Raw genomic sequence first — 67,986 nt, 5'->3', positions numbered from 1 at the left:
TTAGTACCTGAGAACCAGCGGCTGCATTGCCGATGAGGTTGTTGTTGGGATTGGTGATCCAGAAAGTTGAAACTGCTCTGGGAAACACACAAAGACGCACACAGAAAAAAAGATATAAAACGGGCAGTACCTCGGCATATGCAAGACTATGAAATAAGTCATCTCTAAAAAAGAGAGAGAAAAAAATCTCAATAATCCAGCTCTCCAACATAAACCCTGGACAGAGAGAGCGCTGCCAAAACACACAAACACACACCACACACACGCACAGCTGGAAACAGACACTGCTGCTTCTCTCACAGAGGCACTTTTCTTGTTCCTGCTATGACATGAAAACATCCGGTCCAGAGAAGAGGTTGTTATTGCATGGACACAACCACTGTCCCTCTCACACACACTTTTACTAACTGCACTATCACTATCCCATGAAGCCTCCGTGACTCAGAGACACACAAGCATTTACTAAACAGCTACGAGTCACTCGTCTTGATTCAAACTGTTGCCTGTAGGTTCGTTTCTTCCTGCCACTTCAGAGTGAATACGTTGGCGTATTCGTGGTTCTCAGACGTACTTCTGCAGTGCCCCTGCTATTATTGGTCAATGTAATTATCCTCAGGCTCACAATTGACAAGCATCTGCGAATTGAAGCTGCTGCTGAGTGGAGAAGCTGGAAATGTCCCATCCATAGAACTGTACTTGAATTAAGACTAATTCCTGGCTGTTGTGCTCTGGATGCCAGCGACTTGTGAGCATGTTCCGTATGATGGTCTATAAACTTATCTCGAGCTTTATAAGTTTGCTGTGAGGTCATGTGTCCAATCAGAGACAACCCAGGTTAAGATCTCTTACTTGCACTCAGTGCTGGGCGAGGGGGTGTAGCCCTTGTAAACCTTGTCCTTGATACTGAGGCAGAGGGTCTCATTGCGGTCGGTGGGCAGCAGAGTTCCAGGTCGTGTCAGCAGTCCGAGGTTGTGGTAGAAAGTGTTCCGCTGCTCAATCCCATCCTCAAGGAAGAAACAGTGACCCAGAGCATCATAGCCCACTGTGTTCTTAACCTGCACCAAAAGAAAAAAACAGAAGGAGCCGGGGGATGAGTTTTACAGCTGAAGTCTACTAGAAGTAGAGGATAGATACAAACTACATTATCTTTTCCATTGAAGAGGTATGATTGTAGAAATTTGGAGGCCATTGTGGTAATAAAAGAGCTAATATACCTTTGCTCGTCTACCTTGCAATCGTCTACAAGCCAAAGGAATACACTATGATCCACCTGTAAGGTGAAGCTACTTGATTAAATACGTTAAATGAGAATTTATAGAGACAATGGCTGGTGTTTTATTGAAACCACCTAAGACATACAAATATCTAAAGGGCAATCAGTGACTTCAGCCAAACCCAATGTACAAAGAGACCATCTTCACTTTGTTATCAGAGCTGGCGGCGGCATGGCTCAGAGGTAGTGAGGCTGTCTAGGAGCCCAAGGGTCACTGGTTTGATCCTCACTTCCCCCAGTGACCATGTCCAAGTGTCCTTGAGCAAGATACTGAACTCCTAATTGATCCTAGTGGCCCTGCAACGGACTGGTGACCTGTCCAGGGTGAACCCTGCTTCTCGCCCAGTGTCAGCTGTGATAGGCTCCAGCCTCCCCCACGACCCAAAGTGGATGGATGATGGATGGAAGGAAAACCAGAGCTGCCCAAAAATTTAACAAGTTCATTGGAATGTGTTACACATCCTCGTGAAGTTTTGTGAGAATCCATTTTGTAATTTTTCTACAGAATCCTGCAGCAAACGTTAGCACTTATCACTCAATGTCCACCAAGAAAACTGTCAAAGAATGCACCTCAGGGTTCCTTCTAAATGTGGTGAAAGTGTTGCATTTACATTAAACATTGCTTTGCATGCATTTATCAATGACAAATGCTGATTGGATCATTAATGGGCTGAATGCATGTAGGTATGACCATCTTTGGAATTTCCACCGGGCTTCTTGAAGATTTCCACACATGGCTCCAGAAATACCAGTAACACAGCAACTCATGAGATAAACTAGACTGATGGACATGAGAACAGAAATGAACAGCTTTTCCTGTTACGATTTGTGTCTGGTAAACTCATTTTGTGACTGGCTGAAATGTTTATCCAGGTTTTCCAAGGAAATTTTAGTGATGGGCTAAAATCCAATTTACAATTTCCTGGACAGCATGTATTATTTCCAGGATTTTGGATCATTTAAACTAATTTCCATGACTGCCAGACAAGTCTCTGAATTTCAAAGTTATCTGGGATACATGGGAACTCCGACAAAAGGACATTCATGCCGGAGGGGGAAAAAACAGCATTAACAATGTTATCTAAGAACCCTTGTAAATTCCACAACCTTTATGCTGCTAGTAAGAAGGTTTCAGCTCTGTAAGTCCTTTGCTATTGACATCATGAGAGAGCAAAATTAGCGCAGACACCCAGGCTATTTTACACACCAATGGACAGAAACACACAGGGCACACGTTGTGATTTCTAGGCTTCTCCTGCAAGGTCCTTCAGGTGTGTAAAGTGTAAAAAAAATGTCTGACACAGCTTTAAAACACACACTGATGGTGCTAAGCAACTCAGACAGTTGTCCATGGTTGGTTGCTCCTAGCTTCACAAGAATGGACCACAAATGAGAACAAAACAAATCCCAACTAAACACAAGAGACCAACCATGAATAAAAAAGAGCTCTGGTCACCACTGCATGTCTAGAAAGCAATATTACGCAACTGAAATGAAATAGCTCCTACTTGAACAGCAGAATAAAACATTGCCAGGGTAACAAACTCCGATGTATAAACAATATAATCTCCACACTGTCAGCAGCCACCGTTCATGTGTTGTGTGCGCACAAATACAGTCCAACTGCCGCAGCAAATACAATAACAGTGTTATTCTACAGTTTTGGTATTTGTAGATAAATATCAAGTATTCTGGTCTAACCAATACAAGTAAGTGACAGTACTGATAAACACTAAACTACTGTGTGTCCTTGCAATGATACAGCAGGACAGGTAATTTTATAATGAAAAGAGAGACGGGACAGAAGGGTCTGAAGAGAGAGATTTAGGAGACCACAGCAGAAGGGAGTGGAAGAAATGAAAGAAGGGAGGAAGCCGTTACAGTAATCTGATGACAGAGGATGTAATTGATGAGCAGGCAGCACGCAGCATCATATGGTCCTCATTAGTAGGAGAGGTCTCCCACATTCTCCACACATACTAGTGTTTTGGTGTGTCTACACAAGTTGTTTTTCTTCTTGCTCATATAGAATTATTCAGTACAGATGCTTGACTAACCAGCAAACCGTTGGTGGCATGTATGGTGAGACAGCGAGAGAAGGAGTGGTGTATGGAAAGGCCGTCTACGTAGGTAGGCTCCCAGTAGCCCCCCTTCTGGTCGACATCTCCACAAATGTGGAAGTGGAGGGGGTAGCGACCCGTCTCTCCCTGCTGACCCATGTTCCTCAACTCCACGTAAGACAGATGCACTGACGAGAAGTTACCGAAGATCTGATATTAGGGGAAGAGAAGAAATAAAGTTACATTAATACTGATCAATCAAGCTGTGCATTGACCTATTAGACACCATAAAAATACATTACAGCGGCCTCGTGGAGAGTAACACGAGGTTTATGTTATGTTCCAAAATACTATGTAGGCCGTCTCCTCACACAATGTTTACAGAACGATTCTTTCATCCCACTGGGATGTGAACGAAAGTTCTGCTGGCAACAAGCTACAATGAGTCCACTCGTGCCAAAACCACTGATAGTACTTTTGATGAGAGATGCGAGTTATGAAAGCACAAAGTTAATGCCAAAATATAGTCAAACAAAGAAAATCTTGCTTGACTGAAAGTTGACCTGGATTGGTTGTGTACGGGGGTTGAGGTTCTGTGGAACAGGGTAAGGTGGCCTACGGTGGCTCCTGCCCCACAAAGACTGCTATAGTGAGAAAAGCGAGATCTCAGTCACAAGAAGTTCTGCAATACATGTATCGCTAAGTTTGTAGATGTTTGTGGGTCATTAGAGGACTTCTCTCTCTTGGAGCTCTTTTTGTGGGTATGGCACAATGTGTGGTTTTTATTATGGAGGAATTGGCAAATCCATGGAGCATTTACACAGACACCGAACAGCTCACTCAGTCTCTTTTCTCTCGGACTCAAACGGAACAAATGAGGACAAGACAGAGCCTTGTTTCAACATAATCACAAGCCTCAGTACCTTAATTATGACAGGAAAGACACACCTAAGACGAGTTGAGTTCTTGCAAAGACATAGAAGGCACCATCTGCTTTATGTGTCCAGATCAGTGTGAAAAAGGTGAAAGGGTGAGAATGAGGCAAAGAAATGTTTAAGATTCAAAAACTGACTCTTCTCATTTAGCAGGGCGTGAAAACACAACGTATGGAAAATGTCTTCTAGATTGTGAATGTTGGAACATGCAGAAACATTCATCCACAAATACAAATGGAAACACAGAGAGCATGCGGTCGGAACAAGAGCCTAAACCACTCGCTAACACACACCTTGATGTGGCCTCCATAGGTGTCGTGACTGTAGAACTGGCATCCGTTGTTTCCATAGCAGGAGTTTTCCATTTCTCCATGGATGAGAATATTTCTGGAGAGCAGAGCCACTTCAGCACGCATGTCCACTCCATCTACGATCTCTCCAACATGGTTATACAAAGGCTTCCCTGGGCAGCACACAAGCAGAGTACTGGTCATTTCCTAAAATTTGAAAACTTTGAAGTATAATACATTTAAGTGGAATCAGACTAAACCTGGAAAGCTTTAAGTAATTACTCTCTTATCCAAAAAAAGCAAAGAACATGGATGGAAAACTTTGACCTAATAATGCACTACAGAAGACATAAATTAACTGCAAAGTGCAAAACAATCTGGCATCCAACTCTTGAGTAAGCTTTCACCAGTGGAATGTCTAAATGTTGAAATGAACAGGCAGTGCAAGTAAAAAAAACGTGACTCTGGTATTTTATTTATGAAAATGGTGATCTTCCAATGTCAACCAGGGTTATTACCAATGCCTCACAGCGCTCACTGAAACAAACAAATGCCCATATCTCACGCGACCAGCTAGAATAATAAAGAAAATCCAATCCAATCAAATACACATGAAACACAAATAATCAGCCCTTCGACACCAGCCGCTCAAACCTTACCCGTGAAACACAACACTAGGCCCACGCACACACACATCCTTCCATCCAGGAAGGGAGCGGCCCTTTGCTGACAGCAGAATAATGAGATGGGGAAACATGTCAGATAGTAAGATGGCCAACGACTAACAGATTGTTTGAGATTGACACTGAGGAGAAATAGGAAGAAGGAGAAGAGGCGATGTGCACCAATGTGATTGGCACTGTATGAAAAGAAAATATGATATGATAGTTCCTTGTGACCTCTCATATAACCGTAACAGCTGAACATGAAATCAGACCTCTGTGGACTTTGGAATAAGAAGCACTGCTGTTCATCTTCTTATCACATCGACTGACAGCAAAAAATTAGTCATCACTTTTCTGCACAGCTTTAGGTCATAAATGGGTCACAACAGTATTTCTCTCCCTTCATTATGCAACCACTGGGCAGAGCTGTAGCTCATAATTCCTGCAGTGAAAACCTTGAGTCAGACGACAAACCTCAAACACAAGGAGAGAGTGAATCACAAGGACCATTTTAGTTTGTGTTCTCTCAGACCGGTATCCCCTCACTCAGACCGCCGTCCTCTCTCTCACCTTGAATCCTGACCTGCCGGCTGGTGCACTCAGGGCAGTGCAGCACTGTAAACTCTTCAGCTTGATGCATCGAGTAATCTGTGCTGGCAACAACAATCTGATTCCCAGGTTGCCAGCTCTGTTGCACTTCGTCCTGCAGGTTCAGCACCACCTGGTCCACAGCATCCACTTGGAAGCCGGAGATCGGGAAACCTGGGAGGGCATGGAGGAACATTCGAGAAGAATATCATGATGAAAGCAGCTGCCTTGTTATTATATTTAATATGTAACAGATGGAGAATCATGCATCTTTGATTATCTGGCTTTCAGATGAGAGCCACAAAAGGCCTTATGAAGGCTCTTAATTCCTTTATATGGACTTTTTAATGAAATTTACAGCAAATATCATTCACATGGGGGACAAAAATGGATTAAAGACAGTAATAGGAAGAGCCTCCAATACTATGTATTCTTTTCAACAGTTTTTCAACATATTTTTTCTGTGGGAAAGCAGCTAGCCTGAATTCTGAATCAACCAACATAATTGTAATAAAAATCTGAATTAACATCTTAAATCATGCTGAGGATGTCTGTGTAGGTTCTCATTCATCCAGGTCATCGTAGATCGAAGCGAAGTAAAATCTGGTCAACTGGACGTAAGTTTATCTTGATAAACTTATCAAGATAAACTTACGTCCAGTTGACCAGATTTTACTTCGCTTCGATCATGCTGAGGATGTGCAATAATATCAGCAGATTTTGGAATTAAAAAAAATATATATCAGTATCAAGTCTCTTCTTCTTTGCCTATCATCTGCTGTCATGATGAGGAACCTGTAATAAATATGATTATTGTGCTTTTCAAAATGTTTTGGAAATAAAGAAAAACTTTACTTTTAACATCATAAAAACCTGCTATCAGCCATATCAGATGTAGAAATACTGGCATTTCACATAAAATCCAATATCATAAGTCCCTAATTAAAGCAGCCATGTACTCGTCAATGGTAGGCGACAACAAAAATAACAGAAAAAACATGGTAAGATATCATCGTTGTCCATTTCCACAGTGAATTATTGTTGAAATGGGCTTTACGAGGTAAAGGCATGTTTGGTCCCAATAAACAAACAGTTCAAAGGGTGTGCAAGTGCTTCACCTGAACTACACGCACATGCACACACACACACACCTGCCTCAAGACCTGGTATTTGTCATAATGACATGGCCACAAAAACACAGGCATAAGAATGTCTTTCATGTTGAGATGATTGATCTGTCGAGCGGCTGGCATTTGCTTAACCTCATTCCTCACCCAGTCACCTTGTGCCCAAGTCCACTTCACCTCAGCTGCTTCCATTACCCAGAAGACAAACTACAGACAACCCAAACTAGAAACTGCCCACCGATGTGAACGCTCAGTAGCTTAGTTTACTGGCTGTTGACACTGAACTGATTCCACCATGAAGCGTCTCACCATTTTTCCACTCGCTGTAGGCGGTGACTGAGAAGCCCACTCCGTTCACGGTGGTGAAGTTCCTGCTGGCCACAGCTCTTCCTCCGGTGTCATGGTTTTCATGTTCCCTAACGTCCTCGGAGCATGATGCGTTACCACCACCAACCACAGAGACCAAAGCCCACGCCTGCCTAAAGAGAAATTATATCCATATCAGATGACTTCTAACATGCAAAATGGCTTTAGAGTGTATCAACTCTCAACAGCTATCAGTCGCTCCATCTTACATCACTTGTTAGATCTTTAAATCCACTACAATGAGTCTGTATCACTCGTTCCTACAAAATGTTTCAAAAACACACACAGACACACCGAATGAAAATTTGCAGAAGTCACTGTTGCAACCTGTAGTAACATGACGTGACACGGTGAAATGTCTCCAACAATCATACATTTGATTTCTAAGATGAAGCCCCCGGTATTGTTGAAAAATTGCCTAAAATAAGAAACAAATTCATCAGGGCATGTTAGATATTTAGGATTGTGTAGGAATCAACTGACGGTGCCACAGGGAGCCATAAGAAGAAAAAGCCAGCACTCACAATGTCCTTTTTTTGTGATTTAATGGACCGTTAACGCTGAGGCCTTGGTCAGAGCTGGCTTCTTCTTCTCCTCTATCATTGTGATAGTGGCCGCACACCCAGGAGGTTATTTTTGTGCTCATATTTGGTTGTTTTTACCGCAGGAAGTTGGCAACAGCGCAGACACAGTGAGCAGCGGCAGTTACAGGGACAAAATTATAGTTTCCCAGAAACAAGTTTCACCAGATGCAAGTGTAGTTGTCGGTCAGTAGACAAGTCTCCGTGTAAAAATCTACGAGTGAAAAAAGTAACTGGGCATTTGAGTCAGTTTAATGTAACATCTTACAGATGTGACAGCAGGGTGCGTCCTAAACTACCAAACAACTGTATTACTCATTCAGGGTTAGAACAGGTGTTGAAGAACAGATGTTTTCATTTTAGTAAAGTCACTCATGAAATGTGTCAAACCAGCAGAAGAAGGCTAAGAGGTGCACGGCAAACAGGTGAATGCCTTGGAATAATAAAAAAGATGAGGAGATGAGAGATTATTAAAAATGTCCAAAGGGTTGCAGAGTTCATTTGGCTCACAGGAATGATGGGTGTACCTTCCACATCAAACATGTCAGTCAGCTCCAGCTTTTTATTTTATCCTCTTTCCTCACTGGCTATCTTATGAAACAAGAATGTCAAGACAATTATTTTCAAAGGCGATTACGAACTGAGAAGGAAAGGCTGAAATCATCTGAGTGGAGGAGCTTGCGGGTGTGGATTGCGAGAGGGACTGGGTGTGAGTTAAAGGGTGTATGCCCAAAAACAAGACAAGTGTTTTAGCCTTAGACCATTTTAATGTCATGAATTCTTGAATATCATCCTCAGGCATTAGCTGATTCACTCAAATGACCTTCTTTCAGGTCCAGAATCACACCTTCCATAAGCCTTCACTTCACATTACCAAGAGGACATCAGCTGGGGACACGACATGTTTGTTATCTAGTGCACAAGGGTGTAAACTGATCATAACCCAATGCGATTTGCCTTAAAATAATACATGCACTTTTCCCACCCAAGCTCTGCTGAGTGACACACTAGCCTGTCAGTGATATTCACGCCTAACCTACGAAGCAGTGTTAACAACAAACTCAAACTTATCGTCTCTGTAAAGACGCTGGCTTAACGTGAGGCAGGAATACTACTAAAATAAAGAAACAAATTGAATTTTTCACTGATGAGTCATTCATTTGCTAACAAACTAGAAACATAAAGGCATTTCAAAACTCCTCCACACAACCAATAGGACTGTTGTGGTGATCAATATCCTCTAAATGACCTGCCATTTCACATTCCAGTGGTAGAATAAAAGTCTGTTAGGTTAGAGACAGAAGTAATTTGTTCACAAGAGAAGTGTTTCCACATCCCACTCAATCATAAGTTTCCAAGATGATTTAAAACAAACTGGGGATACGACGCAAAAAAGCAAATGTAGATGAGTTTGCATCAGCTGGTATGGAGTAGGGTTCAGCAATACACCATTTAAATGTTACACTGTATCGTGTCTTTTTTTCCCTCTCCTAGTATCGAGAACCGTGACACGCAGGAAGAGCCATCTATCTGTGTAACATGGAGAGTGTGCTGGACATGTTGCTGCTGTCTGGAGACAACAGCAGCAGAAACAACTGATCAGTCATGTGAGGTGAAGATTCGCTTAATTGTAAGAAAAAGAAGGGTTTCCACCTTCCTATTTGTGCAGTCACCCTTTAAAAAAAAAAAAGGTTAAAAAAAAACCATGATGTGAGCACAAACACTTTTTTTGGCAAATATAAGGGAGTTTCATCAACCTTTTCCACTGTGATATTTTAAGATGGTTAATGGACATGTGAATGATCAGCAGCGAAGGCAGCACGACATGACACACTTTAACACCAAACAGAAGAGGTACAGTTATTTGAAGTATTACTTCAGGATTCATGAAAAATAAAGTACAACCACCAAAGTGATGACACACCTACAAAATCTCCCTCGACCATCAGTTGCTATTTATGACGTTATTAACTCCAGTTTCTCTCTATTCATGCTCGTCCCCGATGTCCAGCTGGCACAATCATCCATCCTCCTCTAGATCAATGTGCCGGTGTCATGTCACTATGCACCCCACCAATACACAGACAGGAGCCACCTGGAGACCCTCTCTGTTCTGTCACTACAGCCCCTGTCCTGAGACTTCTTTGTATTTTCCTGGGGGAAAAAAAAAATTCAAAGAAGACACCCCACTTCTATCCTGAGGCTACTGATTTTTGTGTGAGCTTGGAAGAAATAAAATCAGACCTGGATGAGAGCAAGCTGGAGGCATCAGAGAGGGGAAAATATATGTGTCATTTGTCCTTAAGCTGCGTTCCCGAGGTGATGTTCATCAACCCCACTGTGTGTGTGTGTGTGTGTGTGTGTGTGTGTGTGTGTGTGTGTGTGTGTGTGTCTCCAATGAGTCACATTACATTAACGACAGGGGTCAACAGACACAAGGTAAAGGCCACTGCACTCAGTGCCAGGAAAGATTTTTGACGTCACTGAGATCAACCTCGAGACATTTGAAGGAAACTGTGTCATGTGCCCTTAAGTTAATGTTTATCTGAACTTCAGCATGAGTTGGTAGTCAAAGAGGTTCATAAAACACACCCTAGGGGGACGCAGGTATTAAATTTGATGTAAAATAATAAAAAATGTAGAAAAGAACAATCTCCTCCTATAAATTTTATGCTTTTACTCCCCAGCTGCTAACATAGTGTGACTTTAATGAGACTCTAAACTACACACTGTCTGATAAACTTGTGCTATGTTTCCTCCTGTGACAGTCAAGGCCCCAGAATGCTAAGATAAGAATCCTCAGTTGAATAAATGGTGAAAGGACTGGAAGAGTCTGCACAGCGTGACCCTACTGCTGCACACACAAGCAGCGCTGAACATACGCAGCGCTTTATATCCTATCGTCAGATCCATTTAAACCACTGTGCAGTGGATTTGTGTGAAGACATTCTGTGCTGCCTCGGCTCTCACCCCCAGAGCCGAAATGTGACACTGGAGAATTTGGTGTAGCAGTTGGCTTTTCAGCTAACCAAGGAACAAACCAAGCCAAGCTACAAATAACTCAGAATGAAATGCTACACTTAAGACTTTACATTGAGAGGAACACATGTTCATATAGGAAGAGAAGATTTAATCTCACATCCAGCTACAATTTAATTAGTTCAATGAATGGACATACAGAGAGCAGGCTCACGCACAGGACTTATGTCCAAATTGTAGTATTTGTCCTTTGAGGGAATAAGCATGATGGAAATAAAACCTCCTGAATAGTCACATTTTGCACAAATCCTGGAAACTCTCCGACCCTAACCCTGCTATCCGGTGCGTGCTTCCTTTCCTGGCAGAGCAAGATACAGCTGAAGCTCAGGGGAAACAGGAAGAGTAATAGCTCGCAACGATTCAAGTGAGAATCCCACATGAAAAGGAAGAAAAGGGAACATTTTTCCAGATCATAGGAAGCTGGAACAAAATGATATTATTGTTAGTCCAAGTATTAGGTGTCAAAGGTGAGGAGCTTTACTTAAGTGGTTAAACAAAAACAAATTAACCTTCTTCTATCAGCCCCTGGAGACCCAACATAAACAAAACACTCCCAAAGATCTGGAACGGTCAGCATGAAAAAACAATACATACAGTCCAGGACACCGCTGTGCCTCGAAACCATTCACGCATATTTTCATACTGTTGACACACATACACAGGCCAAGAGGATCAGACCACAAGAATCCAGTCTGGACTTTGTTCGGCGATACCCTTTCACACATTCAACACAAAGAGGAAGAATGGCTGGGTGTCTTATCACCTACTGGAAACACTCAGTTTGGTTTTGGCAAGGTGTGGATGCTGGGTAGAAAAGGCAGGAGGCAGGACATCTCGTAAATAATGTGCTGGCGTCCTGTAGCCGGCTTGTATTTTAGCAATGAACAACTGGGGCTTTTGCCATGACTTTAATTTGTCTGCTGATTTTGGAATCGGCCCTTACCAGCACAAGTTCCATAATCGCATTACCTCGTAGTTGCTGTTTACTGTATATTGTCTTGTGCAGCCACGTTCCTGCATGGTGCTGCAGAGGAAACAACTGGCTAAATTGATTTTCATTCTGCGATAGTAGAAAAAAACCCTCTCTGGCTTGTTTATGTCTGTAAATCAATCATAATCACTCGCGACAGTGCAAAGCCCCAGGATACAGCAACACTGGTCTTGCAAAAAAACATCAGGGGGTACACCACTATCTATTCTGGAAACTTCTCTATAGATCCAAATTCGGCGTATGTCTCTACAACTATCCAACCAACCTTCCTTATTTTATGATTCAAATCTTGGGAAAACGTGCTATTTTCCAGGTGTAGGTTGCTAGTAGCTCGTTGTTGTTTCACGTATCCAGGAGGACTGTGACAACAGCAGCATCTGAGAAGCAAAAGGGGTGAAGAATTCTGACTGAAATCATTGCCCCATGACAACTTTATACCTGCGACGCTGACCTGATAAACCAGACAATTGTTCTGGATCGACTCCACGTTCGTATTATGCCAGTTGTGCAGCAGTTGAATAAAACACTAATCACACTGTCTCCCTCCCCGTGAATTTGCCAGATGTTGTCCTGTTCCATTCCCACATGGGTTCTATCACAGACTTTGTGCTTTGAACATGGCGGGTAGGAGTTTGTTCACCCCAACTGATTCAGACATTTGTGAAAAGCTTTTCTGAGTAATTTCAGGTTTGCCACACAGGTGTGAAAGGTCTATGTGCATTCCTGAACTGGCGCTGTTATTTACCTGTATTTGAGATCATGGACGAAGTTGCTGCCAAGTGTCTCCTCAATTGCCTTCTTGGTTTCATCCAGAAGACTTTTGACAGCAGAATCTCCTACTGCCAGGGTAACAATGCGACCCGCAGGCAGGTTTTGAAGCAGCTGAGTGAGCCGACGACTGTCATTACGGGAATCATGAGTGTCATAACGCTCACAAAGTAGCACTGCGGCTGTATCCTGATCCACCACACGCAGGTTGATGCCCCGGCTGAAGTTGCGTTGGAAAGCATAACCTCCTGTGGCCAGACCTGATGCTGGGATGCTTCGGGTCAGCAGGGACCAGGAAACTCTCTCAATGCCATGTAGCTCCAGAGTTCCACCACTCATGACACCAATGAACTTGCGCCCCAGACCAGGTACTTCTGGGACCTTCTTGTCATCAGAACGACCTAAAAGGGCGATGGTGGCACGAGAACGGTAGCGACATTTGGGCGCCCCGATGTGAAGGGCTCCACCATCTTCTATGAGGACATGTCCTGTTCTCAGGGTTATGTTTTTTGAGCCGTCAGCTTTGTCTGCAAAAACTACCCGACCTGGGAGGGGTCAGTGGGTGATACATATTAGTTCTTGTATGCTGTACAATATTCTGTCCATTGAGAGTCATCAATATATCAACTCAAAATGCTACTTCTTCCCATGCTTACCTCCTGATTGGATGGTCAGTGACTGGAAGGTTGCGGATGCGTCTAATCTAAACAAGTCTCCCTTTCGGACAACAGCAGCCTTTTCTGGCTGGTGGCCTGGCTTCCAGCTACTCAAGGATGGGTTGTGGTCTGGACAATTCTCTGGAAATAAGACCCATCAAGAAAAAAATCTGAAAAGCCTGTGTGTGTATAAATAGACAGCTATGTGCAGCATAGAGGTAAACACAGAGACAAGCTCACGGAAAATGTAAACTCTTTAGGAAATACACTTATTGTCCATCATTTTTTGAGCTGAAAAAGCAGACTGATACCCTTCTATCTTCCTCTGCTTTCTTAATAGATGCCCAATCATAACGTCTGTCAACAAACCTATGTCTTTTGTTGACAAGTTGAAGAGTGATTGCTGCTACTACTACTACTACTACTACTACTACTACTACATGGCTCACTTTGTAACAGGGCATGAGGAAGAGTACTTATGGATAAACCAACATCCTGAACTGGATGTTTGTGAAACGGAATATACATACAGGAGGAACTGCAGTTTTTGGAAGCTGAGAGACGAGACATGATGCTAAGGAAGTAGTTCTGGGTATGTGCCTGAACATCTTGTCATTTTTTCAAATTTTTGATAAGTACTACCCTAGTTCTATTAATGCAGGCATAGGCTATTGTGTAAAAAAAAAAAAAAAAAAAAAGAGTATTTGATGAATTTTGAGACAGTTTTCTTTACTGACCCACCACTAGCATTCACTGCAGCTAAGCTAATTAGCTTTCAGCCCTCCATTTGTGGTCTGGAACTATGTAATCCCCAAGAAGAGTGTGTCCATCAACACTGATACTCACCGTCAAGAGTCTCTCCACTTGTCAGACTAAGGATGAGTATGAGGGTGAGGAAGAAGGCACCCATCGACACTCCGAAGCAGATCAGTGTGTTCTTTCGTTGCTTGAGGCTCTGAGCACGTTCCCGGTGCTGGTTCTCTTCTGACAGGTTGAAAGTGGCTTCCCGCTGGGGCAGCGGGCCATGAGGTTTTATCGGTGGGGGTGGCGGAGCTTTGGCGGGTGGTGGTGAGCGGACAGGAGCCACCCGTCCAGGAACATAACCTGGAGACCTCTGGTGATTGCTGTGGGGAGGGGCCACAAAGACTGGGAAGCGACTGGGGCCATCACTTGTCGGCATGGTATATGTGTCTGCTGTCTGGAACGAGAAAAAAGAGGAAAGATCGGAAATAAAGTCAGAGACACAAACAGCTACTAAGAGCCATGCAATATTTCCTTATGAATCTGTAGCCACGTTTACATGCAGACTTTTTCTTCATTCTGATTGAAATTATTCCGATTGAAGAGCTCGGGTCTACTGTTTACATGTGACGTGATCTATTCCGATCTGGTGTTTACATGTGCCACTTCATTTAATCGGAACCGTCGTTTTACGGCTGTGTCACATGCAGAGCGATGTAAACATCACGTGACTGATCAATGATGGAGGTCCATCGTGTGATCAGCACAGTCGTTCCGATTGTGTTGACACATTTATTCAAGCAAAGGCTTGATACGAAGGCGCTTCTACTGGAAGCACTGTTGGATTGGCATATCTCGCAATGTCAGCAAAACAAAAACAATTTGTGTATCCACCATTGATTTGGAGTCGCACCAAACTTAAATGGGATGTTCCTTGACCTAAAGTTGGTTTGAAATTTGTTGCTGCCATTGAGAAAAACGTGTGACACAATTTTTTATCAGTAGCAATCAAAGCAACAGATTTTTTTTAGATTTGCTACGAGAGAAAAACCTTTTCAAGCCGCGTGACTTATGTTTGATGAAAGGTCTGTTCTCACCATATATATCAAATACACTTTAAAACATTACTTTTTTCTTATTCTGGCAAGCAAAATACTGTCATATGTCAGACATCTTTTAAGTAGTGATAATCAAATGTCTTAGGGGTTAAGAGGAGGAACTGAAAGGAAAAGACATCAAAGAAAAGAGGTCAGCGAAGAGGAAGAAGACACTAAAAAGCACGTAAATGAGAGGAGAAACAGCAGGAGACAAATAAAGGGAACAGGGCAGACTTGGAGGAAGTGGGCCAGGGCAATAAGTCAAGGTAATGATCCTGTAAATCTGTCTTAAATACACTATTAGCCTACTCCTCAAAAAATGTCAACTTGTCCTCTGGCTATTGTGGCTCGAATGGCAACAATGTTGGCTTTTGTTCGTAGTAACGAAAAATAAAGGATCGCAACATTCCTGAGACTATGTTAACGCAGCCAAAACAGATGGCACCAATTACAGTTGGGAATGAGCGCTCCAGCTCTGGTCAGCGCTCCTCAAACATCACAAAAGTGGAGAAAATAGCACTGAGTGAGCTGCAGACACACATAGAATGATCATATAGACACACACCTGCACATACAAACACACAGATGGAAAGGAAATGACACTGCAGAAAAAAAGGCTTCAGCTGCACATTTCTTGAAACCAAACAGCCTGTTCCACTGGAAGGACAGCCTTCATGTCTTCATGAACAAAGCATCAGCAAACTCAAACTCTGACACATTAAATTCTGGCCATACGTCTTCAAAATGACCCCGCTGTAAAAGCTAAATAAAACTGCAACAACTGTCTTTCAGAGGCCAATTCAAACAAATGACATGCTGCACAAGTGGGCGTTCAGTCATTATCATGTCAAGCAAATTAGTCAGCAGCACTTTAGCCCGGAGCACAATAAACCTCTTCAGCTCCCAGACAAAGACATATATGATCACGGAGCACTCAGCAAGAGCTCAGCCATCTCTGTAGGACACAATAGAAGCTCTTCAATGTTATGAGAACACTTTCAGCTGCAAATAACAATTCTATTCATCAGTACTGATCCGTCTCTTCAGGGCTGATGGTGATTTGGCTGACAGCTGATATTTACATATTAATCAGGATAACAACAGGTTTACACTTCATTTCCAAATAGCTCTGTTTATGCATGCGAGTCAACTGGAAGTCCGTTCATTCCTATGGAAACCTCTGTAATCTCCCATGTGTCTGCAAAACTCCTCCTATTTTTTTCCCCCAGTCCAAAATATGTGTTGAGGTATGTTGAAAAATGGACCTTTTGCATTTGATTTTGGAGAGATTGTATCCACAGTGTGCTAGCAAAGGTTAACACCTTGCATTATGGGTCCTTTTCGTTGCTCCGTGCACATATTCCACATGTCTGGATGGTTAAAAAACACACAATTTATGGACACCAATAAATCAGTCACACTTTATTTGTATAGCCCTTTAGCATAAATACAATGCAATACCATATGCTTTACATACACAAATGAAAAGCCATAAACCCACCAGATAAAAATATATCTAAACCCTAAATATTTATAAAAGCCCATAAATCAAATATTTATTATATTTAGAGTGAATAAATCTATATATAAATCTCACAAAATTACCTGTTGGGTAAATAACTAGAGATGCATGATGATATCAGCAGGTCGTCAGTATTCAGAGATAAATAAACATACAGCATCAGACCAATTGACATATTCCTAAAAATCAGGAGGACTCTGGGATAAAGGGCATTTGGGGAGAGCGTTGGGACAAAGACATCTTTTCTTCAGGTTAAAGTTGATCAAAAATGACCAAAAACAGTTTCCATATCAGTTTCAAAATGAGATAAGAAGGAATCTCTACTCTAGGGAAGCACACGTCAGTGGATTATCTGTTTCATATCGTGAATCTTGGTCTTAATCTAACCTGGAATGTTGTCAACAAAGCCATGCCTCTTTGTGCATCCTTGTCTGGAGGTTCATACTATCAGTCTGCGCTATCCTGGGGAGCAGCGGGATGGGACCATCCCTCAGGCGTCACTCTTCATAACCATATCTAAGGCTATGTTTTTATTCACATTCCTCACCATAAAAGGGGCCAAGCTGATCCCACTCTCCCGTTCATACAAACTGACCTGTCAGAGCCCTCACCTTAAGATCCTCAGCTCCTCTGATCACAAGGCTCCACAGCCCCTCACCAACACATTTCCTCATGCTCTTAGACCTCGCACTCACATCGTCCTGATTTCAGCGCTACTGAATATCAAACAGATGTGAGGGAAGCTCTGGAGTCAACAGACATCACGCATTCCTCGCCTGTAAAATCATTATTTGACTTCTTTGGAAATTGACACTGGCAGCTAAACAAAGCACAGTGAGCCATGTGTTCCAGCAATTCTCCCTTCAAGTTTCTCAAACAACAGCGTTACAACTCTTCCTGATGAACTAGTGCCATATGTGCCATGTGTATGACAACTAGTTAGTACAACATTTGCATTTTGCACATGGTAAACAACACATCTAAGTACTCTAACATTTTCCTTAAACCCAAAACATTTGTAAAAGCCCATATAAAAGAATTTAATGCACTGTTTAACAGGCAAAACTGGGCCAATATAAATATCAGCCTCAATAATGATCAATAAAAACAGGAATGCTGATACACGGGACACAACTTACTCCTAAAGAGTTACTCATTAAAGGACATTCTTAAAATTGGTAAAACAGTACATGAAATACAAAATGCAACAATTTGTTACACTTTACGGTGGTTTTTTTAATTTGCATTTGTGGGCTGATAGTATTTTCAGTGCTGACACCGATACAGCGTATTATTAGCATGTAGGTAAGTAAGTGATGCTGAGCTGGGTAGAGAAAATGTTCAAACTGCTGCGCCTCAATTTACAGCAATAAATGAACATGAGTGTAATGGAAGGATATCTGAACCATACATGTACTTTTTTTGTTAGAAAAAGGGGCAGGAGGTGTTAACGTTCAAAATATATCAACATGTGTGTTAATGAAACTATCTTGATTAAAAATTTAAATGTCTTGAGTTCCTAGCTGGATTTAAAGGACATTAGAGGAAAAAAAAACCCCAAACAATTCAATTTTACAGACTTTATTCCAATGTGGGATACCGAACTGGGTTTTCCTGTTTATGATTTTTTTTAAATATTTATATATGTGACTTATTTTTTACACTTGAAGACATAAGTGTCACAACAAATGAGGAACCGAGAGATAAAAATTTCCGTACTGACAAAATACTACTATGGATGTGCTAGCCTGAATTGGCTAGCTTAGCGTCAGTGTTATAATGCTACATTCATTTCAGTACTTTGACAGTTCCCAGGGTATATATACATATACATACACACATATATTTATTTATTTATTTATTCATTAATATATATGGACACGTCGCGTTTAATTAGAAACTACATTAAGTGTTACTCACCTGCCAGGACACACGAATAAAGCACCATTTCTAACCGTTTTACTGTCTTTTAAGGCTCGAATGGAACCCAACGAGTGGACCCCCCTCCCTTCTCCAGCAGTTGTCCCAAACACAGACACAATGTAAGCGGTCGCGGGGTTGTTACCGTCGGGGCGGCTGTCCTGCTCCACTCCCGCTCTGTCCATACGCTCGCGAGCCAGCCGTTGAAGACGCTGCCGTCCCGTGGGGAGGGGGGGCGGGCGGGTGATAAGACGACCGAGTACCGTCTCACCCTCGCCGTTGAGCTTTCCGTGTCCCTTTTACAACACCTTTTACTCACATGGTGGGGCTTTTTTTTTTCTTTCTGTTGATGGGCTGTCGTCCGTCCGACGGTCTAACCCCCCCCGACCCACCAAGAGCAGGGAGGGGGCGTGGCTTAGGAGAGAGGAAGTCATGGGGCGTTCAGGTGATGTGGGACATTTTAAAGTTTGAGTAAGAAATCATAAATACATATCACAGGTGGTTTATGAATTTCAGATGTTGGAAATTCAGTGACTTTTCTTTTTTGGGGGGAGGGGGGCTCAATACAACATGATTAGCTACGTTAAAGAATTTCTTAAAAGCACTGTCTTACTTAACTTCTGTACATCAATATTAATGTCCATGCGAATTGTAAATATATTTATGCATCATAACTAGCTTATTCTTGTTATAATTCACTGAAAGCCGCACATTGCAATTTGAGGGTATTATGTTTACAATCCGCCGTTCTAAAGTCCCCAATATAAAATTTAATAATAATAAAAAAAACACGTTTAGGTCACGGGACTGAAAGTGATAGATATGAAATTCTCCCGTACGCAAGCTTGTTTACCGTCTGTTGGTGAAGCAACTGCACGTGTATATAACTCGTTACAGAGACCAGCCACGTCTCTAGTCCCAGTGGAGTTCATCTGGAGTTGGGACGTGTCGTTTTCGCTCTGAGACAAAGGAAATAAGAGATTCTAAGCAGCTCCTAAACGTCTCACTAAAAGCATGGGACTGAGGGGAGGGGCTTAAGTCAGAGCCACACTGCCTTCTGCTGGTGACAAGACCAAACAACGAACATAGAAAGACGATACAACCCTCCAAACAGATTTATTCATCATATCTTAGTCCACTCTAATCTCCCATTCATCTCCTCACCCAGTACTGTTAGTACTCCTGAGCCTAAAAGCTGCAGGGGACACATTTAAGACTCAGTCGGCTTTTCAGATCATCTCACACTGAACACTTCCCCCAACATGCAGAATACTGTAACTTCAGCAGAACTAAACTGGCACTGAATTATTTTGTATTGTACCACCTGTGTGTATGATTTAATACTACAGCGATAAAGGGAAAAGTATGAGGCATAGAAGGAGCTTTGGAGGATGCTTGAGCGTTGCTGTAATGCAGCCAAATCTCAGAGATTGTAGGAGGATCACAATCTTTTCCACCTCAAGTCTCATCAGAAATAAAATCAAAAATATTTACCCCCCAAAAAATAAAAAAAAACATTCCAAAAATAGTTTGTCAAATATCAGTTTTATTTTCTATCCACATTTTAATTACTATATTAATGTTATTACATATTAAGTCTTTCTGTATTGAAATAGGCTATACAAAAATGTAATCAAATCAGAGATGATATCAGTAGAGGTCACCAGCACAAAGGTCACCTGAAAAGCCAAAACAGTGAGCTAGCTTGGTCGAGAACAGTTGAGATGCGATGGCAACAGCTTGAGAAAGAAAAGCAAAAAAAAAGACAACATGCCTCGTACAAATATTATTTACAACGTGAAAGAAAAGCGTAACCGTGATGTTAAGACAGACATGAGTTGTGAAAAAGTCTCTTTATAACGTCAGAAAATCACCAGACACATGAGAGTCCCGATGGATCCGGGACGGTAGCACCCATCAGCCTCTCGGTGGTTCATCGTCACTCATCAACACGATCCGACCCCGTCTGGGAACTCAAGCTCGGGTCTAACACAGACGCGTGTTAGAGGCCCAAAATATGAGAGGCTGCATGCAGTAGCACTTTGACATTTCGCTCATCAGGGTTCTGATAGAGGCGTCAGGACAATAAATACAGCGGCTTTGTTTTGCCTCGTTCAGCATCTGAAGGGCAAATCAACCGTCAACAGTGGAGCAGGAAATGCCATGCAGACAGAAAAGAAAAAGAAAGAGAAGAGGAACGTTTTGTCCACGATGGAGGCCTTAAGAAGCTGAGCCACGTATGTTGACGTTGCTCATTGTCCCGGTGCTCCTTTCCAGGTCAAATACACTGGAAAGTAACGTGCCTCACAAAAGTTAAAAAAACAACAACAAAAAATCGATCTGCACCAGCCATGGGAGTAATTTTCAGTCCTAATTGACACTAGTGGTTTTAGTAGTTTATCATATGAAAAGATACATAAAGATCTAGATATACAGGCAAGATCCGTAATAATAACTATCGATTGTTTAACCGGTTCTCTTCAAAGATGAAGACAGAAAAACACTGTCAGAACTGGGCTTTAACATAATCATCATATCCAGACTGATACTTACTAAAGGGTCTGGTGGTGTAATGATACTGATCTTACAGTAACAATACTGCAAGGTGAGGTGGGTGTGGAAGTGATTTGAGAACATCGAGGAGTGTGCAGCACTCACGTCTGATTGGTCAATGAGAATCATTCTCAGCCGTCTAGCAGCCGGCGCCCTGCGGCGTATTGAACCGGTACCATCATGAGACTCGACAGAGAGTAAATGTAGGTCTGTTCCTCCATGGTTATCAGTACAAAGTACACTTCTTTGTTAGTACTTACAATATATTATACTACACATTTGGCAACACCGACACAGCTAGATCATGTCAGTTTGTCTTGAACCGTTCTTCAGTGACAGCTGATATGTGCAAATATCACGTATAATATATAAAAATAGAATAAACAATAATAAAAAAAATCATGGTGACTGCAGTGAGTAGGACCGAACCTGACATCAATGTCAGATGGAGTTCTGTTGGACTGGAGAGAGTCTGGCCCACTTTAGTCCAGTTGAGAGCAAGGCTGTTCCTCAGAACCTCTCCGTTCAGAACCGTGGTCCATCATAAAAGGCAGCAAAAAATGTGACACGCACGCTCTCTCCTACACAAGTTGTATATCGTCTACTTCCCCCTGCTTTCACACACTGTAGCGATGTGCAATTGTGCAACGTGAGGAGAAGAAAAATATTTTAAAAAAGCAAAATAAAACGGGTTTCCAGAAGATGGTTGAGAGCTGCAACGTGTGGAGTGGTCGGTACTGACGGGCTCTGGACCTCCAGTTGGGGGAAGAGGTGGTCAATAATGAGAATTCTGTCACTGAAACATCATCACTACACAGACAAACAGCACTTCTACCTGCATCACTTCACAAGAAAGAACCCTCCGAACACGATCCCCACGCTCCCCACCTCTCTCCTCCCCACAGCTTCTACAAGTTGACCAGCTCGTGTGCAACAAACTGTTTGAGTCTCTCCAGGTACTGTCCATAGAGCTCCACGTCATTGTGTCCGGCCCCCTCCACCCACAGCGGCTCCACGGGACGCTGGCAGCGCTCGTACAGCGCCAGGCCGTGAGAGAAGTCGATGACCTCATCCTCCGTACCGTGGATCACCAGAACAGGTGACGTCACCTTGGAAATCTTGTCGATGCTTTGGAGTAAAAAGACAAGAGAGTCAGTGAGGATTCGAAGAGCAAGCACAGCAGGTTAGTCAGTCACTATGAACCACACTGATGAGGATCCACCAGGGGGAGCTGGAGAGACACGTTTCAGCGCTGCCACTGTGCAGTCATGGGGAACAAAGTCCTGGTCAGGGTCTGGGTTCAGCTGTTCACTAGAAATTCAAATAACCACGTACATTTACGTGGTGTAGGAATCCCTGACTAACTGGACTTTAAACCACGAGTCAACATGCTGGTCTGATGTGGGGGGGGGGGGGGGCTGCAGCAACAACAAAGTGTCTCTGGACAAAGAGACAAACCTGATGATGTCTCTGGAAAACATGTTTCATTTGTGAAGAAAACACTGAATTGGTCAAAAGAAGCGCGCCTGCCACCAGCTGGAAGGGGGCGGACTGCCACCTACTGTTACGGGGGCAGACGTACTTAGATGAATAAATCACTTTTTCTCTGTCCCTGTTTTCTGGGACGACGACAGCCGCCCAAACCAATGTCCTAACTGAGCTGCAACTCGACTGACCTGTGCATGTAAACATGCTGAACATAATGTCCTAACAAGGATAGCTGTGTGTGTGTGTGTGTGTGTGTTCCACTGGATGATGCAGTGTGCGACACATTTAGCCTGGCCTTCACACGTGCCATCTGCCGTCTGCGGTCCACTCACTTTGGGAAGGCGTCAAAGCAGTGGGTCTTCTTGGTGTCAGGGAAGGCCACCCTCATGCCAGAGGTGAGCGGGGAGTGGAGGATGACTGCAGCGCTCTCATAACGAGACGCCAGGTCCACCGAAGGCACCGTGCCAATGCTCTGGCCGTACACGATCACGTTCTCCGGTCGGATGCCGTACCTGCGTGAAGGACACAGAATGTCACACGAGTAGCAGGTAAATAGCCTTCACTCTCACACAACGTCCGGCCTTCTGATGATCAGCAGGAGTTCAGCTGATTTTAATTTATTGCTATGCAATAAAACACATTTTACTGTTTGGCACAGTCTTGCAATGATTGTGCTCTATTCCGTGTTGCAGTGATGGTCGGGTGTCACAACCAAATGACAGGAGGAAGCTTTTCTGCTCAACAACAGAGGCAGAACGCACTCAGGTGCTTGGAAAGGAACTTTGTCAAAGGTGAAGATCGTCTCGTTTTCAAGAGAAACAAAAATGCATCAATGACATCGCAAGACGAGGAACTACAGGTAAACAGACATGTGGAAACACAGCACTCAGCCACACACCGCCCAAACCTGACAACACCTCTCAAACCATTTACAGACACAGCGAGCAGCAAGAACCAGATGTCCTCAGGCGAGCAAACCATGGCGTCCTAAAAGCACAGAGCAAAGGATGGTAAAGAAACAGACAGGTTGTTCCGATCGGGGGCTGCGGTGGATTTAAAGCCCAGACTAAAACAGTGATACAGAGCAAGCGTGTGTATACGAAACCGTATGGAAGCAGCTACTGTAGGTATTTATTGTAGGTGAAAATGCTCTCTAGAATTTGTCGAGAGCCTGGAAGGCTGCAATGTAGTCCATTAAATGCTACATGTAGAGGACGTAGATGTGACCCCCAGGTGTCCTGAGACACAATGTCAGCCTCATCTAGAACAGGTTCAGCTTACTGGGGAACAACTCTTATTCATAACTGAAAAGTAAAAACGTACTAATGATCAAGAGTGCTTAACAGCGCTTTTATTTCCTAATCTAATGAGGGCCCAACGTGAAGGTTTCGACACCCACATACCTAAAAAACAGCCACTTTCTCAAGTGTGAGCCGGTGAAGACTAACACTAACACTTTCGTGTCATCAGCAAAGAGAGCCAGCAGGATGTCTGGAGTCCAAGTCTGACAGGACCTTGTGGACGTGCGGGGGCACGCTAACGCAGGTGTTATTAATCAAATTAATTAGTCCTGTTCTGTTTGGTGCTGATCCTGCCAGCAAGCATCAACAGTAGCAGTACCTGGCCAAGCTAAACCGTAGCAACTCCACCTGCCTTCCATACAGCAGCCTGCACCTGCACGGTTTGATCAAATATCCAATTCCAATTATTTGGGATATTCGATGGGATATCAATCTTTTGAAATCGCTAAAATAATAATAAAAAAATCATTAAAAGGATTGAAATTTGTATCAAATACAGATTTTATTAAAGTCTTTTACTTACACCATCTGATCTACTCTTATTCAATTCAAATGGTGCGTTCACGCACAATTAGCGTCGAGGGAATATCACAACCTCCTGAAACGGCAGTCGGACATATTGCAATAACAGTCCGCTGCTTGATTTCATTTTTACCTGTGACAAAGTAGAACTGACAATACACTCACACAGCCAATCAGCCCCCCCCCCCCCCCGGCTGCTCCATCAGCAAACACACACCCAGCTGATAATAAGAGTCTGAGTAAGTCAGTTGTTGAATGGAACGCCACGCGGCCGAGAGTGACTCAGTGATTACATCGCCTCCGAAAACCATCACACAAAGAAGCGATACAAGCAGGGCTCGAGTTTTTCAGGACAGTCAAAGAGATGACCCCCCCCCCCCTCCCGCCCTGTGACGCAGGAGAAAGTCAGGGAAGAACAAAACAGGAGAGACAAAAAGAGACACTAACACAGGACTGAGGTTCCAGGAGAAACCGAACCACAGCTGATTAGGGAGAACTTGACCCACTCTCGCGATCAGCCAGTCAGCTGACAACCTGAAACCAAGCCTGAGAACACTGCATCTGTGTCTGCACCGCTGCGCTGCTGAATGAAGCAGAGGAAGCAGAGCGGCCGCCGCCGCCGCCGCCGCCGCTGCACCCCTCCATTATTAAAATTTACAACACTACAATCACAGCGCTGACGTCACTAGCAGCTCCACCACAGCGGGCTTACACAACAAAGTGCTGAACAACACATGAAGAACCGCCGGCACGGTGCTCTGATGCGGTTTTTACGATGAGGAACGTAGACCTGCTGCTGTAAGAGTACCAGGCATCACGGAAGTGCAGGCACATCCTCCCCAGGCCGGGCTGCAGCACTCATACACCCGTCTAGCTCGCAGACACTCAGTATCAGGATTAGAGGGACTGCTTGACCCTGGTGTGCCAGCTGGCCACCGTGTATAAATAGGGGTGAAATACTGGCACGGCTTGGGAAAGTGCTCCTGCAGACGCGGGGCTGAAAGCCTCTCTCCATTCCCAAACCATGGAGCTGTTTAACAGGAACAAAGACGACTGGGCGGAATTCTGGTTTCGGTTACTTGCCATACGCTGGGCGAAAGTTAAATCATTCGTCACCGAAGCGAAGGACAAAAAACACCTCATCGAGGTGATCCTGTGGAGGAGGAGGAGGGGGGAAGAAGCCCGTCGTGTCGATAAGCCTCCATTTGCCTGATCAAGAGAAAGTGATGACTGATGTTTATTTGATTTAGCTCGAATTAGAAAGTGAGCTCTGGATTAGGCATGTAAGGCTCAGCTTAACGATGGTGACATGTAAATTAGGCGCCAGGAGCTCAAGGATGCAGAATGCTCATTAAAATCCGCCTCGCCGAGGAGGAGGCGAGAGAGTTGAGTAACCTTTCGGTTTCGGTGTTGTGACGTCACTGGTTAGTCTCACGTGTCAGGTCAATTCACAACAGCTAAAGTTTTTAGAATTACTCAAGTACTCTGAAGATTTCTGATTTTGAACAAGAGAGGTGATGGTAAACATGAAATTGTGGTGTAACCGTGAATCTTACTTGGCAACACCACAGATACCTCTGGCTCCTCTGTGTGACTGCTAGCTTAGCGCCATCAGGAGCAGGGTCTTGACCGTTCACCCTGACCCTCCAAGGTTCAGAATCTGGGTCTGTCAGGACGTAAGCAACCTCAGCCTCTTGAGCAGTACCAGCCAGGATTAGCAGCAGCAGTCACTCTTCTGGTTATGGAGCGTTTTGTTCGTTGGCTGAGGGAAAGTAGTTCTGGCTGTGAATTAGTTTCTAAAATCCCATCGTTTTTGAAATTTTTACATCATAGTGAATGCTGCATACCTACCCCCTATTTCTACTCATGTAGGCAAAGACCTTTTTGGACAAAAGCTGTGCTAAGCGGTCCACCCACTGCCGTGCGTTGTGCTAACTCACTAGCCTGGGTCTCCACTCTATAACGAAGCACAGAGGAGAGACGGCCCGCTGTGGGGAGGATGACAAACAAGCAAGTTTCCCCCCCACCCAAAAAAAAAAAAGGGAGCAAGGAAATTCAGACATCACGTAATCAAGACACAGAGGCAAACTCCTCGGTGCAGAATCCCTCTGCTGCTCCCGGACAGTCCACGACCCCGAGAGTGGTTTTATCTTCTCGCTCAACAAAAGCACTCTCATGTTTGTCTCTGGCTTTGCTGTTATGAACATCTTTTATCAGTGGCGGCTTTGATAAAAATCTCCTATCTGTTCTTATTGCCTGTTTGTCACCGCATCAGGAAGCCCGTTATCACATAAAGCCTCAACACACACACACACACACACACACGTTGCAATGAAGTCATCACCAGGGAAGGGAGACTGAAACCATTGGACAGCCCACCTGTCAGCTGACAGCGTTCCAGATCGTACGAGCAGCGAGGCTCCCCCTGACCCTGCAGTGCCGCTCCGGCTTGGACAAGATGGGAGGTTTTTTTCCTCAAGGACTCGCATGGAAGCGCGATGAATAATGCAACGCTTGACCTTCTGACTTACCGTACAAGGTCACACCCCACCCTGCTCTCTTGACATGGTTTTTAGACCACTGGGGGTTTTCTCTCAAACATCCAGGGAAGTCCAAACAAAGACAATCAGGACTGAATTACACCTGCACTTGTGTTCACCCCCCCCCCCCCAGCAGGTGACCACAAGAGTACAATTTCCTCCTCTGCATTTGGACTTGAATAGAGCCCACCAAGATGGAGCCAGCCATGCTCAACGGATACACCCCTCCCCCGAAAACCTTCATCAATTGAGTCTCTTGACATGAATCCGATCTATTATGCATCACATCCTCCCGTGCTGCCCTGTTCCATTCCTGGCTCCCTCTTCGCTGCCCACCTATGGCTCCCTGAGGACCGGAGCGATTCTCATCCCAGAGCAGCCACGATGACTAACGGATATTTTAGGACATCCTGAGCATATGCACAGCCATTTTTCAGATTAGCGTACCATCTGCTCTACAGCGGGGGATCCTTTGCTCAGGACGTCAGTGTTAGTGTGTTTAGCACCTTTTACTCATTTCCATCTATTGTATATTTGTGTGTATCGAGCTGACAGCCTGACAACAATAGGTTACGAGGGGCCTGTTTGTTACTTAGACCCTTACACACATCTTAAAATAAGGCTGAGATGTGAGAACAATCGGTAGGAGAGGCATTAGTGCGATGCCTTCTGGAGGGGAGTCGTGGGAAGACCTCCACTTGTTGGTCTCGTCACTACAGGAAGAGTGACGTTTTCATTTGGATAAATACGATGGCTGACAAGGAAGTGAGTTCTTCTGGTTTGTTTTTGTTGGCCACCGTGTGCAAAGGCCTCGGTCTGAAAGCTCATTGGAAATCGGTTGCTAGGCTACCACTCAATATCAGACTACCAGGATTGACTGCTGGCCCGCCTCCATCTCAGAGGGTAAAGAAAATGATACGGTACCATTCTGGAGATGGACACATGAACACACACACACACACACACACACACACACACACACACACGCACACAGCCTCTTGTTAGCATTTGTAATCCAGGAGTGCAGCCGTGGAGGTTGTTTGTACGAACCTGCTGACGCATCTAACAACTGACTCATAATCATGCGAGCCACTCCCTGCTCAGGTGAAAGGAGTGCCTCATCTGCTGAGCCTGAACATAATCACCCCAGAGGAGTGTGTGAGAGTGTGTGTGTGTGTGTGCGCGTGTCTAGGTGAGCAGTCGTGGTTGCACTGCTGACAGCTGGCTGCCTACTGTCATGAGTCGAGTGAAAGCAGCCTCCACAAGTGTGTCAAAGAGACAATTTGCTGACTTGAGATAAGGAGGAGGAAAAGATCGAAAACCCAGCAGAATCTGGTGTGTTTGAAACGCCAAAGCAGCGCAGGCCGAGAGTGTGGGAGACATGAGGGCTACTCTCCTCTTCATCCAGCACGAGAGACGTGCAGGAGATGAAGGCTGGCGACTAGAGCGAGGCCGTGCTGTGGCCTTTTGATGTGATAAACACAATCTGGTTGATTCATGCTCAACAGGGTCAAAAGCCTGCTTTATCACAGTCGATTATGGGTTTGGTACAACCACGTAACGATAAGACAGACAGCCCAGTAGGAAAGGATGATAACATACGATCACATGATACAAGAGGTCTCATTTTGACGAAGCTGAGGAGATGTGCACGAGAAGCGTCTGTTAGAAATTCACAGTGTCTGTCCATACAACAGAGGAGCAGAGGCTCCATGCTTCCACGCAGACGCACAGTCCCAGAAGTGCCATAAAAAGGAACACATAACCTTCCCGCTCAGATTATGTGGCGATATTTGTTTACAATAAACAATTCATCATAATACTGGAATGTTTTTTTTATTCAGTTCAGTCTGCTAAACAACAAGCAAACAACCTTTAAAATGCCTGTTTTCTGCTCAGGCATAAATCTCCGTCTCCATCGGTCCTTGTCCTCCTGACTCAGCTTTGTCTCGCCTGCGTGTCCTCATAAATTTTGAGGGGATGTTTGTTCCTTTCGCTGCTACGGTGCTCAGCTGTCCGGCTCCTCCAATCAGTGGAAGTGGAGAACTGTCTGTGCCACTGAAATAAGACCAGACCCGTTTGTATACCTTCTTCTTCTTCTTCTATAATCACTGAATGCCATCTTTTTTGCAGATGAACGGCAATAAGGTGAAAAGAGGCTGCACCAACATTTGACGGAGAAATCAGTGCATCCCTATTTTAAGAAAAAAAGAAGAAAAAAAAAAGGAGTGATTCAGAAAAGTCCAATGTGGACGACTCCCTCCAATAACTGGGAACCAGACATGCGATTAACAACAACAACATGAAACTCCACAGTCAGTAAACACAGAAGCGCGACCAGGCAGTGTGCAGCGGGACTCGGAGGAACTGATCTCAGCCTCCTAAACTATCGCACATGACCAAGCTAAAAAAACCACACAAAAAATACTTATATCGTTTATCATTACCAGCACTGCACGACTGTTAATCACAGCAAACAATTGGTCCTGATTAAGGGCACGGTTCTCTGATTTAAAACCTGATTCTCTTTGCTGGTCCTTTGTGCATCTAAAAAGAAGAAAGAAAAAAAAAAACACAAGCCGAGAACAATAAAATCAGAAAAAACAGAGCAGAAAACACGGCAGACAGACGCAGTGTCATTCTCTCTGCACTGGAAGGGAAGAAGCGCCACGTTTCTGTCTGTCAAGGACGCCTTTCACATTCGACACTGTCTTTTTGACAGAACTGACTGTGTGGCTTTTGTGGGCAATGAATTCTAAAACAAAACATGAAAAGTTTGACACGTTCAAGCAAAGGAATGTGCCGTCGCATCCACACGCGTGTTCGAGCCATGAGAAAAGCAGGATCTTCTCCACAGCAGCGAACCATTTCCTGTATGCAGGTCCTTTATGATCAAGAGTTTCCTGTTTAACTTGCCAGGTTCCTTATTTAAACAAGAATTACCGCCTCACAGTTGATTCCCTCCACCAAGCAGTCAAGCTTCAGTGCATCTACCGCCAGACTCGCAACACCGGAGGAGGAGTTTTATGAAAAGTTCTTTCTCGGGAATATGGAACTCCTTGTTCTCTCTGAGCGGGACTGAGACGGCCATGGATCACGTCCAGACGAGCCAAACGGGATATGAAGTAATGGCCAGAAATGCGCAGTGACCTTTGTCCACCAAAATCTAGTCGGTTCATCTTGGAATCCGCTTGAAAGTTTGTACCAAATGTGAAGGAATCCCCTCGAGGTGCTGCTCAGATACTGTCTGATTCCAGCCACTAACGAACAACCTAGTCTATTGCGTAACGTGGTACATTGTGGAAGGGCTTGTTGTGACAGTCTTTCACCAGTGGACCCACTAATGTGACCCAGCAGCACTGGACCCTGGAGGGAACTCTACGGAGGGCCATCTATCACGTCCTGAGAAATTAACGGAAACGTCCAAATCTGCCCAAATATTTGACGAGCGCTTCCTTTTCCCCCAAACTCCACCCCTCCATCACGTTTGTTGAGAATCAGCCTGGTAGTTTTTGTTTTTTTATGTAATCCCACAGACTAATAAACTGCGTTGAAGACATAACCTGCTTTGTGAGGGTCACAAACGCCCACACCAGCACGGGCACGGGAGGAGCACTCCACGCACTCCCAGCCCACTTATTTCTGATTTATTCACGCAGCTTTGACTCTCTTCTCTAGCAGCCTCTAGTTTGCCCTCGGCTATATTTGCCCTCTCCTCTCTAAGTCACTCCTTTGTCTTCCCGGGGGGTCTACAAAAACAGCCTGGATGATTTACTTCCTCCTCATCCACATCAATAAAAAGGCACAAATATGGTGGACTTATTGCTCACTCTCTCTAAAACAGACGTGCAGAAATACACTGCCAGAAGAACACACATGGATGTGTTGTTTATCGTCTTGTGGACCTCAAAGAAGGTTTTTCTAGGAGGCAAAACCAGACGAGAAGAAAAAGAGAAGCTTGCAAAAGACAAACCGCAGAGACGATGGCGTGTGGGAGTGAACACAGCAGGCTAACGTCCCACTGTCCTCATCCCGTTTGGACATTAACAGGGTGAATCGATTCACACACCCAAGTGCCTTCCGGTTCACCTTTTTGTCATCACACGACAAAACAAGTCAGCCAGCCACGCGCCTTTCAAACAGCAGACACAGATTCAAAGACTTCCGAAGAAAACCAGATAATTCTGAGTTCAGCAGCTCACGCACAGTAAAGTTTGTCTCCTCGTCCAGGAATGCCTCGTTTTAGTGAGGATTTCAGCCGCTATGACGAGAATCTCCTCAACGTTTCCCTTTTCCAGGTTCAACGTTGCAGAGGATCGCTTGGAGCGCCGGGCTGGTTAGGGGCCAGCTGATTATATCTATCTATCTATCTTTATCTAGATGTATACACACACATATATATACACAGATATATACACACACATCTATATATATAGATATAGATATATATACACACACATGCCGTACATCCCCTCCACATTATTTAGATGTGTTGGTCAGATATCCAACTTAGTGCAGCTTCAGTCAGACCGACATGTTTACATGAATTCAAAACATCTTGTCGCCGTCAGCCTGCAACCATAAAGGGACTTTTTTTTCTAGTGTCGTGAACTTCCGGACCGCTGCTGTTCGTTCTTTCGAGATGGAGACAAAAGACAGCAGAAGAAATGTCTGCCATCAGGAGACGCTGAAGTAGCATCACGAGCAGCAGTTGAATGATACATGAACAGTAACGAAGACGTCAGGAGGAGGAGAACAAGTGCATCAAGTTTGAGAGTGGTGTGTAGGGGAGCGGTGACACAACCTCTCTCCTAAACGCTGCACGGCTTCCATTCTGGCATCGTCAGGGTCCTCTAACAGCATCCACGCTGCCGTCGCCGTCGTAACACAGACGTTACGCTCGAAGGACTATTTTTAGAGCTCACCAGACTATGACTTGATGACACGTGCCTGTAAGTCAATCCATAATCAAATCTGCCTCGCATGGGACTGGAACACAGTGCAAAGGACATATTTACAGTCATCAAGTTGATAAACACGCCTGTAAAAATAACTGATAGACAGACAGATGTGAGCACACTAGAATATTAAAATGACAGCAGAAATGGTAATGTTGCAGGAACTGAACACTCAGCCTTCAGAACATGGGATGATCGATCAATATTCTGATCTCCAGCACCTGGAACAGCCCAAAAGTCCAGAATGGGTGGAGCCCTGACACGAAGCACTTCAGGTTCACTTCAAAACTAAACACCCGCCTGATTAACTTCAGGCTTCGTTAGCGTGAAACTCGTCTTTACCAATCAGCGGAAGTGGGTTTTCCGTCCTTAAATATCAGAAGATGCATTTTCTCCCACTCACACCTCCACGCAGCCAGCGGCTCCTCGCTGCCGCCCGCAGGAACATCACGTTGATGTCATCATGTCAACCACCACTCCTTACCTTCTCCACCCAGGATTTTATCAGGGCACCCCCCCCCCCCCAACCAGCTCTTCCACATCTTTTCCCTTCTTGTCCTGCCCCTCAGATGGACGCTCTTCACATCCTGATTTAACGGTCGTGGGAAGAAAAGTTGGCACCTCTGAATTCAAAGGCATGATTCAGAATATCTTCAAAATAGACGCAACTAATACTTTCAAGGGCAGAATATTGGATTAAAATGTCCAGGGTTGCTGAACAAAAGGGGAGAAAAGAAAAAAGCAAACTTACATAACAAGAAAACTACAAACAAATATTGGCAGGCTTCACTAATATTTTGGTTGCGTAACCTTTGGCAACACTGACGGCCACTGAGCTAAACTTTCAACTTGTCTGCTGGCGCTTGCTGACACACATTGTGATGCCTCCGAGCTCTTTTAGGTTTGCAGAAGGCCTTTTTGCAATGGCAGATTTCAGCTCCCTCGGTGGGATTTAGGTCAGGACTGATTGCTGGCCCGTTTAAAAACACTCCATCTTTTTCCTTTTCAACCCTCCTTTGTGCTGCTGGATGTGTGCTTTGGCTCGCTGTCCTGACCTTCGCCTCAAACCCTCTCCTCTGACACTGGCGAACAGATTTCACTCCGCGTTGCCTTGACATTCTTCTGACTTCATCACTCCTTTGATACATTCGGGGGCCTCCGGTATCAGAGGCAGCAAAGCAACCACGCAGCACGCGAGAACCTCCACCGGGTCCTCCTGTTGGGAGGGTGGCAAAGAGCTCTACTTTCTAGAATGATTCTTGGAGAGTTTTTGCTTTTCTGTGCGTTTCTTTCACAGTGGAGTCCTCCCTGGCTTTCACCCATGCATCTGGCACCAGCTGCAATCACCACCCCTGCTTGCTCCGGGTCAGCCTGCAGCCATTTAGACGTGAAGGCACCAATCAGTATAAACCTCTACAGACCTCTGATTTAGTTCCTTGTGACAGGTGAAGGGAGATTCACTGATGGCATTTTCATGTTGTTGTTTTTTCTTCTGATGCACTGAAACTTCTTTCCTTTTCACCATTATAAACATCAAACTGGACCCAGTCAGCCAGTCTTTACGCAGTAAACACACTTCATTGGTTAATTTGTGTCATATGAACACTGACAATATACTGGAGACTCTGACCGTTTTTCATTTAGTTTGAGGAAGTAAATCAAATGAAAAAGGGTACAAATAATTGTTTGCAGTGTACCTTTTGTGTCTGTTTTATGGTTCATGAAAGCAGTATTTTGAAAATGTTTTTCAATAAGTTTAGACATTTCAAGATCTCTACGAAAACATTCTAAATTATGGACAACAAATTCAGGGGTGCAAACCCTTCTGACCATCATGTCTGCTTTTATTTCAGTGGCTCCTGTTGAACACTGGGACATCCCCCGTGCTGGAGGCATCCGCGACATAAAAAGATCTGCTATTATTATAAATCTTTCCTGTTAGCCAACAGCTTACTTTCCAGTTGGGGAGATGTAGGGGAAACATTACGCGAGGCTAAATTAACTTTAACTGCCTAACAATAAAGTGCTTTTTTGCCACGTTTCATAAAAAGGCTTTTGAAGTTTAATTTTTGCCGTTTAACCTCTGTGCTGCCGCCTCCTCTCGTTGAGTTGTGGGCTCTGAGCTGAATTCCCCCCAACCTTGATGACTCCAAAGGGTTTGTTAATGCTCCTCTACAGGATAGCACGTCGTATTCCTGCCGCAACCAACTGGTACATCATCAGCACCTCCCATTAAACAACCCCGTTTCTTCCACGTCATCGTTCCTTCCTCTCCCCTCCTTCCATCACCATTGTCGCCACTCCTTACCGTGAACGGAGTGCCTGCCAGGCAGCGTCTACGTCAGCGTACAGGTTCTTCTCTGAAGGCTTCCCAGAACTAGCGCCATACCCCGAGTAGTCGTAAGAGAACACGTTGCAGTTGATCCTGGAACCCAGACCGATATAGAAGCTGCTCATCTGGCCCAAGTCCACGGCGTTTCCATGGGAGAACAACAGTGTGTAACGGGCACTTGGCGAGCAGCGGACAAACATGCAAGCAATCCGGTTCCCTCTTGAGGTGCGAGTCATGAAGCACTCAATGGCGTCCCTCTCACGGGCCGAGTACTGCCAGTCGGCTCGCTCAGAGAGGTGCAGCGTCCATCGGCTGCCGCTCTCGTCACACATGAGGCTGTAGGTGGGCTCTGGGGGCAGGAAGGCCAGCTTGGAGGCTATCTTGCTGGGGCACGGAGGACAGCAGAACAGGCAACATAACTCGCTGATGGATAAGTGGTTCATCCTGAGAACACTGCGAAAGAAGAGTGCAAAGGGTTAGAAACAGAAAGAAATATATTCACTGTAGAAGGAACTGGCTTTGAAAGAACATCAGGCCTCTTTCAGACAAGCAGATTACCGCAACATCCCCTGCAGACTGATCACATGGAAAACACCACAAGAGAATATTTGTACCACAACATTCTTGAATAATGTTCACACTCAAAAAACAAACACTTGTCTTTGTAAAGTGGAGAAGTAGGGGGTGTCCAGGACTCGGCCGAAAAGACAGGCCTGTTGTTTTTACTACTTCCCCTCTTCAGAACTGCTTGGCTCTCTTGAACCAGGACATTAAGGAAGATATAGTCCTGATGGCGAGGAGTGCTTCTTCTTCGACTGCCTCCAGGCTCCACGCCACTCAGACAGTATCGACTCTTTCACGCTGCACCTGGACGCCCACCGACGGCCATCTTTTAGACATTCCAGGTGCTTCTGAGTAGCCATCGCCTCACTAGAGATGCCAACAAGCCACTACTGACAAAGCTGGTTGGTCAGAAAGTGTTCCAGGAATCCCCTGTAGGCTTCTAACGCCATTGTCCAATGTTTTCTTGTAATTTGACTCACACATTTTGCAGAGTCACCCCACTCTTTTTTTTTTTTGAATAGAGAGAAAAGAAGCATTATGTCACGTTATGACAATGTGCAGCAGATTGTATTTCCCATGTAGGCGTTAGAAGATATTCCACCCTGCTATAACACCCTTGCAGTTAAATCCTCGAGTCAGTGTGAACAGGTCTGTATTATACAGCTGAACGGGACTCTTTCCTCCATTTTTAGTCTCTAAGCTGCTAAAGCTCTTGACAGGTTTCATGGAAACTGAGTAATCAGCAACTTTCAAATCCTGCCACATATGCTTGGACTGCCTGAGAGTGGCTTAATATTAGTCATTCCAATGAGGCAAAGCTCAGTCTGCAGCAGCCTTTCTGGAACATACCTGCGCTTTTATTTCACCCTCTTCAACTTTCTCGATGCTGCTGCTGCTGCTTCCAGAGCAGCACCCCAACAGCCACCTCAGGGCCTCAAAGTAGAGATGATGCGTGTGTGTGTGTGTGTGCGTGCGTGGATGTGTGTGTGTTTTATGCTACTGTGCTCAATTTGTGTTCCCAAGACTACAGAGCCTTCTTCCACTTCATTTACCACGAGCCCCCTGGCAAATTCTTGTCCAGCTATCATGTGAGGGTTTTCTTTCTTCTTTCTTTTAAACACCGGATCTCTCCCTGTAAAACTGAGAGTGAACCCACCTGATCCCGCTGGAAACTCTTGGTGACCTCCATTATCAGCAGGCTTCACTTTCCTGTCTGCTCTTTAGGGGTGCAGGATTTCAGAAAACCCTAATTGCGATTATTATTATTATTATTATTATTATTATTATTAATGAAACTGAAACAGCAACACAATTTGCATTATTCAAAAGGAACATGAATTTTTACATCATTATACTAAACTTAACTTGAAAACCCATTCAAATATTCATCGTGCTATTTTTGTGTTCCAAAAGAGACATCTGGAGAACCTGACGTGTCTCTGCAGCACTGGAATATGACATCCAGAAGGGTATTTTGACACACAATGAGTCTTTAATAAATATTGGGATTATAAAATGGCAGTAAACCAAACTGAAGTTAACTTCTATCAGCCGTGCAACCCTTCTGCTCCCACTGACTGATGGTTCGTGACTGACGGGCATATTTAAATCCACCAGTTGTTTGCTTTGTCCCCCCCCCCAACTCTGTAAGGTACCAAAAGACATGTTCTTGTCCTCAGCACCGAGGTTTTGTTTTCTCGCAGTGAAGCAGGCCCCTCATCACCTCCGCACGCGGTAATTACACACAGGTGACTTCCACTCATCCCTAATTACCTGTGTGTACCATGATCACCTTCCTGTGCCTGAGAGGATTTAGGGTTCCCGCCTTGCTGTGACATCACACAGCACCTGCTACCTCAATGTGGGGGCTTGTTTGCTTCCCCATAATCCCCAAAATAGCCCCCGATGAGCGGAACGGGGCCCCGTATTGATTTAGTATAAAATGGACGCAGTGTCTTCAGAGGTTACTCTGGCTCGAAACTGGTTTGTTGAGGTTTTGTTTCTAGTGGCTCTCCTGCTGAGTGTGATGGGCCAACCGCACCAGTATGTTTATAGTGAAACAATCGTCATAATAACGATCCGGAACATTACCTGGACGTGGCTTTTCTCGGTATCCTACGGTGACAGTGACGGCCAACGTAGCCAGGTGTTGTTTTCGCACCAAGCCAATTAATCTATCTTCTCGACGCCCGCCGGTTGACAAGGTTATCCCCGGCTGGATTAGCCTCTGCCCCGGCTCGGTGTCCACTTGGTCGGAGTGTGTCGAGGAGTCCCTGTTGACAGCACAGCTGGAAGTTCCTACAGGCTAACTGCTTCGTCCTCCAGCCCAGACAGCTTCCGAGTTTCCTTTTCCTCCGCTCGCTTCTCTCAACACAGGATCCTGAGTGATAACAAGGTCGACTCATTCAGGACAGCTGGACAACTCGACGGCGGCATGGATAAATTCCACAAACGTCTAAAATCGACTAGAATCTCGTCCGGTGCCCGTTCTAGTGAGCCAGGCAGTTAACGGCAGTATCACTTGACTCGGGAACATCACCGCTTTCCCTCTGAATATCGCTCAGATCGCTATCTCGGCTTGGAGCTACGGAGGGGGCGGGGAATGCGGTGATTGACAGGTTCATCGACCAACAGGAGAGAAGCTTGGGAAATGAGGGCAGAAGCGACTGGCGGGGGGACCGTTTGACTGGCGTTTATTGAACCAATCGACGATTACTATTGCGAGATGCTGTCCAATCAGCACATAGCAGGGCGTCCCTAACGTCAGTCGCATGACGTAATTGGCACGAACTATTTTATTGGGCGGTTGATGTTTTTAATGCAGAGGGAGGACCCGGATTGAGTCTATTTTATTTAACGACCGAGATGGTTGTAACCAAAACAGCTGTTGGGAAAACACGTATCTCTTGTCACACTATCAACAATTAATACGTCATACATACACATATTTTTAAAGATAATGGAAAAGATTTTTTTAAAACAAAATTAAAGAGACAACCTCAAACTCACGAAAGACTTTAACCTCTGGTTTAACCAAATTTTATATTCACAAATCTAAATTTTTAAACAAAAATCGTAATTTGTTTGAGCTATCTGCCCATACCAGAAAATGCATTCATTTAGAATGTACGAACAAGGAAGCTAGTCAGACGTATACCCACTGTAAGTTTTGCAAGATATTTATTTGAATATATATTTAGTTTTTTCAACAGTATGAAATCTTAATGAGCAATTTCTTGAAGTATAATCGTCTTTTCATGCGGTGTGAATTATACATGTGATTGTGAATGTCATCTTTTAACTCCGTATGCCTACTTCTAAATATACATTTATCTCTTATTTCAACAGTTATTTTTAGAAAAAATTGCTTTACCAGGAGCTTATATTATACTAATTTGCCTTTTTATTCTTCTTCATTCTGCTACTTTTTGCTTCAGTGATTGACATTACTAGTTCTTAAATTCATTAAAAATATGTAAATGAAAACAAAATCAGTTACTCTAAATGTTTCTCTTTCAACTCAGATACATTTTTTATCGTTATTAGTAAATGTTACTCAATATTATTATTAAATGTTATTCAGTATTTCGTTTAGTCTGTTTCATGGATGGTCTGTGTGACGTGTCCCCCCCCCCCCCCGCTGAGAAATCTATTAATGTTTGTTTGCTTGTTTGTTTGTTTGTTTCTTTTTAAATTTCCTTTTAAACCGCAGTTTCTTCGCTGATACATATTCACGAGGCGAGACTCGCCCGGACCAACATGGCGGACACGTACGTTAGCAACCAGGAGGCGGCAGTAGACAAACGATCCCGACAAGTTGCGAAGCGGAAGTCGATTCACACCTGCTTCCGGGTCAGTTGTGTCTCAGGCATGGCGGTCTTCCCGGGCTGTAGTAACGCCTGTGAGTAAATATTAAACGCCAAGATGAGCTCACAGAAGGGGAACGTGTCTCGGTCGCGGGGCCAGAAGCATCAGAACGCCACCGCCTTCAAAAACGATAAATATGGCGCATCCGTGCAAGTGAAGGTGCGTTTAAGATGGCTTGTTGTTTTAGCCTCGAAGCTAAAGTCCTGCGTCTCTCGTGTCCGCGTGAAGGCTCGTGACACGTCTCTCTCTCTGTCCGTGTTGTTGTAGAAGGCGAACTCGAAAGTCCACGACGGGCTGTGTCAACACTGCAAAGGCGTCCTGGAGTGGAAGGTCAAGTACAACAAGTATAAGCCACTCGCGCAGCCCAAGAAATGGTGAGGACACCTGGGTGGAGCAGCTGCTGTCACCCGTGATGAAAGGACCACCAACACGTACATTTCCTCTCACTGCTGACGGGGATGAACAAGACTTCATGACGCCATTTTGTAGTTAAATCCTAATTCTGGTTTCGAGCTGAAAGATCTGAGGGGAAACGATCCAATCGTGGTTTCTTTGATTGGTATTACAGTTGTGATAGGATTTTGTAGGTTTCTACACGTCTGCAGTCAAAGTCTAATACCAAAAAAGGCTGGTATTCTACATAGTGAATATTTGTGATAACATTCTCTCTCACCTGCCTTTTGTTACTAGTTTATTAAAAAAAAACCATACATGTCCTTGCGTATCCTCCTTCAGTGTCAGGTGTTCTCAGAAGTCTGTGAAGGATGCGTACCACATCATTTGTAAGCCCTGCTCTGTTCAGCTGGAGGTCTGCTGCAAGTGTGGCAAGAAAGAGGACATCGTTATTCCGTAAGTGCACATTCATTTTCTTTATGACTTTGTCAAAGCCATTGTTCTTTTCTGTCGTCCTGAGGTCTGCACACACCACCAACTCATCAGATCTCTTCGTAGTCTCGCCAGCATCGCTCTGGTTGACTTAAAGATGTTCCCCGTGATCTCAATTTGTCTCCTAAATGTGTTAAATGTTTCCTAAGGTTTGTTAGATTGAGAATTGTATTGCAAGGCTGCCCTCTTGTGGACACGACAAGTGTAGCAGCTTTTGGGAATAGTCCACGGGCTGATGGACAGGACTGTAACTTCGGCATTGAAGTGTTTGTGTTTACAGTATTTTTTTGGCATATTTAGTCCCATCTGGACTATTTAATCTGCTTTGTTGCAGGATGACTCGTGGATTACATCACACCAGTTGCTCTTGCATGTGTAAAACAGTTCAGTGACATCATGCCGTCTGATTTTATTTTTCTTATGTCATTTTTCAGTGTGAACTCACATCTGGACGAAACCGAGCAAGAAGATGCCACAGGGAGAAGGAAACAGCGTGGAAAGAAGGACTTGGACAGTGGCGATAATGATGATGAAGAGGAGGAGGATTTTGAGGAGTTCAGCGACCTTGGCGATGATGAAGACTTTGACGATGACTCGGGACCAAAGAAGACGGGGAGCAAGTGCGCTCCTCTTCCAGATGTGTCCCGGGCTCACATCAAAGACTGACGGGGCTGAATGTGACGCGAGGACTCTTTGACACTTAAACTGGACATTTTTTATAATTCATCGACGACCTCTGATTCGGCGTGTAGCGGTTGGTTGTCGTGCCGTCAGCTTTTCTGACGGTTGCACATCCTTTTCTACTCGCATGGGTCTCTAAAAGGAGAAGTGAGGTCAGCTGAGGTCCCGACTGCAGTTACAGCGCGTCGTAGGTTCTGCTATTTAAGGTATGACCTGAGGAACGTGAGCTGATATTGAAAAGACAGTAACACAAATTGTTTCTTATTTCTCGTGTATTGACTGAATGGCGATATTTTATTCAGAGTTTATTGGAATTTGCGGGGCCGTGGGTGGCGCGAGGCCTCCATCTTGCCGTCCTCCTCCCTTAAATCTCTGGCTTTGATCGTCGGGTTCCTCCCTTTCATCCCTAGCTTTGATCTGAGAGCTCTGACTCCGATCCGATAGAACCGGGATCTCAACCACTGTGAGTCGCCTGGATGCGCGTGGCCTTAAAATATCACGAGCTGTAAAGGAGGCGAGATCTCGGGAGAGAGAAAGTTACCTTTCATTGTTCAATCCAAGCTCTCGTTTTTCTACGTTTATTTTCAGCTTCCCTCGACACTTCCTGTCACTTGATGAAGTGTCTGCTGGGGAAGAACGTCTTGCGTGCAAGCCCGTGTCCCCTGATGGAGCTATGACTGGTTAGTCACTTGCAGGTGATGTGTCACTTCAGACCTCACTTCCTGTGGATGAATTCATCTCTGATCGCCCTTTGGTCCCCAGTCTCATGATTTCCTCATGAGTTTCGGTGCTCTGACATCATGGCGACCTCAATAACGGGGTTATCCCAACTCATAGGTCTTTTCAGCGAAGCTGTGTAAACGTGTCCAGACAGTATAAGACCACGTGCTGCTCCACCGGTGAAACTGTAGTTAAACCACCGATGAACCTCCTCCCAGTTGTCAGTTTATTCGGCCACCAGCCCATCGAGGCCCCCCCGCCCCCCCCCCCCCCCCCCCGGAACCGTGATGCTGGCTGCAGAAACACGGTTCTGGGGTGAGTTTTCAGACGGGCTGCATGCTGGATCCAGGGGTTTCCCTCCGTTGCGCCCTTGAGGAGGATGAAGGCGACGGCGTGTTTGACGCGTGTCCCTGCAGTGTTTGTGCCTCCTCCGCTCGCTCGTTCTGGACTCAGTCACATCCACCACGTCGCAGTGAGATTCAAAGACTCAAAGTTGATTGTTCACTTATCAGACGTTCCCTGTGGCGTCCTCCCGAGCGAACCGTTTCTGTAAGAAACTTTTGTATTTTTTTTTTTTTGAATAATAAAGCATAATGGAGCAATAAGGTGAGATGGTTTGTGTTCATGTTCTATTAAACCTGTTTCCCTTCGCTGGTATCACCAGGATGTCGCCTCTGTTGTGGGCTTTCATAACATTGAAATAAGTTCCTAAAAACACCAAGCGAGACATGCGGTCCCCAGCAGCGAGTGCTGACTATAAGTTATTGCAAACGTCAAGTCGAGGAAGTGTCATCGGTCATATATGGTCACGGGGTTCTGGCTGTTGGAACATGGACCTGCTCTTATCACTCTTGAGAAACAAAAGTTGCACAATAGTCCCGTATAAGTGAAATGCTGGCCTCTGCAGGCCACAGGCTTCTGCTTCAGGTACAGAACCGCTCCCTGCACGCTCCTCAGATTCACATTCTGGACAGTTTGGAGGGTTGCAGGTGCTCTTAAACTTAACTGCCGTAGAACCAGTCTTTAGAACCTGCAGGTCCACTGGAACATGAAACCCCTCTGAGCTCTTTGTGAAATGTACAGAGAGAAATCAGAGAGTTTTGCTTTGGTTTGCCTCTCATCCTCTAGACTCTAGTCTCAATTACAGGATTAGGACACAACGCAGGCTTTATTCTCTCCAGTCTGAACAACTCAGCTCTTCACTCTGACCTCCAATTATTGGCTTTCGGGTGTTTCAGAGCAGCTCAGATGCATTTGCTGCTCCTTGATTATCCCGTCTAACGGCACTAACAGGTGTAAATCTGTTACTACACCATCCTGAAACCTAACTTTTTATTTTACTTTTAATTCACACAGGAAAACAGTGAACATCACGAACTATGCTGACGTCCTGGTCTCCCCTCATCTGACCTGATCATGCGTTCATCCAGATGTGCATTTCTGAATCTCTGAGATGAATGTGTTTGCTCTTCCTGGGCCCAAAGCACCACTAGAAGGCGAGTTAGCGTTGATGAATAGTTACTGAGTAACGATGTGACGGTCGAACAGACCCAAACACTCCCTATATTTCCGCGCGCTCTCATTGGCTGCAGCCAGCCTCTTCAGTCAGGTGCGTCCCTCTGAGTCGTGGTAACCTACCGCAGTCCTCCGAAAACAAAACCCAGCGAGCTGCTGCTGCTTCATGTCTCTCCCTGCTCCGGGTCCGCTGAAATGATGGCGAACTCTCCGAGACCCTCCGCGGTTATTGCTCACATCTACAGAGGAACATTCATCCACGCCACCCCGCAGACCGCTGCGCAGATCCTTGAGGATGCGCTCCTGGGGGTCAACGCGGAGGGAAAGGTTTGTTCCTGACGCGTCGCGTCAGCTTCTGTTAAAGTTTTTGTTTTGTTTGCGTTTTTTGGATTGAGGCCGGTTGGTTCTGCCGCACTGATGTTAAGCTGGAGCCCTAGGGAGTGTGTGTGTGTGTGTGTGTGTGTGTGTGTGTGTGTGTGTGTGTGTGTGAGAGAGAGAGAGAGAGAGAGAGAGAAGATTTGCTTGGCGCTAAAGCAGATGCGTGCATAATTTGTGGTCGAGGATTCTGGGTGGCCAAGAGAGATCAGTTAAGGTCTTACCTGTCTGTGTGAGCTGTTGCCAAGCAACTTTAATAGAAACCTAATTTCAAGAAGCCTCTTGAGAAAACGGCAAGCCGGATGTACAGTCACGAACAGCCTCTCTATCCGTGCGTGTTCTCCCTCGCTTGCTGCGCCTGTTTGGATGTGTTCCTGATGAGCCGGTGACCACCGAGGTGCTTCAGGGACCTGCTGCTGAGGTTGTTTATTGGTGTGTTTGCTCCCGTTCACACAGTGTTTGGGTTTCAAAAACACAACTTTGAGTACCTTGCGTTCTGTCAGGAGTGGAAGAGCGCTGGACACGGTTTTACTCACTAACTTCAACTGGTTTTCAGATTGCTTTCATCGGGAAAGGTGACGAGCTGCACGCGCTGTCTCAGAAATTCAAATTCAGCCCCTCTGAGGTCACTCAGCTGGACAAACAGTAAGCGAGTATAAGTGGAACACTGGATTCATTTCTGATTGCTGGTGTTTGGTGCCAGATGTCCAGGCTCAATGAGTGAAATATTGAAGTTAAAGTCTGACTGTCTTTTCATGTCTATGTTATATACACAATATATCTGAAGCGGTCTCTTGGTTGGCAGTGAGTTCTTCATGCCTGGAATGGTGGACACCCACATCCACGCGTCCCAGTACGTCTACTCGGGGACGGCCCTGGACATGCCCCTACTCCAGTGGCTCAGTACCTACACCTTCCCAGTTGAGTCCCGCTTCAAGGACCTGAAGTTTGCTCAGAGGGTCTACAATGATGTCGTGGTGAGTTAAGGCACACGGTGGAATATACGACACCTTTAACTGCAGGGACAAAGGTTGGACATCATAAAGCTCACGGGTGTGTCTGATGATCCGGGGAACAGGTGCTGGCAGCTGTGAAAGAGACAGTGACACATTTTAGTGAAAGTATAGCATTGATGCTGTCATGTGACCCGTGTGCTTTACAGAGAAGGACTCTGAGAAACGGAACAACTACTGCGTGTTACTTTGCTACGATACACACAGATGCCTCTCTGCTGTTGGGCCAGATTGCAAGTAAGATGTCTTTCCCCCAGAAACACACGCTTGACCTCTTCTAGGGTTGGGTCAGGTTTTTCTAAGGCCTCCTCCATGTTTCCTCTCTGTAATTTCTGAATGTGGTAAAGTTTAAGACGTCACTGCATTGTGAGATGTCACGATCTGTTTCTTTTGCATGTCTTGATTCAGGAACCACTGGAAGGAAGGATAGTTAAAAATTATCTTCTGCAAATTGTAGTCAGTTTGGCGTGGATGTGTAAAGTCCTCCGCGTCGAAGTCAGCAAATATCTGACGTTTTCGAGCAACGCCGTCGTAATCGGAGCAGCGGCTGTGCGTTTAACGCGTGGTCCGGCTTTGCTTTGTTTGACTTTGGTGGAGAATATTTATCTCCTTTAAACGAGCACTGACACAAGAAACTGCCTTGTTTGGAAGCCATAAGGGAGACGGGAGTCTGGTTCCCCTTCATCACCTCAAGTGGGTCAGAAAGATTTGTTCACGTTGAAGACCCAACGTTGCCGAAATCTGCGTAATCTGGGTTCACTGACCTCTCACCTTCGTCCTGCTCTGAGCTGCAGCCGCCCCATTTTGTAGGGAGCAGTTGTTGTCCTCTGTGTGTGTGTGTGTGTGTGTGTGTGTGTGTGTGTGTGTGTGTGTGTGTGTGTGTGTGTGTTGCTACATATTGAGGACTAGAATACATATTTAACCAAAAGTGAGGATATTTTTGGAAAGTGAGGACATTTTAGCCGGTCCTCACTTCTTCAAAGGGCCGTTTGAAGGTCAAGACTTGGTTTTAGGGTCGAGGTTAGAATCAGTTTCAGGTTTAGGTTTAGGGTCAAGGTTAGGGTCAGGTAGTCAGTTGAGTTGGTTAGGGTTAGGGTGAGGGGCTAGGGAATGTACTACGTCAATAAAAGTCCTCACATAGATGTAAGTCCAAGGTTGTGTGTGTGTGTGTGTGTGTGTGTGTGTGTGTGTGTGTGTGTGTGTGTGTGTGTGTGTGACCGTGTAACCCCGAGACAAGCTTTTGGCTTTGAGGACCGGCCAAAAATGTCCTCACTTTCCCAAAATGTCCTCATTGTTGTTGGTACAAAAAAAGTGTGCTCTCACACACACACACACACACACACACACACAAAGATAATGCTCATGCTCCTGGCCACAATAGATAAAAAGTAGGCTCTTAAATATCAAAAATCTACAATGTCAAAAATGTCCTCTTGCATGCTTGTGGTGTGTAAAGTTCAGGCTTGCGGGGAAATCTGTTCTAAATGGTTATTTTCTGCTTTTCTTGTCTGGGAACGTTTAGTCACAGTCGCATGATGTTCCCTTACACTTCATGAGTGACCTGCTGATCGTGTACAGCGTCTGTAACTTTAGGACTCTCTGTCAGTTGAGCAGGGTTCTAGATGTCTGAGACGTCTGAGTTTGATGCGAGCGTAAGAGTGCGGTGAAGATGGAGCGCCAGGGGAACACAAGGGTCGTGGTTTTGGTTCCGCAGCCGACAATTTAGTTTGCGTTCTGGTTCTAAAGTGGAAATAAGTTCGTTCATCCCTGGGTGGGGCGATTTGGTTGCGTCACATCATAAAAGCCATCTGACCAAGAAACGATTCGTTCTGTCTGTAATCTGACTTCGATCTGTCGCGTCCTGACGATGTCGCAGAGTTGCTAAACTTACTGATAGAAAAACTTCAGTCTGCTCAAACAACAGGCACTGCAGCTGACAAAGGGGCGGGGCATGTGTTAGTGACGTCGGCAGTAAATCAGAGAGAAAAGTCAGAACCCTCGTTACTAAACAGGCACTAAATGAAACACAATGCAACATTATTGTTGTACGCTTCATTAGCAGCTAAATCAATCAGATGAATCCCCTCTAGATCATTTTCACGAGACTGGGATGTAACATAAAAAAAAATCACGATAAAATCGTAAAGTACTTAGCTATAAATATGAATTGCGATAAAATAGTTGATCAAATAAGTGCAATCACATGTAAAGAACATAAAGTCTCACAAATGTGGGACCTGACAGGTTGTCTGGAACTTTAACAGCTCAGAGAGAGAGATTTTTTAATGAATGAACCATAATCAAATTGAACATAAATGGACAAAGTCTTCTTTCATTCCGGGGTGTAACAGTTGTTTTGGCTCCTGCAGACGACCTGGGACAGCGGGCCCTGGTGGGCAAAGTGTGTATGGACAGGAACAATTCTGTGAAACATTACAAAGAGGCCATTCAGGAGTCTCAGGAGGAGACCTGTCGGTGGGTACCCAGCCTCACATTGCTCACGGCAGCTGTCAGAGTGCAACAGGCAGAGTGAGAGTCTGATTTTTCTCCTCCAAGGTTCATTGCTGACCTCTTGGATAAGAAGGTGAGACTCCACACATTCATGAAGCGAGGCCATTAGAGCACATAAGGAAAGCAGTCGCCTGTTTCTTCCAGTATCCTCGAGTGAAGCCAGTGGTGACTCCTCGCTTTGCTCTGTCCTGCACTGGAGCCTTACTGGGGCTGCTGGGAGCCATCGCTAAGAACAACAACCTGCACATCCAGGTGAGCTCAGTGTAGCAGCCAAAGCACTGGAAGAAGAAAGAACCCTGTCGCTGAGAATGATGTCTTCGTAATCTTCACTTCCAGAGTCACATCAGTGAAAACATGGAGGAGGTGAGGCTGGTGAAGGAGCTGTTCCCCGACTCCGAGTCCTACACGCACGTCTACCACAAACACAACCTGCTCACTGACAAGGTGAGACCAGGCTGCTGGAGAGAACTTGAAACGCTGAACGTTCTTGATGATGATGACGACGACGATGATGATGATGATGTTTCACAGACAGTGATGGCTCACGGCTGCCACCTCAGTGATGAAGAGCTGGCCTTGTTCAGAGAGACAGGAGCCTCTTTGTCTCACTGTCCCAACTCAAACATCTCGTAAGTCTGGCTGAACTGAAACTACTGCAGCCTTAACGCCTAAACAAACGGTACATTTAGATACATAAACGTGTGTGTGTGTGTTTATGTATATAAATGTATGACAGCATTTAACTAACAGCAAGTCCTGTTAATAGAGGAAGGAAGGAAACACATTCACACAAATTCAGCACCAGGGAAGGAAGTTCTTGTGTAATGCAGGTTTGTTAAAAATGTATTTTCCAAAAAAATGCACGTACATTACCTCTTGTTGGAGCCAAAAGGGAAAATCACGCAGAAAAGTTTGTTTGATCTGGTATTGCAAGTCAAATTTGGCCCAACATAAGGTTTGATTCAACCTGCCGGATTTAAAATAAATGAGCAAATAAATACAATTTATGCATTTAAAAAAATATGCCATGATTTTAATTTTTTTTTTTTAAATCAGTGCAGTTGTTGTTGTTTTGCCAACAAATACACCTTTTTTTTGTATTTACAAGTAAACGAGGTCACAAAAATGCATGGCAGTTTTTTGAGAAGGTGCACTTTTTAGGAGTGTCTTGATTTGATCAGGCGGCTGCGACGTTTGGTGCAGGACGTCTGTTTGGTGCAAGTGAATTAATGAAAAAAAATGACTAAAGGCAACACAATTAGCTGGACTAATTAATTAGTCTGGGAGGTCCCCCCCCCCCTCACAGGTGGTCCCTCAGGCCTCCTCCTGAATACGCAGGAAGCCGTCACTCTGCTGCGCCTGCTAAGTCGCCTGCTCTCTGTCCTTCTGTCCAGGCTGTGCAGCGGCTTACTGGATGTCCGCAACGTCATGAAACACAAAGTGAAGCTGGGGCTGGGAACAGGTGGGACCTCCAGCAGCGCTGACTGGACCCGGGGTGGGGTGGGGGGTGGGGTGCCCCCCACTGGTTAACTCTGCTCTGGAGACTTGTGACACTGGCTGGCTGTTTCATTTGTAGCTCACTGGTTTGATCTTATTGATTTCTGACGTGCCACCAGTCAGACAGGACGAATCAGAACATTTGGAATGGACATGTGGCTGTCCTTGTTTGTGAGGGTCTGTCTTTGTGTCTTCCTGCTTGCTCGTGTTGATTCCGTCTGCGTCAGACGTGGCGGGCGGCTACTCGGCCTCCATGCTGGATGCTGTGAGGAGAACTCTGGACACGTCTAAGGTTTTGACCATCCAGGACCCAGAGTATGACACACTCACCTTTGAGGAGGTGTTCAGGCTGGCAACCCTGGGAGGAAGTCAAGGTAGGACACACACCAGCTGACACTCGGAGACAGAGGACATTTTAAAGATGTCTTACAGGTATAACAGTGCTTTCTTCGCCTTGGCTGTGTGTTTTCTTCGTAGCTTTGTCTCTGGATGACCAAACGGGAAATTTTGAAGTGGGCAAAGACTTTGATGCTGTCAGGGTGAATGTGGCTGCTCCTGATGGACCCATTGACCTCATCCAGTGTGAAGGACCAAAGGTAAAAACATGTACACACAAATCAAGCAGAGGACAGAAAACTCTGGATTTCACCGTGATACTCATTTACGCCTTGAATTTCAGATTCTTTTGGAAAAGTTCTTGAATTTGGGTGAGTGTCCAGTCCAGATTTGATACATTTCACTTAGCGTGACATGACATTTTGGGGGCAGATCTGTTGAACGTAGCAAAAAACATCATTTCGTCACATCATCAGCGGCGGCGCTGCGTGCGCACTCTCTAGTTTATGATGTTGTGTCTTCCTCCAGGTGATGATCGGAACATAGTGGAGGTTTACGTGGCTGGAAGGAAGGTGGTGCCGTTCCCAGAGTCAGCTGAGTAAACCTGCTGCACACCGCCACCCCGGCGTCTTGTCCCAGCAGGAGAGAAGACGACTTCTAGAACTCACGCTGTCTCATCCATGTATTTCTTGCTGAACAATTATCCTCTGACGCTAAAACAAATTAGTAGGATTTTAATTACCATAGATATTGATAGAAGTTGGGTTTTTTGTGGGTTTTTTTTAGTCGAGGCTTTTAATACAACAACATTTTTATCGTTATTAATCATTTGCAATCTTCTTGTTGAGATCCTTCAGAGGTTTCCTAGATATTTTCTGCTGAAAGCATCAAACACACAAGGATCGCTGGCTTCCGTCGAGGATCCGAGGCGCAGGCTCGCTCAGCTGCATGTCTGTGTCAAACTGCTTCGCTGCGGGGAATTTGAAATGCAGCTGAAATCCTTGGGGGAGATCAGCCTCCTGTGTTTATGGCGATGTAAAGCTGCAGCATCTGACTGGATTTTCTTCAGTGGCATGAGATTGTGTGAAGAGACTTGTGTGGCATCGGGTTTAAACGATAACCTATTCCCTCATCACTCCCTTCCATCGTCTTAGTTGGAGAGCTTCAGGCTACGACGGAACCGGAATGCATCTCGAATTGTCTTGATGTCGCCTCGTCTCAGTGGGACTCCTCTCCTTTATTTAGTTTTCTGGGGGGGGGGGGGGGGGGACTGTTTAATGAATGTAAATATGCATGCTAGAACACTGCCGTCACAGGGCCTCTGTGTCTGTGCTGAGCTAAAGCAGAAAAGCTATTTTCCCTGCACAGCCTGGACAAGAGTTGAAGCTGGTGAGCGGCACACTCACGCGCTGCAGTCTTGCCAAACCTGCATGTGACTGAGCGGTGCCTTAAGTCGCTTGTTCTGCTCTACTTTATTGTGCTGACACGGCTGGGAGATGTTTCAATTCATGGGCGTTCCACATGAGATGTATGTATTTTTTTATTGCCCGAACTGTCCCTAACCTATAAATGGGGGTAGTTTAACTGTGGTGTCATTTGGATGTATTTTTCATGGCAAGTTTTCCTTTCCTACTAAAACATAATGTGTACTGTGATCCAAGACAATTTATCAGTAACGCTACATTAACGATGTGTCAGTGGCATTCTGTTTTTTATTATACGCAGCTATTATTTGCCATATTAACGATAGGAAGTGTCATTTTAATCAGATGTGGCCCAGTTTTATTAAAAAGGCACCGTGTGGAGTCTGTGTAATGCCTCTCATACCTTAGCGATGCTCAGCTGCCATTACAGTGTTGATGTCACACACACACACACACACACACACACACACACACACACACACTCTGACGGTGGGGGCTGCCATGGAGGGGGCCAACCTACTCATCAGGGGCAGTTTGGACTTCAGTGTCTCGCTCAAGGACACTTGCACATGGAAGTGTGAGAACTGAACCAGCAACCCTTCGACAGACACCTCAGACGGACAATGAAGTCTTCGCCATCTGGGCCGGACAGGCGAGGCCATCTGAGACGTCATGTCCTTCTGACTGTAAAGAATCACACTCACGCGCTACCAGAGGGAGACACGTGACCTCTGACACGCCCACATGTGTCACACCCGCAATCTCAGTCGGTCAGTAAACCCCCAACTGCCGCCGCCGCCTCCTCTGGCCTGCCAGCACCTTCACACCCAGGCTGCAGACAACAAGCACCCAGAAAACAGTCAGGAACTAAGCTGCTTCCAGGTGGCAAATCATTTCAGGGTTCATGTTGTCAAAGGACATTTGAGGCTGAACCGTGAGACTTTTAAAAGTGGTTACTGGTTCAACGTTTAACCCTGGCGAGCTTCAGTCTGGTGTTGGAGGCTCAGCTCACACGCGCTGGTGTGTTTGGCGTCTGCGGGCAGTTTTAACAGCCTGACCTCATTTGACTTTTGTCTTTTCCCAGGATGAGGTACGAATGATTAAACATAATGTTTGAATAATATAATGAATAATTAATAATAATTTGATTAATAAAACAAGAATTTGTATGCTTGACACGGGCTTATTAACCAGTAAGGTAATCCTCATCTTTGAAAGATGTCATTATCAAGAGTCTGCAAACATTTTTTAAAAATGAATATAAAGCTAAATTAGAGAAAAATAAAACCTCTTTTAAGGCTTGCAGGTCACCATGACGTGTATGTACTATACTTTAATTAACAATGCGACCCGTTGTTTTTGTAAGTTACTTCATGTTAGCCTTCTGTTTCTGGACCAGTTACGTAGTCTGGTGTGTCTGGGTTTGAATCAGTATACGGTAACTGCTCTGTGCAGCAGCGCTTCATATGACCTGTGCCTGACAGACCAGACTCAGGGATTTGACGTGAAACGAAAGTCTCCGCGTCCAGCAGGCCTCCAACCAGGAAGTGCTGAGAATCAGCTGAAGCTGCGGTTGAGGCACGGTTTTCTAAACACTCCCGTGCTTTGCTACTTCATTTTTATTATATTAATTATTTTCCAAAAGTCAACTTGGCAGGTAAGAGTTAGTAGAACATGTTACAATGTTCTCTCTCTCTCTCTCTCTCTCTCTCTCTCTCTCTCTCTTCCATTCTGTTCATATGTTCAGCTGATGCTGGGATCAGTGGTGATCTACTGCAGTACAGATAAGTTTAGTCATGAGTAACTACACAGGCCAGTGTTTCACATTCTTAGCACACACTCGCACTTTCTCAAAATGATATATCATCACAACAGACTACCAGCTATAAAAACACAGTAACAGTGTGTTTATCTATATCTATATCTATAGTTATAGATATAGATATAGATATATATGATGTGGTTACTGCTCTCATTGCCCTCAACCAGCTTCCTGTCACAGATCCAGTCGCCGCTGCAGCACTGACCCCAGATGCCCCTGTTTCGGGCCTCAGATGAATATGATGCAGAGACTCGAGCCAGGAGGAGAACGAGGAGGAGGAAGAGGAAGACGGAGTGGCTGAGGAGCGATGAAGACGGCTGTGTGGTTTCACTGACGCAGCTGTGCCTTCTGAACCTGGCTGACAACATGAAGGACGTGTGGGTGAAAGACTACGCCGACAACTACCTGGATCATTATTCTTTCAGGCACATCATGGGGCCCTTCACCTTCCTGCGTGAGTGTCGCTCATCAGTCCACCGGAGTGACTGAACTCTTCTGACGCTGCTCATTTGTCTCCTCTCCTGCTCCTCCCTAGCCAGCGACCTGGTGGAGGAGCTGACGTGGCTGCTGTGCACCAGGAGGCAGTTGTCCCGAGCTGCCCTCCATCTCCTGCTGGTCCCTCAGCTGCGTGCTCTGTCCCTGGAAGGGTGTCCCGGTCTGGCCACCTCCGCCCTCTGTACCCACATTGCTGCACGGTGCCAGGTCAGATAGACACAAGTCTCTAGTTGCTGGGTAGAGGAGATACACCTCTGCCTGAGGGGTTTTATTTGTCCTGATGGAAATCCAAGATCTCAGAGTAGGAACTTGTTCTTACACGAATGTGCGACTGATGTTGGGTGATGTCTTCAAATTCCTGGTCCTCTTTAGTCACATCTCTTTTCTTTTGTCGGTACACCAAACAGAGGGGAGAGCTCAAGGGTTTGATGTTGACCATAACATGATTCCTTTTCTCTCGACTGTCTGCAGGCCCTGTGCAGTCTGGACCTCTCTGGCGCCCAGCAGCTGCCCTCGAAGGCTCAGTCTGAAACCCTCCGCTGTCTTCCTGCACTGCGCTCGCTGTCCCTGGCCGGGACGCCATGTGACAGATGTGTCATCGGGACCATCGCCCACCACTGCCCTTTGCTGCGCCATCTGGATGTATCTGACTGTCGCTCCCTTTCCCCTGCTGATCTACTTCCTCTTGGACTTGGAGCTTTCTGTTCCCTCTCTGACAGTCCATCTTTTCATGTTACTGCTTCTATTTCCCCGACCCGCTCTGACCTGGTCTCCTCTGCTTCCATGTCTCCTCTCTGTAGTCTCCTTGCTCTTGATATTGGGCTGGGGGGACAGGAGGGAGACTCAGTGGCCGCCACAGCCTACCTCCTCCTCTCCCTGCCCTGCCTGGAGAGAGTGGCATTGGAGGGTCTTTCGCAGGCTTGCCATCTGATCCAGCACAGAGAATTTCACCAGACAGATGAATTCGCTGTTAGAGAAGGACTTCCTCAGTTGGAGGACTTGTGGAGGGAGAAGAGGCACAGCAAGGACACTGATAGCTGGAGGAAGAAGAGAGAGGAAGTAGATGAGGAGGGGAGCGTATTGTGGGAGGGGTATAGTAGTGAGGAGGATGAGGAGGTGAGTCGTGAGGAAAGCTGCTGTCAGAATCCAGCAAAGTGGAGTAGAGAAAGAGTTTCTCCACCGTCGGGTAACAAGCACCTGCACCTGAGGGATGTCAAGGGCTTAACCTGTGACTCCCTGGGCAGTTTAGGCTGTCTGTGTCCTGACATCTGCTCCTTGTCTGTGTACGTTGATCCTGAGGACGCTAGCGGAAGGCGCCAGGGGTCTCTGTTAGCTGAAGGCCTCCAGACGTGGTCAGGCCAGCTCCAGAGACTCTCTGTCCGCTACCCAGGCCCTCTGGGGGATCTCCTTCCTGCTTTACAAGTTGCAGGTTCCTCTCTGGTCTCCCTCACTTTAGAGGCGGTAAAAACAAACCGTAACACCCCTCTGCTGGAGGTCATCCGGGCCTGTCCAAAACTCAGAGACCTGCTCATCTCAGCAGAGCCTCCCACCACGGCGCAGGAGGAAGAAGACGACGAGGGACGTGAGGAGCAGGAACTCCCAGGACTGCCGGATCTTTGCTCTCTGTCACTCAAGTAAGGCCGCTGTTGATTCACAAGCAGTAGCACGTGAAGAAGCAGAGTACTTAACCGGATGGGTCAGGTCTCTGTACCTCACCTGACTTTTGACTTTTACTACATTTTCACACAGAGATCAGTGCAGTCTACTCCTTACATGTTCAAAACAGGCTCGTTGCTTTAATTGTGATACATGATAGACAAAATCAGCTTAGAACAGGAGAGCTTTTCGGTTGAGGGGGCAGAGAACTGTCTCTCTCTGCTCTGTCACACATCATAGCATCACATCATTAGCTCCCCCTGTGGCTCACGTGGGTACTGCAGATATAAAACATTTTCGCACTTCTTACTCAATAACACTTTTAAGTACATCTGCCTCTTGGGCTTGAAAGAGAATCTGATCCCAACATTATTTTCTCACCTTAATTGTTAGTTAATCTGCCTGGTTAAATGTGGATGTTATTTATTGTGTTGTGTCTCTGCAGTTTCTCCTATGAGCACAACCAAATGAGGCCCGTCATGTCCTGGATGACCCTGAGGAGGGTGATCAGGCGTCTCCTCACTGGTTCTCCTTCACTAGAGAAGCTCTCACTGGTCTCCTTGCCGTGTCCCTTGAACTCTGTTTTACGTGCCGCGCTGAGCCTCGGCGGCGTGGACCAGCATCACTGTGCAGCACCCACCAACTGGGCAGCCGTTCCACTCAGAAGAGTTAAAAACCTCAACCTGCCGCGAACAGATGTGGAGATGACGACAGTGAAAAGTTTGATGCAACGGAGCAAGAAACTAAAGTATGTCGATGTGAGTTACTGCTGGCGGATCAGTCAGCTGGAGTGGTGGGACTGTGAGAGGCTCAGCAAAGCTGAAGTGGTGTGGGTGTAGGAAGTAACCTCGCTGAGGGCGGATGAATGAGGTGGACTCCGGACGACCCACAGGAGACGTTTACATCAGTGTCACTGATTAAGTGACTGATTTTACTGACTGTTTTGATGTGGACGGGTTGCAGTAGGACCACGTAATAAGAGTCTGATGTTGAGAAGTGCAGCTATTACTCCCACAGTGCCTTGGACGAGTGGAAAGTTGTGTTGTCGATGTACTGCAGCACAGCCTGTTGCCTCGGAGTCGGAGGAATGTGTGAGTTCTGCCTCCAAGACAGAGAAATCCACAAGCACATTAGACACTTCTGCAGAAATATTCTAGTTGTTACCACGGTTACTCTCCCTAATAGAGCATCTATTAACAGTATCACAATGAATTTTAATTTCTGTTCATGGCATCATGATTAAAAAAATACTACAGACACAAATTTCACATTACTTCCTCCTTTGATTGAATTTTTGTACTTTGAAATAAATAAAATGAGGAAGGACTCTTTCCCTGATTCCCGACATCTCTCATAATCTCATGATCATTTTCAAGACAGTATTTCCCAGTCATATTTCATGGTATTTATGAGGCGCACGGAGAACTGAATCAAAAGACAACAAATATTTTCCACCTTTTAAGCAGAAACATAGTTTTCCCATTTCACTCTGGAGACTTTGAAAAAGGGATGGAAGCAAAGTAGCCCAAACAAGTGGGAAAAAAATATTCCAAACACAAACGGCAGGTTTTAACTTGAGCTCAGAGTTCTGTTCTGAATATTAATGCCCATATTTGATTAAATTATACCTCATCTGCATATTTAGGAAACCTGAGAGAAATGATTTGCTTGAATGTGCGCGATTTATCAGTGAAGTGTCATCACGGGATGTCTTTGCATGAACGTGGATTATACATCTGATAACTATTTTAGGTGTACAATGTGACAAAAACATGACCACGACTATAATCGTAAATGAATTCAGAATCTGTTCAGTACAATGGGATACAGTGTATCAAGTTAATATGATTTTAATGGTGAGATTGTTGGGAATCAGCTGATTGTCTGCAGCCTGCAGGCGGCCTCGTCGGCGTGGCTGCTGAGGAGCAAGGGTCAGGCTCCCTCCTGAGTCCTGGTTGACCACCTGACAGAAAATAGTAAGTAAACTGCATCTTCTTACAGAAATTAAGTTCATTTTCAAATATGTCTCTGTGTTTAATTGAAATATACATGAATCAATCAAGTTTATTCACAGGCTCATGGCCTAATAAATGCAACAGCTCATGACCAAACACATAAACACAACAGGAAAATTAAAAAAGGCAATGACACCAGTGTTCCCACATGGGTGACTGGAATTGCATGATACTAAGGGTGAATTATTGTTATCATATTTATAACAATGTTCTATTGAACCCAGAAAACAGAGACGCTGCTCACTCGGTGCTACTGTGCGCTCAAACATGATCTGTTAAACATTAATTTACATTGATGTAAGTTAACAGTTATTTCCTGTGTCCACATTTATCTGATAAATATCCACTGAAGCGATTTCGTTTCTCATTTATTATTATCATTATTAGTTGTGGCATTGAAATATTAAATTTTTGTATTTTTGACCTCCAAACCAGCAACGGCGTGATATTCCTGCTCTTTGCCTGGAAAACACACATCGGCAGTTAGGGGGCGGTAGTGCGCCGTAGCTCTGGTTAAATCTACAAAGTCCCAGGGGGCTGAGGAGGAGGAGCGTCGGGCGGTGTGCGGTTTGATGTCTATGGTTTGATCCGTCCCGTCCGTCGTCATCCGGGCAATGCGGAAGAGGAATCAAGCACTAGGAGCGACCACGTCATTGACTGGAGACCTGCCACATCTTCCCTCTACTTACTTTGGCCAGCGGTTAGCATCTGGCAGCCCGCAGATGTCTGTTTCACCCGAACAGGAGGGACCTCAGCTCCCGCGTTCGTAAGTAGGAAACACAAAAAGGAGCTACGCATGTGTATTTATACTCTGTTGGCGGTGACGTGTCGTACACGATGTTAAAGTCCGTGTCTTTTAGCTGCTAAACACAAGTACCGCTTTGCTAACCGTCCGTTCGATTCCCAGCTAGCAACAGCTAACAAACCGGGTCTGTTTTCCATCTCCCTCGTGCTGCTGACGCGCTAAATGTATATTTACAATTACAAGTTGTTAAAATCTTCCACTAACACCTGACACCATCAAGACACCCCCCCCCCCCCCCCAACCAAGGCCCTTCCTCTGCTCAGAAGCCGAATCTCATAACCGATCCTCTCCGTTGAAAGGCCATGTTGTTGTTTTTGAGCGAGGAAAGCGGGTCGGGACGGTGGAACCAGCCGAACCTCCCTGCTTCCGCTGACTGATGGATGATCCACAGCAAATAATCCACCAAGTTGAAGACAATCTGCAGCATGGCGAGGTGGGTTTGTTGTTGTCTGTGGTTTTTTCTTTGGGGGGGGGGGGGTTGCATGAGGTGTCGGATTTCCTCTGACATTCTTCCCTCTGTTGGCAGGATCAGTTTTTCGTGCCTTTTCCCGGCCTCGTGGCATTTCAGCCTGTCCTCCCAGGTTCTCCCCCGGCTCTTCGTCCCCTCCGTCAGGCAGCTGCTCTTCATCGGCCTGCTGTTCTGCCTCATCGGGGTTCTTTGCCTGTTGCTCTCCACCGGGAAGGGGCCCGCCAGCTGGATCCGAAATGAAAACCGCTTCCACAGGTGAGCGCTCGGCTGCTGTTGCGACGGACGGAGGCAGGCAATCTGGTCTTGGAATAACAACATCCTGCTCTTCCAAAGGCATTTGGCGAGGGTGACGGACGTGGATGCAACGGATACGAGTGACCCTAATCTGAACTACGGGCTGGTGGTGGACTGTGGGAGCAGCGGCTCCAGGGTGTTTGTGTACTGCTGGCCCCAGCATAACGGCAACCCCCACGAGCTCCTGGACATTCAGCAAATGAGAGATCAAAATCGGAAATCAGTGGTCATGAAGATCAAGCCAGGTGAGACGCGCTGCAGCTCTGCTAGTATTCTGAACATCTGCACTCCTCTTTCAAGAATACTTGGAAAAAACTGAACATATCAAAAGAACAGAGTCTCTATTTTGATTTAAAGAAAAAAAGATTTCATCTTAAGTCCATCCACTCTGTTTTTCATCAATACTTCATTTGTTTTTTGTTTTCAGGCATTTCTGAATTAGCTAAAACCCCAGAGAAAGCCAGTGAGTACATCTACCCACTGCTGAGCTTTGCAGCCCAGCACATCCCCAAACACAAGCACCAAGAAACCCCCCTGTACATCCTGTGCACCGCCGGAATGAGAATCCTCCCTGAGAGGTACGGCGAGCTCGGCCCGTTAGCATCATCACGGAGGGCGAACTCCCTCTACGAGTGGAAGTCTCAGCTGTAAACACGGCCACCTCAAATGCTTTTCTGTTTGTTTCGTATCAGCCAGCAGGAAGCTCTCCTAGAAGATCTGCGGACAGACATCCCTGTCCACTTCAACTTCCTCTTCTCAGATTCCCACGTGGAAGTCATTTCAGGAAAACAGGAAGGTAAATAAAGGAATTACCAGAATAGAAAGGATTAATGAGAAAAAAAAGCAACCACTAAAACCAGGTTTGTGGGTGCAGGATGAATGAATGATCTAAACTGGGCTGCAGCATTGGAGCTGGTAAGAGTTCTAACTTTGGCTGTTTATCTTGTGCGCAGGCGTCTACGCGTGGATTGGAATAAACTTTGTTCTTGGAAGGTTTAACCATGTGCACAATGGTGAGGACACGCAGGTTTTTGTTCAGGCCTCAAACAGCTGATGTGCTACATGCTAACTAGTCTGTAGGTTTGGGTAACCTGGTTTTAGTTCAACCATACCTCCTACCTCTGCTGTCAAGATGGCGAAGCTGTAGTCGAGGTCCATGTCCCAGGCAGTGATCAGAAGGAGGCGCTGGTGAGACGGAGGACCGCTGGCGTCCTGGACATGGGCGGCGTCTCCACTCAGATAGCGTACGAAGTGCCCAAAACTGTAAGCTTTGCTTCTCCACAGCAGGTTATTATCCACAACCAATTCTGTTTTTGTGCTGTCTTTGGTTTTTTGTCACTCACCCTTTGTTCTTCTCCCTTCTCCCAACTTCTGTCATTGCCTGGTTAAACCTGTATGCACCATTTATGTCCCGCGGAGACGATCTGCTCTCCATTCATCACTTTTGAAGGCATTCTGTAAGCCTGCTGCATGGATCCATAGCAGGATTTAGGACTGAGGACAGGAACTCATTGACGTAGAAACAGAGAAATGCAGCTGAAGCTCTTGTGTGGTGATGGGTGCACCACTGCTGGTGCAACGTTAGCTCGTAGCCCTTTTTGCTCAATGCTCCTCCTTCTGTACCGTGATTGAATGTATAATTCTAATCCAGCTTGTGGTCTTTAATTTAAATGACTAGACAGACCAATATTAACCCCTAAACTGAGGCTAGCTGCTAATATCAGCTGCTATACTGACAATAAATACATGTGCATATCAGCACTGCCATAATCTTTAAAAGTTTAAAGGAGCGCTTCACATTTTTGGGGAAACATGCTTGTTCACCATCGTCCCCAGAGCCTGACAAGAAGATGGAGACCATTCTCTCCTGTGTGCTGCTTTAGGGTGCTGAGACCCCCAGAGATCAGCTGAATGCTTGTTAGCTTAGCTCAATGAATGGTGGTGGGTAGTAAGCGTTAGCATACCTCAGTTAATATCCATCAGCTACGTCAGGTCCAGGATCTATGTTTGTGCAGTAAGCCTCCCCGTCCTCTGGCATGACTGCTAGCAGCAGTGAAGAGTCAGACGTGAGTGATGAGGAGGTACAGCGTGATGTCACCGCGCCCTGCCAGGACAGCTGTTCTGACTCTGTGTCTGATTCTGAAATGACATCATCATCTAAGTTGAAATAGTTGTTCCATGACGGATGTTAAGCTAAAACCTAGTTTTATCAACGCAGACACCATTTTGGAGAAAGTTAAAGCAGGCTAATCTACCCATCCGCCACCATTCATCATGCTAAGCTAACTAGCGTGGGTCTCTTTGCCCTCAGACAGCACAGAGGAGAGAAGGGGATCTATCGCTTCTGGTTCTGGGAGAAAAGTAAATTTCCCTAAAAGTTGGTGTGTTCCTTTAATGTGTCATGAGACAAACAAGTAGATTATGAGATTCATTCCTTTTTTGGTCCTCCAGGAGGAAGTTGCAAAGAACTTACTGGCTGAGTTTAACTTGGGCTGTGACGCACATCGCACTGAGCATGTGTATCGCGTCTACGTGTCCACCTTCCTGGGTTTTGGAGGAAACGCAGCACGCCAAAAATACGAGGAGACCCTCATCAGAAATACTGCCACTCGAAATAGGTGAGTGCCAGGTAGGGCCAGATGTGACCCAACAGCTCCCTCTCACTGTTGTACCGACCCTGCCGTGTTCATTTCACCAGGCTCCTAGGCCAGCATGTGGGTGAGACACCGGAGTCCCCTCTCCTGGACCCATGTCTTCCCACAGACCTGAAGGACCAGATTGATTCGCCTACAGAGAAGCTCTACGTGCGAGGGACGGGGGACTTTGACCAGTGCAGACAGATTCTTCAACCCTTCCTCAACCGCACCAATGAGACCCAAACCTCTCTGAGTGGGATCTACCAGCCCGCCATCGACTACAGCAACAGCCAGTTCTACGGCTTCTCCGAGTTCTTCTACTGCACAGAAGACGTGCTGCGTATGGGCGGCGATTATAACGCCTCCAAATACGCCCAGGCTGCCAAGGTAGAGAAGGCCAGACACCTCATCAGTGTGTGAGGAGTTACAGAACCCTGGAGTGAAGAGAGACTTTTATGAGTTCATAGAAGGAAAATATTATATTGAGGCCACAAGCTAGAATTTGTTCCCTCATTTACTCATTCTGATTTCCCAAGATTTAACTTCCACATCCCCTCAACTTTTTGGAAAAGTTATTGCAGTAACTTGTGCTCTTAAAAATAGAAATACCTGAACTTTAATACTTAGACCGGTTTGTTCAGTGCTGCGTTCTTTCTGTCACAGCAGCTTGGCTCCATTGCCGAACCCGGCAGTAAGATGCGGCGCTGCAGGTGTACACCTGGAACGGTTTCTGGATGTCTGGTTGCTGGAATCTGTTCTGACGTTGTGGTTTGACATTCACAGAGTTACTGCGCCACCCAGTGGACCATGCTGAGGGAGCGCTTTGACTCGGGCTTGTACGCCTCGCATGCTGACCTTCACCGACTCAAGTAAGTCACGCAGGCCGGTCAGTGTACGTGTCGGCTGTCGTTGAGCCGTTCCTTCACCTGCGGCTTCATGTCTGCAGGTACCAGTGTTTTAAATCAGCCTGGATGTACCAGGTGCTGCACTCGGGCTTCTCTTTCCCAACCAACTACACCAACCTGAAGACGGCCCTGCTGGTCTATGATAAAGAGGTCCAGTGGACTCTGGGAGCCATTCTTTACCGAACGCGCTTTCTGCCTTTGAGGTAAGACACGTTTACTCCTAACTACTTTTGATTTGGTAAGTTTGGGAGCTGCTCTCCATTTAGGCGCATCTTTACTCTATGAGCCATCTTCAGCATGCAGCAGGAAGCAGGGATGTAAGCGATGAAACATGGAGTTCGGGCAAAGCCTGTAAAACCGTTTGAGTATCTTTTAAAGTTTATTTAAATTCAAGCTTATGTTGTTTTTAATCCTAAACTGTGTTACCGTGTACTTTGTTACCGACACGCCTCAGAGGAATGTCTTTGTCCTCGCATCACATTGATTACCTGCTTCTTTAGGTCTCCGTCTGTATCAATGGTCGACTCTTCTTTGTCATTCATTTTGTTGGTGAAAGAGGCACCAGTCATTGCTCAGCTGTTTAAGAACGACCTGACCTACGTTTCCTGAGTAAAGCTGCAGTTTCACAGGTTTCAGCCGAACGACTTGTCACCTTTTAACTGCTCCCCGGACCTGAACCATCTTCTCGCCATCTGTTCCAGGGACATCCAGCAGGAGAGCCTGAAAGGAGTGCACTCTCACTGGCGCCACAGCTTCTCCTTCGTCAACAATCACTACTTATTCCTGGCTTGTTTCTTCATTGTGTTGCTGTCTATTCTCTTGTACGTGCTGCGTCTTCGCCGTATCCATCGGCGCACGGCGCAGCGCTGCACCCCCTCCTCCGTACCCTGGCTGGAGGCCGGCCTTGGCTCACCGACGCTCCCTATCAACCTCTAAACTTTGTAGAGCTTCGGGTCGGGACGGCGTGTTCTGCAGTCACATGGTTCTGCAGAGCCGAAGAACTATCAGTCCCTGGCAAGCACAGGTTCAGGGCTGCAGGTCTGGGACCCTGACGGTGCTCGCGAAATGACAACCATTTGAAACCAGTGGGGCTTTTTTTTGAGGGAGGGAACATTTTTAGCCATCTTTCTACAAAACCACATTTTTAGTAACACATTGGGACATTGGCCGCCATTGTTCATCTTTATTTATATGTAAAGTCAAACCAAGGACTAACAAAATGTTTTTTGTTCCTGAACTTAAGCAGAGATGATAGGGAGCGTCTGGAGCAGTCCTAGACTTGCGCTCCTGAATCGACCGGTGCTCCAGCTCTGCTCGCTACGACGTGGTGGAGCTTAAGTCCACGAAACAAAGACTGTACTGAACTTCTTGACAGATGTGGAAGATCTTCTGTAAGTCGTCCGGCCTCACTGAGCCATAGTAATACTTGTGTTTAAGTTATTTAATAGCGTTTTTCTATTCAGGATCATGTTTTTGCCTGCGAAGTTCTTTTGTCAAAGTAAAATGGCAGCTGCCTCATTAGGTTGTATTTCTAAAGAAGTCAAACACTCACGAGGTCATCCTCCACATCCAAATGGTCTTCACTTTGAGTTTCCTAAAGTTTGTAACCACAGAGACGGTTTGTTGTGTGTGTATTTATGTGTGGGCTGTGGTCTTCTCGGAGCCTTTTTAGGTGCATGACATCTTTTTTTTCTTTCTTATCAAATGATAGAAGCACTTGCTGTTTCTGCAGAAACCTCAACTGCAATACGACTGATGAACAGGGGAAGGAGCGCTAATGCAGTCGGGAATGTGTCAGCTGGAATTGTCGTGTGTGTGTGTGTGTGTGTGTGTGTGTGTGTGTGTGTGTGTGTGTGTGAGAGAGAGCATGTCTTTCCCCAAGTGTCTGCCTCATATTTATACTGCAAGACAAGTAGCCTTTAATAGCTCTGCTTGTGCAATACAGGTCTTGTCACTGTTGGGGAACCCTGTAAAACCCACCTGCTCTTTAGTCCTGAGTGTCAGTGTCCCTGCTGAACGTCGCGGGTTGGCTCGTCTGGACTGCTGCTGACCGTTAGACGCTGTCGCTTGTATTTACGTCGGGCTTCGTTTTCAGAAGCCCTGGTACCACTGCTGTGAGAGGGTTGGAAACCGGAGCGTTCACCCCTGTTATTTATATCAAAATGGTGTTGTGAAATGTTTGCACAGATGACCGCGGAGGAAGTGTCGTCACACTGCAGCACAGTAATAAAGGCTTTGTCGTCCGGTTCTGTCGCTGGCTGTTTCAATTCCTGAGGAAGTGATTATTGGATGAAATAAAAGCCTTTTCTCTGGAGTTGTTTTCTGCCTACGTCACCGTTCAGCAGACAGAGTTGATGTTTGATCCCATTTGATGTTAGTCAGTCACGGGCAGTCAGCCTCATCAGTGGAGGCTGGACCGGACTCTCCTCAGAACTGACAAGTTGGGTGCGGGGTGTTAAAAGTCCTACATTTGGATGAAAATGTGTATTTTGGTCTTAAATGTGGCTTTGAACGGAGTTGAAGGAGCCGAACCAGGGGAACAAACTCAAATACAGTGTTTGTGCCGATGTCTTTGGGACTCCGACGCTCAAAGTGAACCAGTTGAACCCTGTCCCGCTGTGGGCTGGCCTGCACTGAGACTCTGGGAGGGCATTGGCAGCTGTCCACACCTGTAGAGCGCTCACCTTTCTGGCTTTCAGTTTCACCAGGATTTGTGGCGCAGCTGCGAGCGGTGAGTAAAGTCAACCCTACTTCAGTTAAAGTGCTGACCGCAAATGCGGTTCAGAAGCGTTTCCGAGACGGACGGTGAGAGGCACGTTTGGGATCCTCAGCTCAGCTGGAATCAACTTCACTTCATCAGTTTTGACCCTCCGTCAGTTCAGCGTTTGAATTTGCTCTGCTGAGGCCGAACAGTGATTATTGGACGACAAATACAAAACCGAATCGCCTGCAAGAAAACGCAAGATTCAGTTTTTAGAGCCTGAAGTCAGGTCAGGTCGGGACGAGTCCGAAGTCCTGCGACAACCAGGAAGAGGCCTGTTGTTTTTGTTGGGGTAAGACGTCATTAGAATAGTTTGTCGTTTATTTGCCTGAAATAAACATTAAGTTACAAATATCATTTTAAGAACTGAGCTCATTTATTTGGAGCAGCGCGCACACACACACACACACACACACACACACAGGCAGGTTCTCAACCTGCTCGGGTTGGTGTTCACACCAGAGAAGGAAAGTCTCCAATAGGCAACAAACCAATCTGATGTTATAAATTTGAAGAAACTCTAGAGTCACACCCCTCGTGAATGTGAGACCTCCTCATTTTCTCCTGTTTTGCTTTTTTAAATCATTATTATGATTTTTATTGAACCTTTTAGACCCGGACGTCGGTCTGCAGGTGAAGTGAGGCTTCCTGATGGCGTCTGCTGTATCCAGTGAGTCCTGTCACGCTCTGTCTCCCTCATTTACTAGAATATTTACACTCCATCCCTGGGAAGTCCTGCCTGCTCCAGCCGGGAGCTTTCCTTCATGTTGTTGCAGTACAAGTTCAAAGGAGAAGCAGCATGGAAATCAGCTGAACAACTGGAGGGACACTTGTTATCTTCTCAGTTGACACTGACTAATTCATCGCAATACAATAGAGATGAGTATGTAGGAGCTTTTTAATAAGTTCAGTCTCGGGATTTGTGTGTGTTACCAGGTTAGGCCACGAGGTGGTATCGTGTGTTTAGTAACTGATGAGGCTCAGTGGAGCAGGACAAAGGAGGAACTGACAATTGATATTTGTAAAACCGTAAAATCCCACATTTGTCAAGGGAAAGGACGGAGCCCCGTTACTGCTCATTAAGAAGAGACGTAACTGAGTTCATGACTGCGTTTGTTCATTCCAGGTGACGGTCGGCGGCTGAGGCGCATCAGCAGCTCAGAACTGCTGCCACCTGACAGTGAGTCAAAAATATTCATGTGTTTCATCAAAATCTTTCTTTTTCTTTGATTGAAGTCAAATCAAGTAGAACGAATGACCATTACCACCTCATACAAACACCTCTCACTGAACACAACCTCTCCGACACAGTAAAGGGATGGTTTCCTAGAGAGGCCTAAACATACAAATGCAAATAATCAATTAAATATCAAACATACACAGACAGATACTAGTGAAATGTCAGCTATGACATTAGAAAAGATTTAGTATTAAGTCAAATGGGATTAGATTAGAGGTTTCCATTGTCTGCGACTGCCAGAATACCTTCTTATCTGCTCAAGATGTTGGATTTTGTCGACACGTGGTTGCAGTAATTCTTGGCTTTTGTTCCAGTGTCGGAGCTGAGTGTGGTTCTGTTGGGGAACAGCTGGTCTGACAGGAGTTCCACAGTGGACTTGCTCCTGGGAAGAACTGGGTTCAACCCTGAGGAGGAACCAGACGTCTGCCAGAGAATCTCAGGCTCACAAATAGCTGTCATCAACACGCCGGATCTGCTGGATCCCCACGTGTCTCCAGAGAGTCTGACAAAGCATGTGGACGACTGTTTGAAGTTGTCACTTCCTGGACCTCGTGTGTTCCTGCTGGTTCTCCAACCAGAGGAATTCACTGAAGAACAGAAGAGTAGGCTCTGCAGCGTCCTTTCACGACTCAGTGACCGATGGTCCGATCGATTGTTGGTACTGATAGCTACACACAGAGAGGAGAGTTCTTCAGACGACTACACAAAGCACCCGCAGATAAATGACATCATCAGAGGTTGCAGGGACAGATACTTGAGGAAGAGGAACCTTGAACGCTGGGAGCTGCTGACACGTTTGAGGGAAACGGCCTTGAAGGCCAGCACGAAGCATGCGTACGATGATGTATCAGTGGATGAAGGTCTGACTATCACTCTGAAGAAATCAGCTTTGAACCTGGTTGTGTGTGGGCGCAGTGGAGCAGGGAAGACTTAAGCAATCAAGGCAGTTCTGGGTCTGATGGGGCTTCAGTCTGCTTCCAAATCCTCGGCGTGTGTTAAAGTTATGGGAGAGGTGTGTGGACGCCGGGTTTCCCTGGTGGAGCTTCCTGCCTTGTATGGTAAATCTCCGCAGGGAGTGATGGAGCAGTCAAACACTTGTATCTCCCTCTGTGAGCCCGAGGGCGTCCATGAATTTATCAGCAAAGCGCGTGAGGACAGAATGAAGGAGTGGGAGGAAGACGAGAGGAAATGGAGAATTAAACGGCCAGCTTCAGAGAAAAGAGTTAAATTAGAAAGAGAGGAAAGGGAAACTGCCGAGTCGAAGCTGGAACTGCGTCGCCGAGAGAGGGAGAGCGAAAGAGAGGCCTGGAACAAAGAGAGACAAGACATCTCGGAGCGAAAACGCCAGGACGAAACGGATCTGCAGCAGTTGAAAACTCAGCTCATAACTCGGAGAAATTTATGGATTCTGTTGCTCATTTTCTTATCTTTCCTCTTGGTGTTTTATATTTTCCAGAGTCTTACAATCACAAAGGATAAGAGTCCTGTGGAGCACAGTGTTGGACTGTTTACTTCTTTGTTATTGTTTTTTTTTTAAGTTTTTAATTTTAATATGTAAATAAAGAAAATTTGCTGAGAAATCAGGAAACACAAGCAAAGAGAGGCATGCAGCACCAGCAGCAGTCAGTGAGCAACTGGAGCCAAGATGTCAATTGTTAAATCAGTGAATGGCAACTGGAAAGGCTTCATGTGAAATGGACTTTGTTTGAGATCATGTAAATGTATGTCCATGTGTTCCTGGAAGATAGCAAACGTCCTGTTCAGCACCTGGAGCAACTTGAACTTGAACAAACCACGTAGACGACATCAAACGCACCACAACATCGAAGGGAAATCCAACTGTGAGACGCGTCGTCGATCACTTCATCTTGTCAATTTGTACTTCAAATGTAAGCAGATGTTGGAAATGTTGGTGTAGAATATAAAGTCCATCCATCCCTCCAGGGGCCATCAGGAGCAACTAGTTCAGGGGTGGACAACCACGTGTGTATGCAGGTTCCTTCCAGCCCAACACTTTAACAGGTGATTCCTGATGATTGAGTGTTAATCAGTGAGATCACCTGTTAAAGTGTTGGGCTGGAAGGAACCTGCATACACACGTGGTTGTCCACCCCTGAACTAGGGGTTCAGTATCTTGCTCAAGGACACTTGGACACGGGCACCGGGGGAAGTGGGGATCAAACCGGCGACCCTTCAGTTGCTGGACGGCCTCTCTACCTCCGAGCCATGCTGGCCCCCTTAGACGAGAATGTGCTGTTCACAATACTAACAAAACTACCACAATACAGTGATTCTGCAATGATCAGTATTCTCCAAGACAAGTAATGTGCAGTACATAATGATATTATGCCTTACTGAAGCAGAAAATGCCTCGAAAAAAAGCAGGATGTGTGTATTTATACACGTCAGAGTGCAGAGTTTTAGCTCAGAGCTTCACACAATAAACGTCTTGACAAAATGGTGACAGGGTGAATGGTTTGCAACACCAGCTGCCGTATTAAGGATATCAGTATTTGACACCAGTGTATCAATATTTTATTGCAAGAGGAAATATTGCAATATACAGCAGTATGGATTTCTTGTCCTGAGTATTACTGCATATTGGACCCTGCGGCTGATTTGACATACCTGGCGGTATTAAAAAAAAGTGTTCTTTGCCTTTCAAGTAGTCGCAAGTGAGTGTCATGATCTCATGGTCTCACTAATGATGTCACGTTAGTTCTCCGGGATGCAGGAAGAGCCAGCCACGTACACACGCTGATTTTACGGCTTCATTATGAGGTGGATGACACTGGGCGAAGAGCTGTGTGTGGCTCCCAGCTGAATACATGTGGCCGGTTCTTCTTGCATTCTGGAGTCACAATCAACAAAAAAACAACAACTTCTGTGCGAGTGTCAGATCTCGTCTGAGTCCCAACTGAGCAGGACAGCGCTGTGCACGACTCCTCTGCACCGGCACAAAGCCTCCACAACCGGTCCTACGACTGCCACCTTGCTGAACATGTGAATGAGAGCGTAACACCGCTGATCCAACAAGTGGCTCTCAAAGACGCCGACCTCTTGAACATGCTGAGTCATCGTCATGTCTCGCTGCGTCGCTGGCGCACCCTCGCTGACTACCAAGTATTTGGTGTGCTCGGCTTACGTTTCAGCCAATGGCAAGAGACAGGAGTCCCGGTTCATAGTT

General features: G+C 45.6%; 7 protein-coding genes and 1 long non-coding RNA gene across 18 annotated transcripts in view; 6 read left to right on the top strand and 2 right to left on the bottom strand.

Moving 5' to 3' along the window:
* Positions 1 to 19,025, bottom strand: part of cemip2 (cell migration inducing hyaluronidase 2) — a 31,274-nt gene extending 12,249 nt beyond the window's left edge. The window contains exons 1-10 of one of the 2 annotated variants that reach the window (XM_086205863.1): positions 18,765 to 19,025; positions 14,186 to 14,537; positions 13,340 to 13,480; positions 12,661 to 13,228; positions 7,248 to 7,417; positions 5,794 to 5,985; positions 4,562 to 4,731; positions 3,331 to 3,543; positions 850 to 1,055; positions 8 to 77 (exon numbers count right to left, since the gene is read on the bottom strand). In XM_086205863.1, coding sequence (XP_086061989.1) covers positions 8 to 77; positions 850 to 1,055; positions 3,331 to 3,543; positions 4,562 to 4,731; positions 5,794 to 5,985; positions 7,248 to 7,417; positions 12,661 to 13,228; positions 13,340 to 13,480; positions 14,186 to 14,519 — 2,064 coding nt within the window. In that variant the 5' untranslated portion in view covers positions 14,520 to 14,537; positions 18,765 to 19,025. Of the gene's footprint in view, positions 1 to 7; positions 78 to 849; positions 1,056 to 3,330; positions 3,544 to 4,561; positions 4,732 to 5,793; positions 5,986 to 7,247; positions 7,418 to 12,660; positions 13,229 to 13,339; positions 13,481 to 14,185; positions 14,538 to 18,619; positions 18,727 to 18,764 lie in introns of those variants that run through there. The other variant, XM_086205864.1, reaches the window with a different exon arrangement.
* A 932-nt stretch (positions 19,026 to 19,957) lies between these two features.
* Positions 19,958 to 37,481, bottom strand: abhd17b (abhydrolase domain containing 17B, depalmitoylase). The gene is made up of 4 exons (XM_086205862.1): positions 36,969 to 37,481; positions 34,290 to 34,766; positions 22,993 to 23,172; positions 19,958 to 22,300 (listed from the first exon to the last, which is right to left on the bottom strand). Exons 2-4 carry the CDS (start codon positions 34,754 to 34,756, stop codon positions 22,081 to 22,083), a joined length of 867 nt encoding a protein of 288 aa, XP_086061988.1. The 5' UTR covers positions 34,757 to 34,766; positions 36,969 to 37,481; the 3' UTR covers positions 19,958 to 22,080.
* Positions 23,147 to 24,479, top strand: LOC147259722 (uncharacterized). Its single transcript, XR_015116387.1, has 3 exons — positions 23,147 to 23,208; positions 23,353 to 23,519; positions 23,596 to 24,479. It is a non-coding gene; the product is annotated as an uncharacterized LOC147259722 (long non-coding RNA).
* Positions 37,482 to 38,690: 1,209 nt separating the features above from the next.
* c6h9orf85 (chromosome 6 C9orf85 homolog) lies at positions 38,691 to 41,640 on the top strand. The gene is made up of 4 exons (XM_086205254.1): positions 38,691 to 38,903; positions 39,012 to 39,118; positions 39,480 to 39,593; positions 40,064 to 41,640. Exons 1-4 carry the CDS (start codon positions 38,802 to 38,804, stop codon positions 40,293 to 40,295), a joined length of 555 nt encoding a protein of 184 aa, XP_086061380.1. The 5' UTR covers positions 38,691 to 38,801; the 3' UTR covers positions 40,296 to 41,640.
* A 986-nt stretch (positions 41,641 to 42,626) lies between these two features.
* gda (guanine deaminase) lies at positions 42,627 to 49,523 on the top strand. 3 transcript variants are annotated; one of them, XM_086205858.1, is made up of 14 exons: positions 42,627 to 42,872; positions 43,477 to 43,565; positions 43,726 to 43,897; positions 44,083 to 44,170; positions 46,303 to 46,408; positions 46,490 to 46,517; positions 46,589 to 46,696; positions 46,781 to 46,888; positions 46,976 to 47,073; positions 47,839 to 47,906; positions 48,169 to 48,315; positions 48,419 to 48,537; positions 48,621 to 48,648; positions 48,806 to 49,523. In XM_086205858.1, the coding sequence occupies exons 1-14, from the start codon at positions 42,741 to 42,743 to the stop codon at positions 48,877 to 48,879; spliced, it is 1,365 nt and encodes a 454-aa protein (XP_086061984.1). In that variant the 5' UTR covers positions 42,627 to 42,740; the 3' UTR covers positions 48,880 to 49,523. The 3 variants fall into 3 exon arrangements, with proteins under 3 accessions (XP_086061984.1, XP_086061986.1, XP_086061987.1); XM_086205860.1 differs by lacking the exon at positions 42,627 to 42,872 and adding an exon at positions 43,004 to 43,341; XM_086205861.1 differs by lacking the exon at positions 42,627 to 42,872 and adding an exon at positions 43,004 to 43,352.
* A 32-nt stretch (positions 49,524 to 49,555) lies between these two features.
* Positions 49,556 to 55,012, top strand: LOC147259718 (uncharacterized). 5 transcript variants are annotated; one of them, XM_086205856.1, is made up of 5 exons: positions 49,556 to 50,791; positions 51,704 to 51,977; positions 52,059 to 52,225; positions 52,490 to 53,652; positions 54,120 to 55,012. In XM_086205856.1, the coding sequence occupies exons 2-5, from the start codon at positions 51,734 to 51,736 to the stop codon at positions 54,511 to 54,513; spliced, it is 1,968 nt and encodes a 655-aa protein (XP_086061982.1). In that variant the 5' UTR covers positions 49,556 to 50,791; positions 51,704 to 51,733; the 3' UTR covers positions 54,514 to 55,012. The 5 variants fall into 5 exon arrangements, with proteins under 5 accessions (XP_086061982.1, XP_086061981.1, XP_086061983.1 ...); XM_086205855.1 differs by having other exon boundaries at positions 51,691 to 51,977; XM_086205857.1 differs by lacking the exon at positions 49,556 to 50,791 and adding an exon at positions 51,183 to 51,358 and having other exon boundaries at positions 51,756 to 51,977.
* A 1,221-nt stretch (positions 55,013 to 56,233) lies between these two features.
* On the top strand, positions 56,234 to 63,112 carry entpd4 (ectonucleoside triphosphate diphosphohydrolase 4). 2 transcript variants are annotated; one of them, XM_086205849.1, is made up of 13 exons: positions 56,234 to 56,455; positions 56,794 to 56,927; positions 57,021 to 57,218; positions 57,297 to 57,502; positions 57,685 to 57,835; positions 57,950 to 58,053; positions 58,211 to 58,270; positions 58,390 to 58,520; positions 59,709 to 59,875; positions 59,956 to 60,280; positions 60,677 to 60,762; positions 60,840 to 61,001; positions 61,500 to 63,112. In XM_086205849.1, exons 2-13 carry the CDS (start codon positions 56,920 to 56,922, stop codon positions 61,732 to 61,734), a joined length of 1,833 nt encoding a protein of 610 aa, XP_086061975.1. In that variant the 5' UTR covers positions 56,234 to 56,455; positions 56,794 to 56,919; the 3' UTR covers positions 61,735 to 63,112. The 2 variants fall into 2 exon arrangements, with proteins under 2 accessions (XP_086061975.1, XP_086061974.1); XM_086205848.1 differs by having other exon boundaries at positions 58,390 to 58,544.
* Positions 63,113 to 63,244: 132 nt separating this feature from the next.
* On the top strand, positions 63,245 to 65,866 carry LOC147259716 (GTPase IMAP family member 5-like). 3 transcript variants are annotated; one of them, XM_086205851.1, is made up of 4 exons: positions 63,245 to 63,529; positions 64,173 to 64,229; positions 64,686 to 64,739; positions 65,114 to 65,866. In XM_086205851.1, exons 2-4 carry the CDS (start codon positions 64,211 to 64,213, stop codon positions 65,731 to 65,733), a joined length of 693 nt encoding a protein of 230 aa, XP_086061977.1. In that variant the 5' UTR covers positions 63,245 to 63,529; positions 64,173 to 64,210; the 3' UTR covers positions 65,734 to 65,866. The 3 variants fall into 3 exon arrangements, with proteins under 3 accessions (XP_086061977.1, XP_086061976.1, XP_086061978.1); XM_086205850.1 differs by having other exon boundaries at positions 63,245 to 63,851; XM_086205852.1 differs by having other exon boundaries at positions 63,245 to 63,851; positions 64,173 to 64,442.
* The last annotated feature ends 2,120 nt before the right edge of the window (positions 65,867 to 67,986 follow it).

This window comes from Aulostomus chinensis, chromosome 6 (genome assembly GCF_037954235.1).
Source record: "Aulostomus chinensis isolate RoL2024-O1b breed Wild chromosome 6, RoL_Achi_v1.0, whole genome shotgun sequence".
Lineage (NCBI taxonomy): Eukaryota > Metazoa > Chordata > Actinopteri > Syngnathiformes > Aulostomidae > Aulostomus > Aulostomus chinensis.
Note: the sequence above shows the minus strand (reverse complement) of the source record. Positions and strands in the feature narration are given on the sequence as shown.

Excerpts from the sequence above, each read along its gene's own strand:
- c6h9orf85 (XM_086205254.1), top strand. The coding sequence starts at position 38,802 with ATGAGCTCACAGAAGGGGAACGTGTCTCGGTCGCGGGGCCAGAAGCAT. Across the intron at positions 39,119-39,479 it reads CTCGCGCAGCCCAAGAAATG|TGTCAGGTGTTCTCAGAAGT; the intron begins GTGAGGACACCT and ends ATCCTCCTTCAG. Across the intron at positions 39,594-40,063 it reads AAAGAGGACATCGTTATTCC|TGTGAACTCACATCTGGACG; the intron begins GTAAGTGCACAT and ends GTCATTTTTCAG.
- LOC147259718 (XM_086205856.1), top strand. The coding sequence starts at position 51,734 with ATGCCCCTGTTTCGGGCCTCAGATGAATATGATGCAGAGACTCGAGCC. Across the intron at positions 51,978-52,058 it reads GGGGCCCTTCACCTTCCTGC|CCAGCGACCTGGTGGAGGAG; the intron begins GTGAGTGTCGCT and ends GCTCCTCCCTAG. Across the intron at positions 53,653-54,119 it reads CTTTGCTCTCTGTCACTCAA|TTTCTCCTATGAGCACAACC; the intron begins GTAAGGCCGCTG and ends GTGTCTCTGCAG.
- entpd4 (XM_086205848.1), top strand. Across the intron at positions 57,836-57,949 it reads ATGAGAATCCTCCCTGAGAG|CCAGCAGGAAGCTCTCCTAG; the intron begins GTACGGCGAGCT and ends GTTTCGTATCAG. Across the intron at positions 58,054-58,210 it reads CATTTCAGGAAAACAGGAAG|GCGTCTACGCGTGGATTGGA; the intron begins GTAAATAAAGGA and ends TCTTGTGCGCAG.
- abhd17b (XM_086205862.1), bottom strand. The coding sequence starts at position 34,756 with ATGAACCACTTATCCATCAGCGAGTTATGTTGCCTGTTCTGCTGTCCT. Across the intron at positions 23,173-34,289 it reads TGGCAGGCACTCCGTTCACG|GTACGGCATCCGACCGGAGA; the intron begins GTAAGGAGTGGC and ends TCCTTCACGCAG. Across the intron at positions 22,301-22,992 it reads TGCTTTGACGCCTTCCCAAA|CATCGACAAGATTTCCAAGG; the intron begins GTGAGTGGACCG and ends TTTACTCCAAAG.
- LOC147259716 (XM_086205851.1), top strand. Across the intron at positions 64,740-65,113 it reads AGAACTGCTGCCACCTGACA|TGTCGGAGCTGAGTGTGGTT; the intron begins GTGAGTCAAAAA and ends CTTTTGTTCCAG.
- gda (XM_086205858.1), top strand. The coding sequence starts at position 42,741 with ATGATGGCGAACTCTCCGAGACCCTCCGCGGTTATTGCTCACATCTAC. Across the intron at positions 46,409-46,489 it reads TCTCAGGAGGAGACCTGTCG|GTTCATTGCTGACCTCTTGG; the intron begins GTGGGTACCCAG and ends TTCTCCTCCAAG. Across the intron at positions 48,538-48,620 it reads TCCAGTGTGAAGGACCAAAG|ATTCTTTTGGAAAAGTTCTT; the intron begins GTAAAAACATGT and ends CTTGAATTTCAG.